Here is a 70,656-nt window from a genome sequence, read left to right as displayed (position 1 = left end):
TGGCTTTTATTGTAACTACAAAATAAACGTTCTCTAAGGGTTTGCCTTCCACCTTCTCACCTGTAAGGGGTTTCAGCTCTACAAAAACACTAGGCAAACATACTTGACTTTAAATTTCTCTGGTTTCGGTGAAGTACAACAAACAGCACGCTGGCAGGGAAGATGTTCCCTTGGAGGCTGATCTCACATCCCCACCTCTGCACACAGCAGAGCCCCCCTCCAACCCAGCTGCTATCCCTCCCTGACACAGCAAAACTGCTGCAGGGCCCCCAGCCCTACCCCAAAGGAGAGGCCATCCCAGCCAGGCTCTAGCACAGCAACCTTCCCTCCTCACAGCTGCCCTGTCATCCCAGCAAAGCAGGCAAATCACTGCCTGCCACCGTTGTGGGCTCACCCTGCTGCCACTCGGGGAGCAGCTGCACCCCAAACCCAGGAGCAGCCCCTCGTCCCTCCCTGCTCCCACAGTGCCTGCCCAGCTCCAGCTGGGGCAGCTCCACACTCTGGCTGCTGGGCTGGGCAGTTCTGGGCTGGGCAGCTGGTTCCCTGTGCCCTCATCTCCCCTGATCCTCAGCTGGCACCAGGCTCCATATCCCTGGATGTGGCACAGGAGCATGGAGCACTTGGAGAGAAAGGAGAGGCTGTTTGGCATCTGGCAGGTAACTCCAGTGACACCTGGGCACTTGAGCTCCTAAAGGCAGTGCCATCCCTCCTCTGCAGGGTTTGGTGAACCCCCACTGCCTTGCTCTGTGCTGAACCCCAGAAACATGACCTGCCTGGCTGGGACCCCCGGGTTCCTGCCCTGCTCCCAGCCCTAGGCTCAGGCCAGGTCACTCAGGGCTTTACCCCCTTGGTTTCCACAAACCCCCATGGAAAGAGGTGCCACACACTGTCCTCCCTGCCCTGCTGCCAGGGGGAGGCTTCTCCCAACACCCAGCCTGAGCCACCTGGGCAGCAGCTGGAGAGGCAGCAGGACCAGAGTCCTTCTTCCCCCCTGGCTCTTCAGCAACCCTGGCACAAAATGCTGAGGCACAAAAAACTGTTCATCTCCCTCATATTCAGGGAAGGTTCCAGCCCAACAGTGAATTACCCACACTGTCCCTCTGAGACAGTGACAGGACATCAGCCCAGATACAGATTACATTCCATCTATTTCAGGTTTCAGTAGGAACTTTAAGAGTCAGAAGATTTTTCAGGGATGAACACTCCTAGAAAATGAAGATGAGTATGAGGCCACTCAGAAAGAATGAGTGTTTCTGAGCAGTGCAATCACTGCCCCTCAGCAGCACGAGCTCAGGTGTGGTGGTGCCTATTGCAGCCTGGAATCACTCTGCAGGACTGGGCTGTTGCCAGTGTCACTGGGAAAAGGGATTGCTGTGCCATTAGGCACACAGCAATGTGGTGGCATCCTCCTTCTCTCACCCAGCTTTTCCTGCCTGGTAGCCAGGGAAAGTCTCTTTTAGGAGCCTGACAATGTCATCCCATGGTATGTGCCAACTCCCAACCAGCCCTGCTCCAGTCCTGTGTACACAGAGAATTTATGGAAAAGACTACAGGAACCTGTGATCCCTTAAAGGATGACCCACCAGCCAACACTTTTCCCACTGGCCTCAAAACTCCTCACATGTCTGTGCCAGGGGACACCTGGGGGTCCCCCCTTGCCTCTGTGCCTGTCCTGGGCAGCCTCAGGGACTGGGACGGGGCAGAGCCCCCACCCCAGCCCCAGCATGGCTCACACAGTGACACTGCTCCCAGGAGGGCTCTTCCAGGGGCTCTCCAGCTTCCTTGGGGCCATCAGGAAGGGCAGTGCCCCTTCTCCCACAGTGTGTTGTTGTCCACTGAGCAGGATGTGCCCAGCTGAGCATCTTTCCCACCCCTGAGTGCCCCTTTAGCGCCCTGCAATGAGCTTGGCCTTGGCTGCCACCTCTGCTTGTTAGATTTCTATAAAACGCCTCTGGCAGTCCTGGATTGCAGCTCCCACATGCCCACATGCTCGCCCAGCTGGCAGCACAGCCGAGGAGCAGCTCTGGGCTGCCCCAAGACCCAGACACCCTGAACCACTGGGATGTGCTGCCTGGAAGTGCTTCCATGGCTTCCTAATGTTTCCATGAGATTAAAAGCAAACAAAACTCCCATCCAACCAAACAAAAACCAAAAGAAAAAGAACAAGGAAGTTGTCAGCAGTGTCTGCTCATTTTGAGTGTTGTTAGCATCAGATAAGGAGAAGGAGATTTACACCCCCACTGCAAATCCAGCCTCATGTGGAGCTCCTGCTTCCCAGAGTGATGCTCCTCAATCTGCTCTGGGGTGTCATTTGTCTCTTAACAGAAAGTTTTTATTCAATTAATTTTCCCCTACTTAAAAAGGAAGAAAACAGAACCAACAAAACCAGAACTAGACCATGATAAATCTGTATTGCTGTGAAAACAAGGTTTAATTTGAAAACTCCCATTAGCTCTCTCTGGTGCCTTGCAGGACTGCAAGAGCCAAGCACACCTGCAGTGAGAATGCCGGTGGGCTGGAATGTCCAGGCTCTTCCCACTGAAGAAGCCCTGGAACAGCACAAGATAACTCATCCCACCAGCATCCTCTGATCTCCCACAGACCCTGTGAGCAGGGTGCCAGGCTGTCTGTGTCCTGGGAGGCTGCTGGGACAGGCTGCCCTGGATCCCACCTGCCTCCCCTGGGCCTTGGGAGGGGAGGCACATTTCATCCATGAGGAGGGAGGCTCCCAGGATGCTGCTGGGACGGGCTGGCCTGCCTCCCACCAGCTCCCCTGGGCCCTGACCACCATCCCCGGTGCCCACCGACACTTCTCCTGGCCTTGGGTCACCTGTGAGGAGAAGCAATTCCCATAATTGTCAGGGAAGATAAAACAGGAAAGCCTTATAAATATGATTGCCTGGCAAAAGATTTTGAGAATATGGAAACTCTGAGATTGAAATGAAAGCAGCTCTGAGATCCCTCAGTTACTGAACAACTGGAAAACAATGGCATGGCCAGCTGAAGGTGATCCCCTTTGGATGGAACAACACCCTCTGCTTGCAGACAGCTCCAAGGGGCAGAGCAGACCCTGCCAGCTTGGCAGAAGGGGCCCACAGAGGAGTTTTTAGGGTTTAAAATGGAACACAGCATGGGAATGTAATGATTCCTATAGGCTGTGTGTAAATGCTGTAGGATTTGTGTATTGTACCAGATTGGTTAGTGAGGATTAGAATATTCAGCACAGAAGATTATTTATGGTATTGGAATGGGAACCTCGCTCTCTTATCCTCTCTTTTACTCTCTCATCCCCTTTACCCTGCTCTTGCCTTCTCTCTCTTTACCTCTCTCTTTATTTCTCTCGGGCCTGCTCTGAGCTGTGGCTGGCAGCTCCCAGCAGGGCCCTGCACCCAGGCCCTTTGCAATAAACCACCCAAGCCCTTTGCAATGAACCACCCAGGCCCTGTGCAATAAACCCCAAGTTCCACAGCCTGGCGTCAGAGATGTCTCGTTTCCCCCCTGACCGTCCCACCCCGCTGCTCCTACACACAATGATCCCCTCTGTCCCTGTGGTGAGCAGCAGAGCTGACTCAGTGACCCCTGAGCAGGGTCAGGGCCAGGGCCACTCGTGAGGAAGCCCCTGAAGCATCCCAGTGCCCACCTGGCCAGGAGCCCACCTGTGTCCCTGCTGGCCTGGGACCTTGTGCAGACCCACAGGGAGTCAGGGAAGAGCCAGAATTCCCTTCAGCTTTAGCAGCTGAGATGGTTTGCATGGTTCTTCAGTAAGTTTCCAAGTTCTGGATCTCATAATGGGTCACTTTAGCTTGTTGCTGTTCCTCTAAACCCTTTATGGATGAAATGCCCTGGACAGAGCAGCCCCCAACTCTTGCCCACCAAGAGGATCACTCACAGCACTATACAAGCAAGCACACTCTACTGCACAGATTCCAAGGGTTTTTTTCCCAAATCTGACTCACAACTGCAGTGCATTTTGCCCCATGAAAGCTGAATTTCCAGTTAACATCAAATGGACAAGTGGAACACATCCTGACAACTAATTAAAAGGATACAGAAAGGAATCAGCAAGGGGAAAGTAGCTCTGCTCTGAACACAGAGCTGCTGAATAAGGGGGATAACATATGATGGTAATGTGGGATGAGATTCTAGGCATGGATGGGGTCTGTGCAGCTGGACCTTGGGGCACGTTGGTGTCACAAGGGCTTGGGCAGCCGCACAGCTGAGCAGGATGCCAGAAGGAAGCAGCAGCCTCTGCTGTTCCTGTGCCTCCCACACCTGGGCCAGGTGTGCTCTGCCAGCTGCTTTGCAGACCCAGTGCCATCTGCTTGCTCCAAGAAAGGTCAGTTGTGCTGAACTGCACTGGGGGAGTCACTGCAGGCTGCAGAGAGGGGATGGGTCTGTGGACTCAACATCCCCTGAACATTTTATTGAATTTTATTGTTCCTCTGGGGCTCAGCCTCTGACAGAATTTAAACCCCATTGGCACTGCCCAGCAAGCAAAGGGAAGAGCAGGACCTGCTGTTACTGTAATCCACAAGAAAGCCAGGCTGTGTGCAGGGCCAGGACATCACTGCTCAGGCTTTGAGGGGAAAAGAGAGATGATCCAATCCTGACCAAAGCCTTGGCTTTTCCCCTTGCTGTGCCCCCTCAGCATGGCATCTGTGCACTGGATGAACCATGGAGCACCTGCCCCCGGGTCTGTGGGGCCACATCAGCACTGGATTTCCCACACAGGCACAAGCCTTGGGTGCCAAGCTTGGGCTCTCCTTGCCAATGTCAGGGGTGAATCGTGTCTCTGCAGCATCAGAGGAGGAAGCATAGGAGGGTGCAGCTCCTGGCTCAGCTCAGCCTCTCCTCCATGGATGTTGTGTCCTGGGGAGGTGTTGATGTCTCTGCTGCTACAGACAAGCCACAGGCAAGTCACTGAGCCAGCTGGCCCAGCTGAGTCCATCAGGGGCCAGCAGTGGCACCAGCCTCCACCAGGAGCAGAGGCACCAGGAGAGCCCATCTGGGCAGCCCATCCTGGTGACAGGACACACTTACCAGAGCTGGGATCTGCTGTCCTGAAGTTGTGTTAAGGCTGGCTGATTCACTGTGGTTCCGAGAAAGCTCTAATTTTATCTGTGAGCCAGATGGAATGCTGACAAGGAAGAAAAGAAAAAAAAATCCCTAAAACCCCTTTGGTCTTGTTGGAGGAGCAAGGCAAGGCTGTGTGGATGGAGGGACTGGGGCAGCATGATAGTCCCAGCCAGTCCTCAGCTGTCCCCCCAGCCCAGGCTGTCCTGTTAGGGCTGACAGTGCCTCAGAGCCCCTGGCACCCTGTGCTCTGTGCTTTGCCTGCCCCATGGCACTGCTGGCACCCTGTGCTCTGTGCTTTGCCTGCCCCATGGCACTGCTGGCACCGTATGCCCTGTGCTTTGCCTGCCCCATGGCGTTCCTGGCACCCTGTGCTCTGTGCTTTGCCTGCCCCATGGCACTGCTGGCACCGTATGCCCTGTGCTTTGCCTGCCCCATGGCGTTCCTGGCACCCTGTGCTCTGTGCTTTGCCTGCCCCATGGCGTTCCTGGCACCCTGTGCTCTGTGCTTTGCCTGCCCCATGGCGTTCCTGGCACCCTGTGCTCTGTGCTTTGCCTGCCCCATGGCACTGCTGGCACCGTATGCCCTGTGCTTTGCCTGCCCCATGGCGTTCCTGGCACCCTGTGCTCTGTGCTTTGCCTGCCCCGTGGCACTGCTGGCATGGTGCTGCAGCAGCCTGCAGTGCTGTCACCCACCACAACCCTCCTGGCACAGGGAGGGTGCTCTGTGGGAAAGCCCCAGGGCTGAACCCCAAGGGCACACGGGGCTCCCTTTGCCCAAGCCCCTGTCAGTGCCCAGCACCATGGGGCGAAGCCAGGCAGCTCCCTGGTGGCTCAGCTGCCTGACCCAGCTGGGCACCCCGGGCCAGTGGCAGCAAGGGCTGCGAGCTGGGGCTGCAGCCAGGCACAGCTCACTGCTCAGAGACACAGGAGAGAGACACAGAGAGAGACACAGAGAGAGACACAGAGAGAGCTCACTGCTCAGAGACACAGGAATGGCCCACCATGGCTCCTGCAGTGCCCAGGCATGGAGCATGGGCACCATGGGGTTCCTGTGTGGGCACAGACCCCAGCACCATGGGGTTCATGTGAGGGCACAGACCCCAGCACCATGGGGTTCATGTGAGGGCACAGACCCCAGCACCATGGGGTTCCTGTGTGGGCACAGACCCCAGCAACATGGGGTTCATGTGAGGGCACAGACCCCCGCACCATGGGGTTCATGGATGGGCACAGACCCCAGCACCATGGGGTTCCTCTGTGGGCACAGACCCCCGCACCATGGGGTTCATGTGAGGGCACAGACCTCAGCACCATGGGGTTCCTCTGTGGGCACAGACCCCAGCACCATGGGCTTCCTCTGTGGGCACAGACCCCAGCACCATGGGGTTCCTGTGTGGGCACAGACCCCAGCAACATGGGGTTCATGTGAGGGCACAGACCCCCGCACCATGGGGTTCATGGATGGGCACAGACCCCAGCACCATGGGGTTCCTCTGTGGGCACAGACCCCCGCACCATGGGGTTCATGTGAGGGCACAGACCTCAGCACCATGGGGTTCCTCTGTGGGCACAGACCCCAGCACCATGGGCTTCCTCTGTGGGCACAGACCCCAGCACCATGGGGTTCATGTGTGGGCACAGACCCTGGGCACCATGGAGTCTCTCTGGATCACCAACCTGCCAGGTACAACCCCTGGATCAAGCACCATGCCCATGCCATTGTAGTAAAACATTTATTTGTTCAGGTGATTGAAGCTATCATGTTTACAGCTCGTGACCTCACCACCGGTGACATGGAACATGACTGGGACCGCAGCTGTTGCCACCAGATTTTTGTCATAATTTTTAGTTATAAAAAACTTGGACACCAGAAAAAACAGGAATTTCAGACTTCAAGTGGCAGATGGGAGCTGGGAAACCTGTGAGGGGGAAGACAGTTTCTCGAGGCAGCCGACCTGGAGGGCCTCAGCTGCAGCTTCAAGTAAAGGTGTCGGAGGGTGAGCCAGAGGTCAGTCCTGGGAGAGGTGGAACCGGATTGATTTCTGCCGAGGAGCAGCAGTGCTGGCAGCGTTTTCAGGGAGGGCACAAGGGCTGGTGTCCTGCAGAGAGGCCCCGGCTTCTGCACAAAGAGACAGAACAGACACAGTGAGGGCACGAGGAGCAGCAGCAGCCCTTCCCATGGCCGAGGCCACGCTGATGGGGGACTACAGCAGAAGCTGCAAGGGGCCATTCTGGGCACAGCCCCCACCAGGAGCCCCAGGAGCTGCCCTGGGGCCATTCTGGGCACAGCAACTGCCAGGAGCCCCAGGAGCTGCCCTGGGGCCAGCCTGGGCACAGCAACCACCAGGAGCCCCAGGAGCTGCCCTGGGGCCATTCTGGGCACAGCACCCACTGAGGGTCCCAGGAGCTGCCCTGGGGCCAGCCTGGGCACAGCAACCACCAGGAGCTCCAGGAGCTGACCTGGGGCCATTCTGGGCACAGCACCCACTGAGGGTCCCAGGACTGCTGCACAGCCGGCTGGGCACTGCACCAAGGGTCCCAGGAGCTGCCACAGAGCCAGCCTGGGCAGGAAGCAGCAGCAGACCCTGCCCTCAGCCCTGGCACCTGCTGACTTAGTGCCATGTGCCCTGCAGGGGCTGGGGCAGCACAGCATGGCAGCTGACAGGAGACTGGGATAACAGGAGACTGGGATAGCAGGAGACTGGGATAGCAGGAGACTGGGATAGCAGGAGACTGGGGTGGCAGGAGACTGGGCTAACAGGAGACTGGGATAACAGGAGTCTGGGCTGACAGGAGATTGGGCTAACAAGAAACAGGGCTAACAGCACCCAGTGTACCCACCCACACCTCTGCCACAAGTCTTGTCACCATCAGGGAGTGCAGGCACAGCACTGCTGCTGCTGCTGCTGGTGCTTCAGGGAAAATCCAACAAGACAACCCCCAGAACCCCCAGCAGAACCAGCAAAGCTCATTGTTCCAGAACCAGAGACTTCTCCATTTTCTAGATTTGCTTCTGCCCTAGGCCAGGCCAAGCCTTTGCCCACAGCAGGGACTCCAGCTCTGCACACTGCCAGGGTGTCACACAGAGCTGGGGACACCAGAGCACAGCAGCAGGGGGCACGGACACAGCACCCACCTTCCTAAGGTGTGTGTGCACAAGGAAAGGTCACTGCAACGCGGGTGTGCCACGTGTCACTGTCCTGCCCCAGGGCACAGGGACAGCCCATGGGGCAGCTGTTCCACCTCCTCACCTGGTCCCACTGCACCAGCCTCCCCTGGCACCCAGCACAGCCCCACTTACCTGGGGGAGTGCAGGTGTGCCACTGCCATGTGCAAACACCAACCAGGCACCATTCAAACTCCTCTTTGGGTGCTGTGGGTTACAGCCCCCAGAGTACAGACTGGCCACGGGGAGCCCAGCCCAGGCAGGTCCCTGTGTGCCCACCGAGGGGGCTGGGCTCCAACTCTGGCTGGTCTTCCTCACTCCCACTCCCAGGGGAATTTTCCCTGCCGAGGAGGTGGCACAGCTTGCACAGAGCACTGCAGGTGCCTCCAGAGCAGCAGCCTGGCAGTGCAGGAGCAAAACCAGCCCACAGCAAACCAGGCACACCAGCCTGGCCTCACCCCTCAGATTCCTGACCCAGACACTTCTACAGTGCAGTTCTGGAAGCCACCTGAGGTGACACAGCAATCCAGCACGGCGTGGTCTGGCAGCCCAGGCTCTGCCCCAGGCCCAGCGCCCAGCACACAGCCAGGCACACATTTGCAAAGGGGAAACAGCAGAACCACGTTATTGGCGAGCAGGACCCTACAGACTGGCCAGTTTGCTGCTGTTCAACCAGAACTCTGACCAACACTAACATCACTGCCAGGAGAAGGCACCGGGTACTGGGTGGCTGCTGCAGCACCATGGAGCAGGGAGGTGAATGTTCCTGAGTGACCACGGGGCTGACAGCTGTGGACACATGTGAGTGGCACTGCTCAGTACCCCCAAAGCTCCAGCGTGGCTGAGGCTCTGCTCCCCCGTGGCTGATGGGCAGAGAGGGGATCCTGGTGCCAGCTGCAGCCATTACTCCTGGTTGGAAGCCATTCCCAAGGCAGCAGCGTGCCCCTCTCTGTGCTGGTGCCCACCATGGCTTCGGGCACACACTTGCCATGGCACAAGGGCCCTCTTGCACCTTCTGGAGGGCACACACAGCTGACCAGGCCTGCCCACCCACCACAGCTCCGTGCCAGGGCTGTCCTGGTCCCCAGGAGGCAGGAGCTGCTGGCACTGAGGCTCCAGCAGCTCTGCTGCCAGAGGGGTGAGAGCAGCTCGTGCCAGGAGCTCTCAGGTGGGCAGCGTGCCCCAGCCGTGCCAGGAGCTCTGGGGCTCCTGGGACAGTGTGGGCCCTTCCCAGCGCAGCAGGGGCTGCCAGGAGCTGTGTCCCCTCTCCATGCACAGGACACAGGGCTGTGCTTGCTGCTCCCTCCCCATGCAGAGGACACAGGGCTGGGCTGTGCAGCTCCCTTTCCACAGAGCCAGTGGGCACAGGGCAGGGCTGGCACAGCGACACGCTGCAGAAACAGAGCCACGCTGGCAGCAGAGCAGAGCAGCACCATGGACCCAGGGTAAGGACACAGCAGGAGGGCAGCACAGGCACAGAGATACAGCACAACACCCAGCTCTGTCCACCTCTGCCCAGCACAGCTCAGCTCTGCCCAGCACAGCCCAGCTCTGCCCAGCTCTGCCCAGCACAGCCCAGCTCTGCCCAGCTCTGCCCAGCTCTGCCCAGCACAGCCCAGCTCTGCCCAGCTCTGCCCAGCACAGCCCAGCTCTGCCCAGCACAGCCCAGCACAGCCCAGCACAGCCCAGCACAGCCCAGCTCTGCCCAGCTCTGCCCAGCACAGCCCAGCTCTGCCCAGCACAGCCCAGCTCTGCCCAGCACAGCCCAGCACAGCCCAGCTCTGCCCAGCACAGCCCAGCTCTGCCCAGCACAGCCCAGCACAGCCCAGCTCTGCCCAGCAAAGCCCAGCACAGCCCAGCACAGCCCAGCTCTGCCCAGCACAACCCAGCACAGCCCAGCTCTGCCCAGCAAAGCCCAGCTCTGCCCAGCACAGCCCAGCACAGCCCAGCTCTGCCCAGCAAAGCCCAGCACAGCCCAGCTCTGCCCAGCTCTGCCCAGCACAGCCCAGCTCTTCCCAGCACAGCCCAGCTCTGCCCAGCACAGCCCAGCACAGCCCAGCTCTGCCCAGCTCTGCCCAGCACAGCCCAGCTCTTCCCAGCACAGCCCAGCTCTGCCCAGCACAGCCCAGCTCTGCCCAGCACAGCCCAGCACAGCCCAGCACAGCCCAGCTCTGCCCAGCTCTGCCCAGCTCTGCCCAGCACAGCCCAGCTCTGCCCAGCACAGCCCAGCACAGCCCAGCTCTGCCCAGCTCTGCCCAGCACAGCCCAGCTCTGCCCAGCACAGCCCAGCACAGCCCAGCTCTGCCCAGCACAGCCCAGCACAGCCCAGCTCTGCCCAGCACAGCCCAGCACAGCCCAGCACAGCCCAGCACAGCCCAGCTCTGCCCAGCACAGCCCAGCTCTGCCCAGCACAGCCCAGCACAGCCCAGCTCTGCCCAGCACAGCCCAGCTCTGCCCAGCACAGCCCAGCACAGCCCAGCTCTGCCCAGCACAGCCCAGCACAGCCCAGCACAGCCCAGCTCTGCCCAGCACAGCCCAGCTCTGCCCAGCACAGCCCAGCTCTGCCCAGCATGGCCCAGCTCTGCCCAGCTCTGCCCAGCACAGCCCAGCACAGCCCAGCACAGCCCAGCTCTGCCCAGCACAGCCCAGCTCTGCCCAGCACAGCCCAGCTCTGCCCAGCATGGCCCAGCTCTGCCCAGCACAGCCCAGCTCTGCCCAGCACAGCCCAGCACAGCCCATCTCCACAGAGGGCCTGGGCACACCCTGTGCTCCAGCCACTGCAGGAAGAGCCAAGAACTTCCTGCAGCACTTCCTCCTCCAGCAGGCCTGTGAATGAAGACCCTGTCATGGCTGAAGTCCCAGACAATCAGTGGCTGAGCAGCAGCACACAGAGCCCAGCTGAGGGCAGGGAGGCACCCTGGGCTCAGTCCCTGCAGAGCCCTCCAGAGCTGGGGGTGATGCTGGGGCCGCAGCACATCACACCCCCATTCCATCACCTGTGCTGAGCAGTTATTGCAGTCTGGGGGAAATAACCTGCTGTTACTCTGATCCAGGAGCATCTCAGCACATTTTCTGCCTCACAGTTGGCAACCCATGGTTTTTGCAGAACAGAAAGGACAGAGAATTTCCTCGTCCACGAAGCTTCCCACACTTTGAATGAACCCTGAAAAAAACCAATGTCCCACTGCACAGTTATTCCAGTGGGAACAATGATTCCATGCCCAGGGCATTCCCAAGGCATGAATGATCCTGTCAGCCAGGGAGAGATGCTGGCTGCCCAGATCCCCTCTCCTGCACTATCAGCAGAAATAAACCAAACACGGGGCCAGATGGTCCCTGTACACTGCTTGACACAGAGGCACCGTGGACACAACATCAACTGCATTGCTTAGAAAATTATTCCTTTGAGTGAAAAATTACAAATATAAAAATAAACTTCCTTAAACCACAAGACACCATTAGTATTTTAGCACTTTCACAAAACATCACAGAGATTTAGGTCTCCAGTTTTAGACAACATATAAAAGCATTTTCATTGGATGTTTTTAAAATGCATGATTAAACCCAACCACTCCACAGCAAACCTCTGACACTCTCCCTATACCCCAGCGTGGGGGGAAGGTGCCTCTGCCAGCACAGTCCCTCACTGGGGCTCATGTTCAACCCACACTGGCCAAAGCCCTTGTCATCAGACTGCCAGACCCTGGACAGACCACCCCTGTCCCCCACAGCACGTGTTTAATAGTTCATGCAGTGCTCACGGGTTGCCAGAGCAATCCAAGGAGGGATTTATTGTAATTTTTTAAACTTTTCCAGCTGGAAGCAGGTTTTCTCATTTTGAGGCTTTGTTTCCTATTTGGTCTCTGCATTTCCTGATGGAAGCAAAAAGGATTTCTAAAAAAGAAGCAGCCTCTTCCTTTTAGGTCCTTTACACCACCCTCATTGACTTTGTTCTTCTGTGACAGGCAATAAAATCACTCAGAGCAACCTGCACTGGGCAAGAGCATCAGCCCCTCACTGCAGAGTCCCAGGGACACAGATGGGGTGCCAGGGGGCTGTTCCCCACCGTGAGATGTTCCCCCACAACTGCCCTGGGGCTGGCTGCTGCCCTGGCTGGAGACAGGCTGGCCTCAGGCACCTGCCTGAGTTACTGTGCCCCCAAGAACAAGCATACAGGGTATAAAATTTAACTAGTTTCTCACTTTTATGGCCACAAAGCCCATCTTGAACCTGTTATTTGGCATCTGAGAATGCACAATGCTCAAATATTCAGAGTTAAGCTGTCTCTAATTTGAATATGATGACCATATGAGTTTAATTAATATTAACCGCAGGCTTCCCTTTACAGTGAGCACAGCAGCTGCCATCCACACAACAAAATCTGCACTTGCTGACTCCTGCTGCTGTGGGGTTCTGTCCCTACAGAGTGGCCCAAAATCACTCTATCCCACAGGCACAGCAATTAGGGGCAGCTCAAAGGTGAGACCATCATCTTCCAGGCCCTCAATGCACTCAGGGACTGAAAAGAACTCGACCAAACCATAAAGTTCTGAGGAAATATGGCCCAGGAGTGTAGAACAGCAGGAGATGACCATCATCACCCAACCAGCTGGGGTGCTGAAGGGCTGTGACCCTGCTGGCTGCAGCCCTGCCTGCCCACCTGGCCCCACTCACGGCCCTGCTCAGCTGTGCCCAGCACCCTGGGGTGCCCCAGCCCTGCCCTCTGCCCAGGGCTGCAGGACGGGACAGGACAGGACAGGGCACTGCCTGCACCAGGTCTGGGTGCTCTGGGACGTGGGCCAGGCCCCTCGCAGGGAGAGCCTCTGTGGGATCCCAGGTGAGGCTGTGGGATCCCAGGTGAGGCTGTGGGATCCCAGGCCAGGCCCCTCGCAGGGAGAGCCTCTGTGGGATACCAGGTGAGGCTGTGGGATCGCAGGCCAGGCCCCTCTCAGGGAGAGCTGCTGTGGGATCCCAGGCCAGGCCCTTCTCAGGGAGAGTCTCTGTGGGATCCCAGGCCAGGCCCCTCTCAGGGAGAGCCTCTGTGGGATCGCAGCTCAGACCCCTGTCAGGGAGAGTCTCTGTGGGATCCCAGCTCAGGCCCCTCTCAGGGAGAGTCTCTGTGGGATCGCAGCTCAGACCGCTGTCAGGGAGAGTCTCTGTGGGATCCCAGGCCATGCTGTGGGATCCCAGGCCAGGCCCCTATCAGGGAGAGTCTCTGTGGGATCCCAGGCCATGCTGTGGGATCCCAGGCCAGGCCCCTCGCAGGGAGAGTCTCTGTGGGATCCCAGGCCATGCTGTGGGATCCCAGGCCAGGCCTCTCGCAGGGAGAGTCTCTGTGGGATCGCAGCTCAGACCCCTGTCAGGGAGAGTCTCTGTGGGATCCCAGGCCATGCTGTGGGATCCCAGGCCAGGCCCCTCTCAGGGAGAGCCGCTGTGGGATCGCAGCTCAGTCCCCTTGCAGGGAGAGCCGCTGTGGGACCCCAGCGCTCCCCCAGCCCACCCCGGCCAGCCGGAGCCGGCACAGGGGAATGGCCCCACGCCCGGTGCCTCCTGGCAGCCCCACGGCAGGAGCTCTGCAGCACCGAGGCCCGGCCCCGCTCCAGCAGGGCAGTCACCGCGAGGCTGGCTGGCGTACCGAGTGAATATTTTATTTTACACAACAAAACAACACAGCGTTGTTGCTCCTGTACAGCATCTGCCTAAAAACAAAGGCAACACCATTGTCACGGAAAAGAAATATACAGTCTGACCAGTTTAAAAAATATCATTTTACTGATTGATCCAGAAGTGGTTATTTGTTAGCTTGGAGGAAATTGCATTTCCTTTATAAAAGGCTTTTTCTGTGAAAACTCTCTCTTTTGTTTTCTGCTACCGCAGAACCAGGAAGCCAGTCCTAGAGCAGGGAAGGCACTGGTGCTGTTTCGTGCTTTTTTTCACCCCTTAATCTTTTTTTCCTTTTTTTTTTTTTTTTTTTTTTAATCTCTGAATGTTGCCTTCGGTTTTGATATTAAATAAAACCAAACGGAAAACTAAATAAACCCCCGTGTGCACTGGGTGGCTTATACAGAACCCCGCATGAACAAGCCATTAATCAGCGAGACAGCAGTGGACATCCAAATCCAATTCCCTGGGAAAAGGGAGTTTCACACAACGTTTGGTGGTTTTAGTTAAAATAAAAATTTAAAAAAAAAAAAAAAAAAGAAAAAAGAAAAAAAAAAGCAGGTCACACAGTGCTTTCCAATATCCACTCAGAACTGGAGAAAGTTGCTTTTCCGCCGGGGGCCGCGGCGCAGTCTGCCTGGAGCAGCATCCCGTTCATGGACATGCTCCGCTTGGAGCGCAGGCCGGCGCCGCCGCGGGGCTCCAGCAGCTCGCCGCCCAGCGAGCGCCGCCGCTTGGCGCGGCACGCGTCGGCCGGCAGCGTCAGGAACTTACTTGGCTTGGATTGTGCTCTTTTGTACGTGGGGGCCGCGTCGGGGGCGCGGCCGGCCAGCTGCAGGGCCGTGGAGTTGTTCCTGTTCGAGTTCTGGGGCTCGGCGCCGCCGCCCGCCTCGCCCTGCGGCTCGCTGCCGGGCTTTGGCCCCGACTTTCGCTTCTGCTTCTGCGGCAGGGAAGCGCTGGAAGTCCAGGCGGGAGGCAAAGCCGAGGTAGTGGTGGCCGAGTCCTGGCCGGAGCCGGTGTCCGGCGACTGCGTGGCGCCGTCGCCGGCAGCCTTGCAGCACTGGATGCCCTCCTCGTGCCCGAGAGCCTGCTTGGACATGGACTGCGACAGCGCCCCGCTGCAGCCCTGGATCTGAGCCCCGTTGGTCTGCGAGTACACGTTGCTGACCTTGGTGGCCTTCTGCTGCCCGTTGTTGTTACACACCTTGTAGCGGATCATGAGGATGATGATGAACACGAGCACGGACGCCACAATGATCCCACCGATGATGATAATCATGGTCCCACCCAGGAACTGGGACTGCATGAAGTGGCAGCGCACGTAATCCTGCTCGGTGGTGAACTGCGTGCAGCCCACCACCCTGGTGGCCGTCAGCGAGGTGATCCCGTCGTCGTAGATGGCCAGGACGCACAGGTCGTACATTGTCCCCGCAGCCAGGTTGTTGACCAGAAAGGTTTTGCTCGTGGGAGGTATCATTCTGGGGGAGAAGGAAACCAGTGTGAATGAACCTGGTGGACACAGCGGCACCTTCCCACCTTGTGGGGCAGCCCAGGCCATGCTGGGCACCACCACAGCTTGTGTGTCTACTGTCCCTGTGTGGCTCATCTCCATCCCCCAGTAGCTCCTTCCCGGCCTTCCATGTAGCAGCAGTCACTGCCAAGGCCCCTGGCACGGCTCAGCATGGCAGAGCCCCCCATTAGAACCACCACATCAAAAACGTAGAATCACAGGATCACAGAATGGCCTGGGTTGAAAGAGACATTTAAAGACCATCTAGTTCACCCTCCTGCCATGGGCAGGGACACCTTTCACCAGACAAGGTTGCTCCAGGCCCTGTCCAGCCTGGCCTTGGACACTTCCATGGATGAGGCACCCATAACTTCTCTGAAGCTGTACCACAGTCTCACTGTCCTCACAGAGAAGAAGTCTTTTCAGTTACCTGATCTACATCTACCCTCTTTCAGTTTAAAGCTAGCACCCCTTGTCCTAGTAATGGATAAAGAAATTCACAGAAGAAATGACCAAGCAAAGCCAGTGCTGAAGGGTGCAACAGCTACACCTGGCAGCACAGAGCCCCCCTGCACTTCTCCAGCACAGGCACCACCAGAAAGTGCTGTGAGGAACATGTTCACAGACACTGTCCACCCTGCACTTCCACAAAGCTGAGCACATTAGGCACCATTTAATCCATCTGCCTTCACAACCTTTCTCTGATCAGTTCAGAGGATTAGAGGTCCACTTGGATTACCTAAAAATAACACTGTTCTAAGTAATTTTCCTGTTTGTGAGTAGAAATGGCACGAGTCCTTTCTGAGGCTCCCACCATGAGCTGCCAGGGCTGGGCTCCGCTCAGCTGGCACGGTATGGCCCAGCAGAGGGGTGCCCAGGCCAGGGCCACACGGCAGCACCACGCACCCAGCACGGTCCCACAGGGGCAGGCTGGGGCTGCCTTACCTGTAAACAAGGGAGTCATCGTAAGTACCATTGTACTGGATTTGAAACATACGTATCCCAGGTATATTCCTCTGAAAATTGAATTTCAGCAGAGCCGTGGAGGACGTCGCTTCCGCGACGACCACTTTCTTATCCTGGCTGACTTTAGTATCCCCGTTGCTACTGCTGGCGTTGGAGCCCGACTTGGTGGATGTGGAGATATCCGAGGAGCCCGGGTCAGGCTCGTGGATGTGGTTTGTGCTGTTCAGCAGGTGGGGCAGTTTGATGATGTGCAGGTCCACGGTCTGCGTGGCCTCCCCCGCGGGGTTGGAAGCGATGCAGGTGAAGGAGCCCGTGTCCTTCACCGTGGTGATGAGGATGTCGAGCGTCCCGTTGTCGTACACCGTGGACCTGGTGGCGTTGGAGATCAGTTTGCCCTCGGGTGAAATCCAATGGATCGCTGGCTCAGGGTCACCACGGGCCTTGCAGCGCAGGGCTGCCCGCTGCCCCTCCAGCACCCGCAGCTCGTGGGTGTGCCGGGTGATGAGGGGGGGCTCGCACAGGAACTCCTCCTCGGGGATCGACCAGAAGTACCGGCCAGACAGCAGCGTGGGAGAGGCACAGGTCTCCAGGTCGTCCTCCCTGGAAAGGCGCCTCAGCCACAAAAGCTCACAGTTGCAATGCAAGGGGTTCCCACCAAAGCTCAGCGCAAATGTCGAGGGGCTGATAATTCCTGAGGTTGCCAGCACCTGAGCGCGCTGGAAGAGCGGGTCAGGCGGCAGCTTCTGCAGTTTGTTGGACGTGACGTCCAGCCTGGTCATCTTGTGGAGGTGGGAGAAGGTCCCCTTAGGAATATGGTCAATCATGTTGTGGTCAAGACTGAGAGTGTGCAAACTGACCATTTTCTCCACGGCATCCCAAGGGATGGTTTCCAGATTGTTGTAAGACAAATCCAATTCCTCGAGAGCTAAAACATCATCAAAAGCTGTGGAAGAAATTAAAGTCAGCTGATTGTTGTTCAGTATCAAGTGGTGGAGATTGGAGAGCCCACTGAACATGTCATTAGTTATCTTAGTCAATCGGTTGCTGTTCAAATGCAGAGCCCGCAAATTGCGCAGGTCGGCAAACGCGTGAGGTGTGATAAAACTGATTGTATTCCGGGACAGCGTCAGGTCCACCAGGCTGGTCATGTTGGCAAAGTCTTTCCTTTTAATGTTTGTAACAAAGTTGTCTGCCAGCCGCAGCTCCACGGTCCTCCTGTCAATGTTGGGAGGAACAAACAAGAGCCCTTTCTTGGCACAGAGGGTGGCGAGGTTGGGAGACAAGATCTGACAGACGCAGCGCTTGGGGCAGATCTGAGCTCGCACCGCTACGCCAATGAACAGCAGAAACAAAAGCAGTTTTTCCATTGTAGAACAGATTCAAGAGCCTGCAAGGGAGACCAAACAACAGTTAGTCTCTGTGAGATAAAACAGACACAATAAAAAAGCCAAGACAGACAGTCTGTGGTTAAACCATGGAACTGAAGTTCAGGTAGCAGCGAGTTACCCTCCCTGTGTTACCTGGTTCTTCTCCATGCCCCCATCCTGACACAAGAGTGCCTGCCAGGAGTACAGCTGAGAGTCAGGGAGGTTTGCAGCCCCATGTATACACACTGACACTCTTACAATTGACAAAGCCATTGTAATGGCTCGAGCTCATCCTGCTGCCCAGCGCAGCTCCACGTCCCAGCAAAGCCCCTGTCCTCCCAGGCAGCTGGCCATAGTGACAAATGTCCAGGTATACAAAATGAGGAGTGGCTCATGTGTGCTTCACTTGCTAAGCTTAAACTCTCAGCAGCCTTGAAATCGCAGCAGCTCAATGGGTTTACAGCCATCTCTACTGAACATTTAAGCTCTTAATGCTATTTTCAGAATAAACTCAGAAGGAGCCGATTTTATGTCATTCAAACCCCAAAAATGCAAATAAAACAAAACAAAAAAAAAAAAAAAAAGAAGAAACAAAACAAAACAAAAAACCCAAGAAAAGCCCCTACAACAGAGATCTAAATAAAAATGTCTCTTGGGCTAATTTTAGCTGATCACAGCTTTCCGGCTCCCCCTGGAAAGCCCAGCGGTTCAATCAGCTTTATTGCTCACACTGCCAGGCCTGCTCCTCGTGGCAAGTGGGAGCAGGGCTGCCAGCAGCAGAGCCCACGCAGCTCAGTGAGGTCACCTACCTGTGACTGTGCCAAAGGCTCCCAGCATGGGTGGGAGGCTGGGGGTGCTCCTCCCTGGAACAGGTGGGAACATGGTCCCTGGAGAGCACCCACCTGAGGGAATTGTGCCATTGTGAGCAGGGGTGCTCAGAGGGGCTCCACGCTGAGACTGAGGCACTCAGCTCCCTTTGGGACTGGCACAATTATACGTGCTCAGATCAGATTACTCAGACCCATTACCACCCCAGAGATGCATTAATGAAGCTCAGCTGAAATACAGTTTCACAGCTAGCCAGAACCAGAGCTCTTGAATCGTCATTGATATTTAAAGACATTTAACATCAGAACAACAATTATTGCTCCTGTCATCCAGTCCATCCTTAAACCAAACCAAATCTGTGGTGCCGTGCAAGCAGAGGCAACAAAATGATTAGTGAAAATAGCAGTCCTAAACCTTGCTTTTCAGCACAATCAATGTACATTTTCCTGATACTTCTGGGGACTGCAAGTATTCAGGACTACTCCAACTTTTGAGTTCCCACTAGAAAAACAAAAGCCTGCTGCTGCGGTCCAAAGCAGAGTGTGCAGTGTGGGCAGTGCGGGGAGCTGCTCCCATAACCAGCATAACCAGCAGCATTCTTGCTGCCATGACTTGCGGCAAAGTGCCGTGGCAGCATTCAGGTGTGCTCTGTGCACTCACTTTGATGACAGCACTGCAAATCAGAGTGGCCCTGCAGGTGACAAGGACCTGGAGGAGAATGGCAATGCCAAGCAGTGAAGGACACGGCCTGCTGCAGCCCCCAGTCCCACTGGTGTCACCCACCAGCCACGTCCCACACCAGCAGCTGCACTTCATGGCCAGGGACTGCCACCTGTCCTTTCCAGGTGGGACTTTGCTCCTTTAATGTACATCTGGTAAGGACTAGATTGGAATGAGAACAGGCTCAGCAGCTCAGGGCACCTGCAGCACAGCCATGGGGTCCCCGGGCAGCCTTGGCTGGGAACACCGCGCTCATCTGAATTTGCTGACTTAAGGCTGCTAGTTTAGATTCATGGCAATGATTAAACTCATGTGCCTGGATTCAGCTAAGTCCATTGCCAGAGCTACCCAAGACTAACACAGGCTTCAACCCAAATCAGCAAGTTCCTGAGTTTGGAAATAGCATTACAAGATGAAATGACTTAAACAACAGCTTGATGTTGAACAGGGATGACGAGGTTACCACAAAGTTACCAACCAGAGGTGGGTTTTTTGGATGTTAAGAGAGTTTTGGCTATTGTCTCTGCCAATATCCTCGGGTCAAATGCCTGGCATATGGCCAGGGCTGGATGCAACGCCATCAGTGAACATCAGGCTCAAAGGGCTGCCATAAATGGGCCAAGACCAGCCCCCCTGGCAAGGCCAGCTGCCAGCACTGTCCCCCATGACTTGGGTTTAGGGACAGTCCTCTCCCGTGACCCTCTCAGTGACCTGGGCAGGGAAGTGAGCGCATCCCACGTACACCTGCCAATGACACTGAACTAGGAGGAGGGACTGAGCCCTCAGAGCTTGGGGTGCTTATGGAGAGGTGCTGGTGATCAGAGTGCCGAGCACCCACCAGCCCTGACTGCAACGAGGGCCTGTGAGGATTTGGCATCCGGATGCCTCTACTGATGGAAACAGCAAAGCCACACCTGGATCTACATGAGGCAGCTGGGATGGGGATAGCCCATCCTCCCCATGGGCATCATCCCTTGCTGCAGGGAAATATTTCACCTCGTTGCTGAAAAAACACAGAGCATTTCCTCTCAGAGGGCTCAGTGCAGCAGCCTTGTGGCTGGGCCCCTCCACTGAGACATTCTAGACAACAACACCAACTACAGGAGCTGGTGACTTAGGAGGACAGTCACCAAAAACCACACCTGCTGAAAGTCAGCCTGGACATGTGTCCCCTCCTCCCCCAGCACACCTCATCCCCCACACAGACAATCTGCAGAGATAGCAGCGCTGACATGCCCAAGAGCTCATTGCAGAAAACACCTTTTTGACTAATGAAAGCAATATGTGATTCTCATTACTTGCTTGAAAGATAACAAAACAGAAAGGAAACTGCATTCATACAAAAAACAAATGCCAGCTTCCTGGGAAGGTGGGCACTGCTCATTTACTGCTCAGTGCCTGCAACAGGACAAGGGTACTCAAGCTCTTTGTGTGACATTTGTGATTCACAAAAAAAGCCTCTCACATATACTGCTCTTTACATCCATTCTGTTCCTACATTTGATCATTTTGAGTTATTCATCTGTCTATAAACCTAAGTTGGAGTTGCTGTGGGCTGCATGGTCACACAGAGTGGGAACCATGTCTCCAAAGAGCCAGGAACCTGTGAGCCCCAGCACACTGCAGGGGCTGGATGCTCCTCCACTATTCCCCCATCGGCTGGAGGGGATGGACCGGAGTCCCCAGACTGCTGCTCCTGTCTCTGAGCAGATGAAGACTTTTCCTCCCCCCATTTCTCAGGAGTGGAGCAGGCCTGACAGTGCTGGGCAGGGCCAGGGCTCATGGAGGCAGGGACCCCTCCAGCACTGTCACCCCTGCCCACCTTCCCCTGGCCACTCTCAGGTGGGACATCCCCACACAGTGGGTGACACTCCCATGGTCCTTCCCCTACTGGGTGTTTCCCACAGGTCTTCTGGCCTTCACAGCACCTCCAGCCCATCCATGGAACACACACCTCCATTCCAGCTCTGGAACACACACCTCCATTCCATTCCATTCCATTCCATTCCATTCCATTCCATTCCATTCCATTCCATTCCATTCCATTCCACTCCATTCCATTCCAGCCCATCCATGGAACACACACCTCCATTCCATTCCATTCCATTCCATTCCATTCCATTCCATTCCAGCCCATCCATGGAACACACAGCTCCATTCCAGCCCGGCTCTGGAACACACACCTCCATTCCATTCCATTCCATTCCATTCCATTCCATTCCATTCCATTCCATTCCATTCCATTCCAGCCCATCCATGGAACACACAGCTCCATTCCAGCCCAGCTCTGGAACACACACCTCCATTCCATTCCATTCCATTCCATTCCATTCCATTCCATTCCATTCCATTCCATTCCATTCCATTCCATTCCACTCCATTCCATTCCAGCCCATCCATGGAACACACAGCTCCATTCCAGCCCAGCTCTGGAACACACAGCTCCATTCCATTCCACCCAGCCCAGCTCCCTCCCCAGGGATGCCAGGCTCATGCCAGCCCCAACCCTGGCAGCTGCAGAACATCCACCCCTGCACAGAGGAGCCATGAGCTGGCCTGGGACCAAGCCCACTCACAGGCAGGACGTAGGGTCACTCTCCTGCTCCAGCAGCACACATGGCTCTGTGAGACCCACTAGAGGATTTCCAGCGCTTCCAGAGGAGCCACCTGCTCCTGCTGGGTGACAGCCACCCACTCCTGGGTGACAGCCACCTGCTTCTGCTGGGTGACAGCCCCAACAGCCCTGGTGCCTCCTGGGCACACACAGTCCCCCTAGCCAGCACCTCCTGAGGGCAGACTCCCACCACAAAGCTGTGACAGGTGCTGAGAATGGGCAGAGTAAGCCCAGCCTGGTGGGGTACAGCTCTGAGCCCCAGCTGCACTGCCAGGGTGAGCAGCAGGCACAGCCTGGCACCCAGTCAGCAGCAGGCTGTGGGAATAACTGCCCACCTGTTCTAGCAGCACACAGAGGTCAGGGGAAGTGCTAATGAATTGGAAATTCCTGCCTGGAATGGATCCAAGGAACCCAGGACTGAAATGCCATGTCATGTGATGGCTCCTTGTGCCCAGCATGCTGGGGGCTTTGCTCCTCCTCTTTGGGACATGAAGTGCAGCATCTGCCAGCGGGCCCAGGGCTCCAAAGGGTCATTTACATATCGTGGATCACACAACACATGGGAGCAGAAGAATCCATAAGACAGCCATTAATTAGCAAACAACATCCAGTTCCTGTTTGGATGGCCAGCGTGCCAGGGATGCCCAGGGTACACACCAAGAGCTGCTGGAGCAGCTGCCAGCTCAGGGCCTGCCTCAGACATCATCTGTTACTGCTGAGGCCATAACAGAGCTACTGGCTGCCCTTCCCACCCCTCCAGAAGGATGGGTGGGAAGGAATCCACCCAGGATTCTCAGAGTCTTTGCAAATTCAGTTTCGTGATGGAGGAAAAAATAGTCTGGAAGCTGATGATGTTCATCTGCTGGGGATGGAGGAAGGGAAATCACAGCACCAGCCACCAGGCACCCCCCAGCCAAGCCAGAATGTGGTATGTACAAGGAGATTCTGGGATCTGTGGCATTCCAGCTGCTGGGACCAGTGGAGAATAAGGAGCTTCAGTTTCACCAAGATCAGTGGTTTGTAAACGGGTCGGAGGGTTTTGCTGAATTGGAAACAAAGTTCCTGAGGAAAAAAAACCCGCTTGAATCAAAGACACACACCCAGAGGTTTGCTCTGGGGGCTGTGCTAGCCACCCAATGCTGAGCTGGCCAGGATCACCATCCAGGAGCACCAGCCAGCACCACAAGGCCACCACATTTGACACTTGCTATAGGACTGGACAAGGGAATCCCCATGGGGAGCCATGAGACTGGGAAATCCTGTACCCTGGTCCCAGTTAAAGGGCTTCAGACAGCCACAAACCCCTCAGACCTCTGGGGGTCTCAGAAGCAGGAGCAAGGGCCCACAGTGAAGGGCAGGGGCAGTGCTGCCAGCTCATACAGGGATAATGCCTCTCCTAACATAATGTATGCTCCTTCCTCAAAAGCTCAATCCTTTCTGGATTTTTGCCGGGCTTTCCCTGTCTTCTACACAACAAACAGCTTCAGCACTTGCCCTTGCAATACACAGCTTAAAAACATGCCCATAAAGTTCAGAAATCGAGGAGAAAAATAGAATGTCCTTTTTTTAAAGCACTTTATTTTAGAATTGCTCCACATTGTCTGCAGCAGACAGCACTAACAATGCCAAGTGCTCAGAAAGGTAAAAGCCCCACGGGGTTCCTGCAGCAGTGCACATGTCACAGCCAGAGTGTTTCCAGCAGGGACACGGGCACATTCTGGGCATTGTCCCTTCACTGCTGCTGACACAGCACCCCGTGTCCTGCATTTCACAGGCATGCTGGAGCCTTCCCTGGAGGGATGGGCAGGGTCAGGATGGCTGCACTCAGGGCAGTGAGTGCCCAGCACCAACCTGGGCCTGGCCCTGCCTCCAGCACTGCTGGCTGCTGGCACAGTGACCCTGGCACAGTGACCCTGGGGTCAGCACAGCCAGGGCAGCAGAGATTCCCAGGGATTTCAGTGCTCTCCCTCCTAATTCTGCTCCCTGTCACACCCCACACGCGTCCCGGTGAGCTGCTCTGAGCACCCAGCACTGCCAGCACTGCTGCCTGCCCCGCCTGACAGCGGCAGACAGGGTGGGGCACACCTGCAGCACACTGCCAGTGTCCTCCTGCACCCCTCAGCACTGCTGCAGCCTTCCAGCACGGCTCCTGCACCCTTCAGCACTGCTGCAGCCTTCCAGCACTGCTGCAGCCTCCAGCACTGCTCCTGCACCCCTCAGCACTGCTGCATCCCTCAGCACTGCTGCACCCTCCAGCACTGCTCCTGCACCCTCCAGCACTGCTCCTGCACCCTCCAGCACTGCTCCTGCACCCCTCAGCACTGCTCCTGCACCCTCCAGCACTGCTCCTGCACCCCTCAGCACTGCTCCTGCACCCCTCAGCACTGCTCCTGCACCCCTCAGCACTGCTCCTGCACCCCTCAGCACTGCTCCTGCACCCTCCAGCACTGCTCCTTCACCCCTCAGCACTGCTCCTGCTCACCTCAGCACTGCTCCTGCACCCCTCAGCACTGCTCCTGCACCCCTCAGCACTGCTGCACCCCTCAGCACTGCTCCTGCACCCTCCAGCACTGCTCCTGCACCCTCCAGCACTGCTCCTGCACCCCTCAGCACTGCTCCTGCACCCCTCAGCACTGCTGCACCCCTCAGCACTGCTCCTGCTCACCTGCTGCTGGCACAGCCCCACAGCCACACTGAGGGCTCCTGCCATGCTGTGCCCTGGGGCAAAGGCTGATGGAGCAGAGCCCAGGGGATCCCTCACTGCAGGACTGCAGTGCAGGCAGCTCACAAGGCTGTGGTACCTCAGACAGAGCCCAGAGTGATCCACAGGATGAGTCAAGCAGCAGAGCAAAGCACGACTGCAGCTCCGTGAGGTATTAATAGCTATGCGTGAGGAAACACCCGGGCTGGGGGCACCTGCTGCTGCTCCAGGGATGGGGAGAGGGCCCTGAGCCCAGCACTGAGCCCAGCCCTGAGCCCAGCACTGAACCCAGCCCTGAACCCAGCCCTGAGCCCAGCCCTGAGCCCAGCCCTGAACCCAGCACTGAACCCAGCCCTGAGCCCAGCCCTGAGCCCAGCACTGAACCCAGCCCTGAGCCCAGCCCTGAACCCAGCACTGAACCCAGCCCTGAACCCAGCCCTGAGCCCAGCCCTGAACCCAGCCCTGAGCCCAGCCCTGAACCCAGCCCTGAGCCCAGCACTGAACCCAGCCCTGATCCCAGCACTGAACCCAGCCCTGAACCCAGCCCTGAACCCAGCACTGAACCCAGCCCTGAGCCCAGCACTGAACCCAGCCCTGAACCCAGCCCTGAACCCAGCCCTGAGCCCAGCCCTGAACCCAGCCCTGAACCCAGCCCTGAACCCAGCACTGAGCCCAGCACTGAACCCAGCCCTGAACCCAGCCCTGAGCCCAGCCCTGAGCCCAGCATTGAACCCAGCCCTGAACCCAGCCCTGAGCCCAGCACTAAACCAGGCCCTGAACCCAGCCCTGAACCCAGCCCTGAACCCAGCCCTGAGCCCAGCACTAAACCAGGCCCTGAACCCAGCCCTGAGCCCAGCCCTGATCCCAGCACTGAACCCAGCCCTGAGCTTAGCCCTGAACCCAGCCCTAAACCCAGCCCTGAGCCCAGCCCTGAACCCAGCCCTGAACCCAGCCCTGATCCCAGCACTGAACCCAGCACTGAACCCAGCCCTGAGCCCAGCCCTGAACCCAGCCCTGAGCCCAGCCCTGATCCCAGCCCTGATCCCAGCACTGAACCCAGCCCTGATCCCAGCACTGAACCCAGCCCTGAACCCAGCCCTGAGCCCAGCCCTGAGCCCAGCACTAAACCAGGCCCTGAACCCAGCCCTGAGCCCAGCCCTGAACCCAGCACTGAACCCAGCCCTGATCCCAGCACTGAACCCAGCCCTGAACCCAGCCCTGAACCCAGCACTGAACCCAGCCCTGAGCCCAGCCCTGAACCCAGCCCTGAGCCCAGCCCTGAACCCAGCCCTGAGCCCAGCCCTGAGCCCAGCCCTGAACCCAGCCCTGAACCCAGCCCTGAACCCAGCCCTGAACCCAGCCCTGAACCCAGCCCTGAGCCCAGCCCTGAGCCCAGCCCTGAACCCAGCCCTGAACCCAGCCCTGAGCCCAGCACTGAGCCCAGCACTGAGCCCAGCCCTGAACCCAGCCCTGAGCCCAGCACTGAGCCCAGCACTGAACCCAGCCCTGAACCCAGCACTGAACCCAGCCCTGAACCCAGCACTGAACAGAGCAGCACCTGAGCAATGTCCTGTGATAAAGCACACACAGAGATCACCTGCCATGTCTGAGGGACAGCCCTGCACTCCCATCTCTGTCCCTCTGTGACACCCCACTGTCACACCCAGCAGGCTGTTTGGGCTGCAGCTTTGCAGGCGCAGCCAGGAGCCACCCGGGCTCTTTGCACTGCATCCCTGGCTCAGGGGGGCAGAAGAGCTCAGCAGGGCACTCCCAGCCCAGCAGCAGGGAGCACCACCCTCCCAAGGTTCCCCTAGCCCCTGCACAAGCAGCACATAGTGCTGGCACTGTCTGTCACCACGCACGAGTGTCCTCGTGCCCCGATGGCCACCAGCACCCAGGCTGCTGATCCATGTGCCAGCCAGCCAGGCTCTGTGGACACACAGGTACAGACAGATGGACAGGCTGCTCCACTTCCCTGGCCCCCTCTATAAAATGTGCATCAGGAATTCCATCCTCTTCCTTTCCTCCAGCCCCCAGGAATCATCCCTGCAGGTATGCAGCACAGGGAAAGCAGCACAGCCCCACTGTCTCCACCCAAGAGATCCCAGCCCAGGGCTGCCAGTGCCATCCAAGAGCTTCCAACCCCATCCCCCAAACCCACCACCCTGCACCCCACAGCCCCATGCAGTGCAGGAGTCAGGGCTCTGCACAGGGGGATGCCTCTGAAGAGCATCTCAGGTTAGGGGCACACACACACTGTGGTTTAAGGCCAGAACACCAGGACACTTAAGGTCCCTCCAAACCAAACCATTCCATGATTCTATACAAAGCTTTCCAGCTCCTGAGGAGTTCCTGTACCAAATATTACACAGATACGCCAAGCACTGACACCAGCATCAGCGTCAGCCATGCAGCTTCCAAAAAGGAGCAGGCCTAAGTGAATAATTGTTTAAACAAGGCAGCTTTTAACTTACCAAAACATTTGTATTGAATTGGGGTATTGTAGCATTTTAAAAACTGTTTTTGCAACATCAAAACACAACAAAAGGGAAGGGATGTGAAGGGATTTTCTCTGCCTCTCCTCTATCCCTCTGTTCCAAAGCCATACATTCCCAGGTGCTACAGGAAGATGGGGTAGCCATGGTGGCCCTGCACGACCCCACCCACACCCTCCAGCCACAGGTCTCACTCAGAGGGAGCACTGGTGAGCACTGGTGTGGGAAAAGAGGCTCCTCAGGGTCAACTGCACCCCGGTGCAGTGCCTGGCATGCAGGCTGCCCTGGCAGAGGCTCCCGGGGCACAGGGGTGAAGGGCACCAGCCATGTCCCCCCATGAGCAGAGGGTGCACACCCAGACTGCTGCAGGACACCAGCAGTGCCAGCTGTGCCAGCTGTGCCAGCCGTGCCAGCCCCTCAGCCACTCCTTTCCTGGCACAGGCTGCTCTCACCTGTGTGCTGTCCCTGCACGCTGTCCCTGCTCACTCTCACCTGGCCGTGACCTTCCATGCTCATAGAACAGTGGCAGTGCTCGAGGCCTCAGCACCGTGAGGCTGAGGGGGGCTGAGCTTCACCCACTGCCATCTCTGCAGCCTGTTGCAGTCCCTGGATGCCATCCCTTCCCTCCAGGTGCTGCCCACACCCCACAGCTGTGTGTGGCTGCCAGAGGGGCTGACGGAGCCAGGGGGGCACAGGAGAGGGACTCCAGAAATGGTAAGCACACTGGCCCCAGGACACACAGGTGGGTACACAACCTCCCACACCCCCAAACTCCCTGGGACTCTCCATCCTGACATCCCCCTACAGCAGTTCAGGATACCCAGCACTGGCCATTTCTGACTTATTGCTGTGATAAATATGTAACAATGGAAAAATGAGGTAACTGATGCCTCATCCCCAGAAATGTTCAAAGTTCAAATGTCCTGCTCTGAGATTGGGCAGGACTTGGAGCAAGCTGGTCTATGGAAAGTGTCCTTGCCCATGCCAGAGGCATGGAACAAGAAGGACTTTAAGGGCCCCTTCCCAAACAAACCATTCTATAAATCTGTGAATAAAACTATTCTTAAAGTTTCCTTTGCCAACAAATGCCACCATTTTAAAGCACCAACACTCTCATTTCCCAAGGGACACTGGGAGAGGGGTTAGGGTGAAGGGGGAGCCAGGCACTGGCCAGGGCACTGTGGCCAAACCCAGCCTGCCCACCAAACACACACAGTTTAACTGAGGGCAATCAGAAGCAGAGGAACCAGCACTGTGAAGGGTGACACTGCCGGCACAACACAGCAGAGAAAACAGGGATTAACCATAAGCAGATTTCCAAGCCTCAACAGTCCACAGGTTTTATCAAGCACTGTAAAAATAACTTATTTCTTCCATGGCCTTGCTTCTGCACAGCCCACCAAATTAAATGAAAAGTAAACTAACAATGATTTACTCCAGATGGACATTTATTATCTGCGTAACAATATCCTGCAATCGTCACAGCATTAACTGAGGCCAATTCTTTTCTTAGTCACTGCACCCTTACATAAACATATAGTAAATTAAACTATCTAAAACCAGGCGTTTATTAGGGTTGTCTCTACACTTGCCTGAACATCACTTGAGGATGTGAGTCATAAAACAAGCTGGATTTTGAGTTCTAAAGTTTAATTTAATGTCAAGGAGTACTGGGTACAAACCGTAGATCGCTCTCATGGAAGAACACCTATTTAGTATTTAGGTCTGGCTTGTTAACTGGTAAATCAAACAGATGTGGCCAAATTAGCTACTGAGATGATGTAAGATGTGCCATGTCTGCAGCAGCTCTGACACTTCAAAGGCAAACCCAGGGAATCTCAAGGAGATAAAACATTTTCATCACAATAACGGGTGACACGCGCCGGCAGGATACATGTAATAAAGGAAGGACAACAAGAGATGAAATGGAAATTTGTTTTGCAGAAGCCAAGAATAGAACATGATTTATATGCACTTATTTTAATTTATTTCAGGCTGAATGCAATTTATATAAAGTCATCAAAAATTAATAGGCCATACAGAAAGTAGTAGTAATAAATCCAAACTTGGGGCACGCAGCAAGCACATCTCTTTTCAATCGCTATTAGCACTTCACTATCTAATTAATCCACCAAGTTATCTCATCTGGAAAGCCAGGCAATCCAGCCTGGCAGGACAGGCACTGGCTGTGTGGCCCCTGGCATGCTGTGAAACATTAAGACTGAGGCCAAAGCTAAGACCAGCCCAGAGAGGGAGCCCGGGAGAACCCACAGCTCTGCCCTGGGACCGGGCACCCCAAAGCTGCTGCTGCAGCCCCCAGTGTCCCACAGCATAGTGCCACAGCCAGAGCACCCTGTGCCCCAGCAGGGAGCTGCCCAAGGGTGATGAGAGCACCCTGTGCCCCAGCAGAGAGCTCCCCAAGGAGTGACCAGACTACCCAGCAGGGAACTGCCCAAGGAGTGACCAGAGCACCCAGCAGGGAGCTGCCCAAGGAGTGACCAGAGCACCCTGTGCCCCAGCAGGGAGCTGCCCAAGGAGTGACCAGAGCACCCAGCAGGGAGCTCCCCAAGGGTGATGAGAGCACCTTGTGCCCCAGCAGAGAGCTCCCAAAGGAGTGACTGGAACACCCCAGCAGGGAGCTGCCCAAGGAGTGACCAGACTACCCAGCAGGGAGCTGCCCAAGGAGTGACCAGAGCACCCAGCAGGGAGCTGCCCAAGGAGTGACCAGAGCACCCAGCAGGGAGCTGCCCACGGGTGACCAGAACACCCCAGCAGGGAGCTGCCCAAGGAGTGACCAGAGCACCCAGCAGGGAGCTGCCCACGGGTGACCAGAGCACCCCAGCAGGGAGCTGCCCAAGGAGTGACCAGACTACCCAGCAGGGAGCTGCCCAAGGAGTGACCAGACTACCCAGCAGGGAGCTGCCCAAGGAGTGACCAGAGCACCCAGCAGGGAGCTGCCCAAGGATGACCAGAGCACCCAGCAGGGAGCTCCCCAAGGAGTGACCAGAGCACCCAGCAGGGAGCTGCCCAAGGATGACCAGAGCACCCAGCAGGGAGCTCCCCAAGGAGTGACCAGAGCACCCTGTGCCCCAGCAGGGAGCTCCCCAAGGGTGACCAGAGCACCCAGCAGGGAGCTCCCCAAGGGTGACCAGAGCACCCAGCAGGGAGCTGCCCAAGGGTGATGAGAGCACCCTGTGCCCCAGCAGAGAGCTCCCAAAGGAGTGACTGGAACACCCCAGCAGGGAGCTCCCCAAGGATGACCAGAGCACCCAGAAGGGAGCTCCCCAAGGGTGACCAGAGCACCCTGTGCCCCAGCAGGGAGCTGCCCAAGGAGTGACCAGAGCACCCAGCAGGGAGCTCCCCAAGGGTGACCAGAGCACCCTGTGCCCCAGCAGGGAGCTGCCCAAGGGTGACCAGAGCACCCAGCAGGGAGCTCCCCAAGGAGTGACCAGAGCACCCAGCAGGGAGCTGCCCAAGGATGACCAGAGCACCCAGCAGGGAGCTGCCCAAGGATGACCAGAGCACCCAGCAGGGAGCTCCCCAAGGGTGATGAGAGCACCCTGTGCCCCAGCAGGGAGCTCCCAAAGGAGTGACCAGAACACCCCAGCAGGGAGCTGCCCACGGGTGACCAGAGCACCCAGCAGGGAGCTGCCCAAGGATGACCAGAGCACCCAGCAGGGAGCTGCCCAAGGAGTGACCAGAGCACCCAGCAGGGAGCTGCCCAAGGAGTGACCAGAGCACCCAGCAGGGAGCTGCCCAAGGATGACCAGAGCACCCAGCAGGGAGCTCCCCAAGGGTGATGAGAGCACCCTGTGCCCCAGCAGGGAGCTCCCAAAGGAGTGACCAGAACACCCCAGCAGGGAGCTGCCCACGGGTGACCAGAGCACCCAGCAGGGAGCTTCCCAAGGGTGACGTGAGGTGACTCTGCCCCAGCAGGCGAGCCCCTCCAGAGGCTCCCACCCAACCCAGAGAACATTCCAAGCACTTCCACCACCACCCACAGCTTGTGTCCAGCACCCACAGCACCAGGAGCAGCCCAGGGCAAGGCCAGCCCCTGTCCCCAGCCTGTCCCCATGGGCTGGCCATGCAGCACGCAGGAGGAGCAGTAGGAGCCCTACCCCGGCACCCTGCTCTGTGGGGACACCGGAGGGTGAGGCAGGAGCAGCAGCTGCCTCCTCTCAGCTGAAGGCTGTGACAGAAGCAGGGGTCAGTCCTCACCAAAGAGCCAGCACGGAGCTGAGCCCCCTCCCTCTCCCTGCACATTCTGCACGTCCATGCTGAAGGGGCTCAGAGCCCAGCACAGGCAGGGGACAGGGCTCTGGGCAGTCCCTCCTGCTGCCACAGCAGCTCAGGGCAGAGTCTGAGCACAGAGCCAGCCTGGAACAGCTGCTCAGCACCTGCACGGAGCTCACTGACCGCAGAGCTGCAGCAGGAACCCGACAGACCTCAGTCTCTCTTTAGATCCAAAGGAAATCAATGGCCATACCAAAAGGAATATTTTCCTTTACCAAGAATGACAGTTTAAGTGAAATACTGGGACTCATATTTTTTAAAACTTCAGATACATCTGTCAGGGTTGGACAATTTCGCCTAAAAGGGAAACTTTCAATGTGCCATAAGGGAGAAACTATTTTTGCAATCTTCCCTTTGGCTCAAAATCTGCTGCTGGGATTTTTCAGGAGGCAGCACTCCACACGCTCGAAAAAACTGACGGCTCTAAAATACATATTTATGGTTTCCTGATATAGGGAATAAGAACAGAAGAAAGTAATGATAAGCTGCAGGAAATGTTACAGAGCCTGGCAGCAGGACAGCAAACTGGGATCAGCAGCAGAGTCAGGGGAGGACAGGAGTAAAGGAAGGTGGCAGTGAAGCCCAGCACTGCCCCAGGGATCCTGGCCAAGGACAGGACAGGCTCAGGCACAGGGCTGCTCAGCTGCAGGCACAGCTGGAGATGGTATGAGGCCTCCATGTACAAGGAAACATGTAGGGAAAGCTGTGTGGGTGGGATGGAGACAGGAGAGCCTCAGAATCCTGCGAAATGCACAGCCGGGCCCTGGAATGAGGATTGGTGAATCAAGATCAGGAACATCCAGCTGGCTCTGGTGTCCCCACACTCAGGGACAGGGACTGCTCATTTGCTGGGTCAGCACCCATCACATGGTCACATCCCACAGCTGTCCAGCTGGCACTGCCCAGGCTGGGGACACCAGGGGCTGGTGCAGGTGGCAGAGGCTGTGGGCTGTGGGACTGTCATGGAGCCAGGGTCCAGGAGTAGCATCTGTTAAACAGCCTCTGATGGCATCAGGCACCAAACGTGCCAGGACAGGGTGGGAGAGAGGCTGAGCATGGCTGTGCTGTCCCAGCAACACCCAACAGCAGCAGGAAGGACAGGAGATCTCCCTGCTTTATTGTCCAGGTCTGCAGGAAGAGCCAGTGGTGGAAGCAATGAGTGAGGGGAGTGGGAGGAGAGCAGAGCCAGTGGGAGAGGGATCCAGCCCAGGAGGAGCAGATGGCACAATTCCCCCTAGACCAAATCATATTTAATTTTTCTATCAATTTTCATTAGCCTTTTCCCATGCCTCTGGTTCATCTTCAGCATTTCAGGATTTGTTAAAAATAAACCATTACTGTCTCAGGGAGCTCCTCGGCCAATTATTTTAATACTCCTGGGTACCAGTTATCCAGCTCTGCCACTTTTAAACTGCCTTACTTAAACTGTCACTTTTTAACCTTTTTCTTAGCTCCTGTAGCAGTAGAAAACAGCTGCCATGAGTTTGCATTTTGCTACTCCTTTGCAATGGCAAACAGAAATAATCAGGGAAAACTTTTGTATCACCCCAAAGTATTTTCCATTTTGCCTTGTGAGGTGCAGCCCGCAACAGGATTGTGTTTGTATCTCGGGCATAGTTCTCCTCCTGCACCTGGTACCTGACCCAAGGATACTGAACATGTTCATTAGAAAACTTCCACCAATCTCAGAAGACAGATATTTAGGCACAAAAAAGACCCTCAGTGTGCAGGTGCATTTTTGGGCAGTGGAGCAAAGAATTGAACCCCCTGGGCACAGGAAGAATTTCTCCATGGAAAGGGTTGTCAGTCACTGACAGGGGGGCCCAGGGAGGCAGGGAGTGCCCATCCCTGCAGGTGTCCCAGGACTTCCTGGAGGTGGCACTCAGAGCTCTGGGCTGGGGACAGGGCGGACATTGGGCACAGCTGGGACTCTGATCTTGGGAAGCTCCTGCAGCCCTGATGGCTGTGTAATTCAGTGGTCTGGCAGGAGTGTGGGCTGTGAGAGGGTGGGCAAAGGGCAGCTGCAGCCCTCTGCAGCCCCCCTGCAGCTCCCCAGCCCAGTGCTGCTGGCTCCCTGCAGGTGCTTCCCACCCACAGCTTTGAACAAGGTGCCACCAGGAAACTAACAAGCAAGTGCCTCATTATTTCATCTCTTAATTAGCCACTTCTCCACCCCCTGTCACCTCACATTACTAAGGCAGGCAGCCAGGGCCACTGGGGCAATGCTGGCACTGGTGTTTGCAGTTGTTAGGATGGAAGCTCTGGCTAGAGAGCACAGCCCAGAGCTGAGCTACTCCCATTAATGGACCACAGCTCCCAGACTTGCATGGATTAGTGGGGTACAGCATCACTGCCACCAGAAGCTGAACCACGACTGCTTGTCACCTCACCTACATCAGAATGACAGTTGTGAAAAGTCTGTGAACAGCTGCCCAGAGATGGTGTGAACTGCTCAGGCCAGGGCTGACACAGTGGCACTGTGTCCTTTCCTCTGCTCCCAACATCTTGTAGAAAAGAAAAAGTAACATAAGCAAATAAAACAGGTTTCCCTTCAGCTGGACAAGATCAAAACCACTTTACACAGATTTCTGGAAGAAGAAAAGACAGCCACTTCCAAAACTTTGAGACCAGAGAAATTATTCTGAAAGAAATTTTCCTCCTCTACATCTCAGTGCATGAAGCAGATACCATCAGATCTGCCACATGCGATCCCATCAGTTTGCAGGATTTATCTCCTTTGTCTGTGCCAGAAAATTTAATGGGTCTCTTGGTCCTAATGTTCTTCGCTCAGCAAAGAGTCTGAGCATTTCAGATAAGAGACATACTTAAGGCTTTGGCAAAGAAATTTAGATTTTAATTGCTGCTTCAAAATTTGATCAATCGTGCTGCTATGGCAAGAATTCCACAGAACTCAAGAAACGGATGCCAACAGATGGCCACCCACTTCCCAAATCCAGCTGCACAGCTGGGGCTGGTCCTGCAGCAATGCCTCACAAGGGCTGCACACCTGCAGCCAGTGCTCACACCACAATCCAGATGTGGGCAGCTGTGCAGGAATGCCAGGCTCTGCCCATCGTGCTACATGCCTGCAACCCTGCTGTAGGAGACTTCATCTGGCATTCCAACCATGCCTGGAGAAGGCAGAGGTCTTGGGAGGTCCTGAGCACCTTTTCTCACATTGACACTCCCAAACCACCTCCCCATGGCTCTCAGGAGCAGAGCTGTGCTCTGAACCAACTCAAGAGGCAGCTCCTGAGTTACATCCCCCAGGTGCAAGCAGCACTGGCTGGGACTGCCCAGCACCCTGCAGGGTGCCCATGTGGAACACCACAACCCTTCCCCCTTCAGCAAAAGGGAACCCAGCACTGGAGCTCACCCTGGGCACGGCTCCTCTGGAATGGAGCTTGGAATGGAGCCTGCAGGGTCAGCACCTTCACCCTGCCCTTGGGCTTCCATGCCCAGCAGCAGCATGGCAAGGCAGCAGCAGGAACCCTGCTCTGAGCATCAGGGGCAGCACTGGCACAGGATCAGCACAAGGGTCAGCACAGAGCTCTAGAACACAGGATCAGCACACAGCTCCAGAGCACAGGATAAGCTCACAGCTCCAGCACACAGCACACAGCTCTGGCACTCAGAACTGTCACACAGCACCTCCTCACCCCCAGCACTCCCACCACGAGGAGATGGAGCCCATGCGGTGCCACCTGGGCATGCACAGACCTACTTCAGCTCACGGTGCCCACAGCACAGCTGCTCTCCTGCATGCCCTCCTGTGTGAGCCTTCCCTGAACAGCACCATTTCCAGGTCCAGGTGGGTCCAAGTCCAGGTGGGTCCAAGTGGCACCACAGCCAGACCCCCCTTCAGCCCCCACAGCTGCTCCCCACAAAGGCCCCTGCCTGGGCTGCCAGGCCAGGGACTGTCATCTGCAGTTTGAGCATGTTTTACACTTATTTATTTCCCTTTTAATACATTTTGGCATAATTGTCTCTTATCTTAATTAATATCAGGAGAATTACACAGTTTCCCTCTCACAAGAGGAGGCAGAGCAGCATTGTGCAGGGAAATGCTTGTAGAAACAAAACAAGGAACCTCAAACTCTTACCTCGAGTAAATCAGCATGACTTTACTGCAGCTAATTGAGTTATCTTCAAATTATGCCCAGAAATCAAAGCAGAGAGGGAGAGACACTTTGCCCTCCACACAATGTCCTCTTTAAAAATACATCACTGCTCCTCATCTACGATAATTCACTTGTGGGGAGTTTTGAGTAAGTTAGAGACAGGACCTCTGAGTTGTTTTTGATTATGTGTTTTATTTTTTTATCTTCTACACAGGCAAGAAGGGTGAGTTCAGCTCACATCTTCACTGCATGGCTCAGAAGGTGACAGCACCGTCAGTTACAAGAATAAGGAGTTATTGACTAGTAAAACACTGCCAACAAGGATATTTATGTTTTTGACCAAATCCTTAAATATTTCATCTTATGGACCCATGCTGCAGTGGGAGCTTCCTTAGCCACTCAAGTTATGGCACACAAACCCACAGTGCTGCATTCTAAACCCCTTGTTTACCTCTGGAACTACTTTTATTTTTATATCTTAAACTCTAAAACTCTAAACTTTCCTTTCCTTAGCTCAACGTGTCTCTGCTATGAACTATAAATCCCCATTCTCACTTCTGGCCCCTCAGTTTGGGAGCCTTTCCCAAGGTCTCGGATCAAATCCTGGGTTCAATTCTCAGCTTTGGCTCACAGCCCCAAAGCTCTGAGAGCTCCCTGCATTTCAGATTCCCACTGCCCTCTCCCAGCTCCCTGCATTTCAGATTCCCACAGTCCTCTCCCAGCTCTGTGGCACAGGAACGTGTCTGTGCGACCTGTCCCTGTCACAGCCCAGCCCCTGACCCCAGCTGGGCAGGCAGGAAGGGACAGAACAGGAGGAAGAGGGGACAGAGAGAACAGAGAGAACCCAAACACATCCCCAGCCACCCCCACAGGCACTCCTGCTGCTCAGACACTCCTGGGTTGGCACAAGGAGATGAGAGGAAGTGAGAGACAAACACAGAGATGATGGAGAGAATGCCACTGGGAATTTTTAAACTTTTGTTTCACTCTGAACAGATGAAGAATCCATCTTCTTCCTCAGAATTATTAATGGAGAACCCAAATCCCCAGGCTGAGGGGCTCAGCACCACCAGCAGTGACAGAGGGAACCAGGCAGGCTCGGGGTGCCTGGCCCAGCAGCTCACACCCCGGGCAGCCCACGCCAAAACCTGCCCCAGATACAGGGAGAAGTCATCAGGTGGGAAACCCCTGAGAAGGGCACTTGGCATTCCAAAACATGTCATGTGTTAGCAGAGAAGCTCGCCTCGACCATGTCCTGGCTGTTTGCTGACACAGAGGCAGCTGCTCCGTGGCCACAGCTCAGGAGGCACCCAGAGCTGAAACATGGACGCAGTGGCCCCAGGGAGGAGGACAGGCGACAGCAGGGGCAGGTCCTGTACAGTGTGAGGGGACATCCTAGCAGATCCCAGTGCCAGACAAGTACCACAGCCATCTGCCAACATTTCAACAGTTGTGCTGCTGCTGATTTTTTTTTTTTTTTTTAAGTTTTTCACCATTTTTTTAATTCAAGTTTTCTTATATTAAAGAAAGCAACAGAAAAGCAAAGGCATCATGCCCTTCCTGCTATACTGGAGATTCTTGAGATACACAAATTCTTTTGCATGCACTTGATTTCTGCTGCAAAGATCCAATGCCAATTGAATCTCTTCTAATAAGAAAGCCTTTCACTGGAAAAAAAAAATCTTACTTTAAGGAATCCATACCTTTTTTTTTCATTCTCAGCTTTGCTATCTAAGCTCTCCCTTGCCTATCTCTTTTGCTGTCTGGCCCTCTTGTTCACTTTTGTAATTAAGAACGAGGTGGGGGAACTGGAGAAAACTAAATTACTTCAGTGTCCCAGCAAGGGGACAGAGCAGAGCAGAATGATGCCCTGGACAGCACTTCCAACCCTGCTCACAGCACTGGCTCATTTCCAAGTCCTTCCATCAGTCAGCAGCTCCAGCAGCACTGATTCTGTGGGCACAGCGACCTTACACAGCTCCCATGAACAGGACTTGTGGATCTTGTGGAAGACCACGGAATCCCAGAATGGAGTGAGTTGGGAGGGACCTTAGAGACCATCCAGTTCCACCCCCTGGCATGGGTAGAGCCACTTTCCTCTAGATCAGGCTGCTGGGGGCAAGAGTAAATTTGCCAAAGTAAAACATCCTGGCATGAGGCTGCCACTTTAGAGTGACTGTGACCAGAGGAAGCATCACCATCGGGTCCATGGTTGCCAAAAACCCCACCAAGACACCCCCAGCAGCTGCTGGGAGGAACACAGCGCCCAGGAGGCTGTGTCAGAGCCCGCACAGGAGAGCTGCCAGGAGCAATGCCCAGGAAACACAGACCCTCAGGAGAGAGGCCCTGAGACTAGGACCCTGCTCTGGGCTGGGGGAGAGGAAGGAAGCAACGCCTCCAGCTCCAGGGGACTGGGGTAGTGCCAGGCACAAGCACAGCTCCTCTGCTGGCTCAGGCACTGAGGGAGGACGTGGGGACACCGAGTTCCTGTGCAGCAGCTCTGTCCACAGCCTGTCCACAGCACAGGACTGCTCACACCACTGGGAAGGGACAGGGCAATGCCTCACTGCCTCAGCCATGGTAATTAGGGAATGTGCCATCAGTTAAACTCGCACAGAAGGAAGGAAACCAATCCCCAGATCTCCCAGAGCTCTGGGGTCTCCTAGAGAAGCATCTCCTGCAGCAGGAGCTCCTCACTCCCAGGCAGCCTGTCCTCCACACAACCTGAGTGAGACACAGCTGTCCTCATGTAAGTACTCCCCAGTGTAAGAGCCACTTCTGCAATCTCCTTACCACACCTGGGCACTCCACACATGCACCACCAGGACACAGCTGGAATTATACTGAGACAGAGTTTTTGCAGAGCAAAGTGATCCTGTTTGGAAGGCTGGTGTCCCCATAACCAAGGCTGACAGACGCAGCCCAGCCCACACCCAGAGCAGAGGCTCCAGCCACCAGCCCTGTGCCCTGTGATAGCCCTGGGGACACACTGATAGAGGGTGACAAACCCTCTCTGTGACACGGGCACTGACACCAGCAAAGAGTCCTGATGCCTCTCCCTGGTTTTAAATTTTGAGAGCCACATATAGCTAAGGGATAAGGGGTTTTTACCCCAGTATTTCAATAAGGACCTTACTGGTGCACCGCTGCACCAAGGTGGAATGCACTGCAATGCACACACACCGCAGGTCACATATGCCGTTTACAGACCTCACAAATTAGCATATCTGACAAGGATGCCCCAGTGGGAGACCAGGAGATAAAGGGCCTGATATTCCCCCATCTGTGGAATTCCTGCCTGGATGGGCCAGATCTCCAGTTCACAGGATGTGTTCTAGAGGGGACCTTGGCATACCAGGACTATGCTAAGTTATCAGACTTAAGGAATTAAAAGCATCCATGCTAAGAATACTGAGGATACATAAAAGCCATAGAAAAGGTATAGAAAAGGCAAAAACTCATCTTGGCATCAGTCTGACAAACGGGAGTTTTCTGCAGGACTCATTCCATGCCCAGCATGGGCAGGACAGGGACACAGGAGCACACCGTCCCCAGCACTGTGCCCACCCAGCTCTACAGCCCTCCTCCTCCTGCCCACAGCCCCAGCACCACTGCTCTGCAGGCAGCCCAGCACCACTGCTCGGGTGCTGCAGGCAGCCCAGCACCACTGCTCGGGTGCTGCAGGCAGCCCAGCACCACTGCTCGGGTGCTGCAGGCAGCCCAGCACCATTGCACATGTGCTGCAGCCCAGGAATGCTGCCTCCTCCTCCTCCTCCCCCCTCCATTTGCTGGGAGCCTGCACCATCCATCAGCACAGGCCCAGCTCATCCCAAACCTGCCCCTCAGCCCTGTCCAGTCCCAGGAGCACAGGTCGCCCCAAACCGTGCAGAGGAAGCCAACACCTGCACAGGTCTGCATCAGCTCCAAGTGGCCAGAGTCGTGGGCCGGTTGTGTTTCCTTCATGTGCTGGGAGTGGCCATCCCTCCGGAGCCTCCTTCCCTCTCACTGAACAGTAATCAGTCCTCCCATCTCTCCAACCACCATGAGCTCCGTCCTACCCCGTGATCTGACCTCAGGAGCAGGGAGCGCTGCAGGAACTGCTGCTCCTGCCTGCCCAGAAGAGCCAAACCTGCAATTAAACTCATCAGGAAACAGCATCTGTGCATCGACACAAACTGACATCGTGAGGGACCAAAGCTGCCTCCCACAGCCACACGACTCACTGTGCCAGAGCACAAAGCCCCGAGGCTGGAATGCCATCCCTGGGAGCAGAGCAGGGCACAGGTGAGCAGCCTGGCACTGCGTGGTGTTGCACTGTGTTTTTATTTTGCAGGTTATTGTTTGATTTGTACTTTGGTAGATTTTTTGGGTTTTTCTCCCCCTGGTTTTACAGACCTGCCTTTGTTATTCAATTGAGCCAGGTGTCGGTTTATCTGCTGTTACTTAGCTACTTCTCTGCCAAGTTTCAAACCCCTTCCCTCCCACATCCAGTTGTTGACCCCTCCCGTCCCAAGCAGTTTTCCTCCCTTGTATTCCCTGCCTTGTGTTCCACCCACAGTTCTTACATTGTATGCTCCCTTGAGACCTGCCCCCCTTTATCAGCTGTCGTTTGCCCCCAGCTCGTTGCCTGGGACCCCGAGACTCGGGGAGTGTAACATCAAATAAAGGAACCCATGCCCCCCAGGCCCGGGCTGCTGCTGCTGTGTCCTTTCTGTTCTGTGCTGCGTCTCCACTGGGAGCTGGGATTCTGGGGAGCCCAGAAAAGGGGGACTGTCACCTCCCCACTGTCACCATTTAGCCAGGACATGCGCCAGCGTGGCACCAGGACAGCAACAGGAAACACATCAGGAGAGAGGATCACTGTCAGCCTGAGCATGGCAGGAGAGCTGCCAGCCTGGCACTGGGCACAGAGAGCTGCCAGCCTGGCACTGGGCACGGAGAGCTGTAGGCCTAGCATTGGGCACTGAGAGCTGCCAGCCTGGCACTGGGCACACAGAGCTGCCAGCCTGGCACTGGGCACTGAGAGCTGCCAGCATGGCACTGGCACAGAGAGCTGCCAGCATGGCACTGGGCACTGAGAGCTGCCAGCCTGGCACTGGGCACTGAGAGCTGCCAGCCTGGCACTGGGCACTGAGAGCTGTAGGCCTGGCACTGGCACAGAGAGCTGCCAGCCTGGCACTGGGCACTGAGAGCTGTAGGCCTGGCACTGGGCACTGAGAGCTGTAGGCCTGGCATTGGGCACTGAGAGCTGCCAGCCTGGCACTGGGCACACAGAGCTGCCAGCATGGCACTGGCACTGAGAGCTGCCAGCATGGCACTGGCACGGAGAGCTGTAGGCCTGGCACTGGGGACAGAGAGCTGCCAGCCTGGCACTGGGCACAGAGAGCTGCCAGCCTGGCACTGGGCACTGAGAGCTGTCAGCCTGGCACTGGGCACACAGAGCTGCCAGCCTGGCACTGGGCACTGAGAGCTGTAGGCCTGGCACTGGGCACACAGAGCTGCCAGCCTGGCACTGGGCACTGAGAGCTGCCAGCCTGGCACTGGGCACTGAGAGCTGCCAGCATGGCACTGGCACAGAGAGCTGCCAGCATGGCACTGGCACTGAGAGCTGTAGGCCTGGCATTGGGCACAGAGAGCTGTCAGCATGGCACTGGGCACAGAGAGCTGCCAGCCTGGCACTGGCACAGAGAGCTGCCAGCATGGCACTGGCACAGAGAGCTGTCAGCATGGCACGGGCACTGAGAGCTGCCAGCCTGGCACTGGGAATGGAGAGCTGCCAGCCTGGCACTGGGCACTGAGAGCTGTAGTCCTGGCACTGGGCAGAGAGAGCTGCCATCCTGGCACTGGGCACAGAGAGCTGTAGGCCTGACAATGGCACTGAGAGCTGCCAGCCCGGCACTGGGCACAGAGAGCTGCCATCCTGGCACTGGCACAGAGAGCTGTAGGCCTGGCACTGGGCACAGAGAGCTGCCAGCCTAGCATTGGGCACGGAGAGCTGCCAGCATGGCACTGGCACAGAGATCCTGAGCTGCCAGCATGGCACTGGGCACGGAGAGCTGCCAGCATGGCACTGGGCACGGAGAGCTGCCAGCATGGCATTGGCACTGAGAGCTGTAGGCCTGGCACTGGGCACTGAGAGCTGCCAGCCTGGCACTGGGCACGCAGAGCTGCCAGCCTGGCACTGGGCACGGAGAGCTGTAGGCCTGGCACTGGGCACTGAGAGCTGCCAGCCTGGCACTGGGCACTGAGAGCTGTAGGCCTGGCACTGGGCACGGAGAGCTGCCAGCATGGCACTGGGCACAGAGAGCTGTAGGCCTGGCACTGGGCACTGAGAGCTGCCAGCCTGGCACTGGGCATGGAGAGCTGTAGGCCTGGCACTGGGCACTGAGAGCTGCCAGCCTGGCACTGGGCACTGAGAGCTGCCAGCCTGGCACTGGGCACTGAGAGCTGTAGGCCTGGCACTGGGCACAGAGAGCTGTAGGCCTGGCACTGGGCATGGAGAGCTGCCAGCATGGCATTGGGCATGGAGAGCTGTAGGCCTGGCACTGGGCACAGAGAGCTGCCAGCCTGGCACTGGGCACTGAGAGCTGCCAGCATGGCACTGGCACAGAGAGCTGCCAGCCTGGCACTGGGCACGGAGAGCTGTAGGCCTGGCACTGGCACAGAGAGCTGCCAGCATGGCACTGGCACTGAGAGCTGTAGGCCTGGCACTGGGCACTGAGAGCTGCCAGCATGGCACTGGGCACTGAGAGCTGCCAGCATGGCACTGGGCACTGAGAGCTGCCAGCATGGCACTGGGCACTGAGAGCTGCCAGCATGGCACTGGCACTGAGAGCTGCCAGCATGGCACTGGCACAGAGAGCTGCCAGCATGGCACTGGCACTGAGAGCTGCCAGCATGGCACTGGGCACGGAGAGCTGCCAGCATGGCATTGGCACTGAGAGCTGTAGGCCTGGCACTGGGCACTGAGAGCTGCCAGCATGGCACTGGCACTGAGAGCTGCCAGCATGGCACTGGCACTGAGAGCTGTAGGCCTGGCACTGGGCACTGAGAGCTGTAGGCCTGGCATTGGGCACAGAGAGCTGTCAGCATGGCACTGGGCACTGAGAGCTGTAGGCCTGGCACTGGGCACTGAGAGCTGTAGGCCTGGCATTGGGCACAGAGAGCTGCCAGCATGGCACTGGCACTGAGAGCTGTAGGCCTGGCACTGGGCACTGAGAGCTGTAGGCCTGGCATTGGGCACAGAGAGCTGCCAGCATGGCACTGGCACTGAGAGCTGTAGGCCTGGCACTGGGCATGGAGAGCTGCCAGCATGGCACTGGGCATGGAGAGCTGTAGACCTGGCACTGGGCACAGAGAGCTGCCAGCCTGGCACTGGGCATGGAGAGCTGCCAGCCTGGCACTGGGCACAGAGAGCTGTAGGCCTGGCACTGGGCACGGAGAGCTGCCAGCCTGGCACTGGGCACTGAGAGCTGCCAGCCTGGCACTGGCACAGAGAGCTTCCAGCCTGGCCTTGGCACAGAGATCCTGAGCTGCCAGTCCTGTCCGCCAAGAACAGCAATTCACATCTTGTCATTTCAGAAGGGTTGGGAGGAGCTGCTGGAGCTGCGGTGACACAAGCAGCACCCGAGGGTCTCACAGTGTCACAGACAGGCAGTGGCAGCCCCAGGAGCCCCAGGCTGCTGCAGCAGCACCGTGCTTGAGGCAGCCTGTGCCACCCCAGTGCCTGTGCCACTGCCCACGAGGGCAGGAACCCTCTGCTCAGGGCTAGGGCTTCCACTGCCCTGCAGGGAGGAGGGCAGAGGGGGCCACCCTCAGCCTCTCTACCCCGCTGCCAAGGTCACCCTCCAGGCCCCTCTAGGTGGGACTCTCTGTCAGGGAAGGAGTTCACTGCCAGGCTGTGCCCTCTGCCCAGCTCAGAGCTCACTAGCTGCCAGCCCCCAGCAGCACAGGGTTTCCACCTGACAAACAGGAATTGCCAGACAAGCAAACCCTGTGAAGTGCAGCTGAGCACGTAAATGCTACAAAATAAGAGCAATTTATTCCACAGTTTACAAGTCAGTCTGTGGTCCTCAGAGATAATTCTGCTGTCAGGTGCTTATGTTCCTCCAGCAGTGCCAGGCTACATGAGCTGCTTTTGCGCCTCTATTAGCTCACACATGTGCAGATCCTCCTTTTCCACATTATATTTGCATTCAACACTTAAAGTTTTGCTTGATCTGTGCTGCAAACTAAGTGCAATTCTGTCCTAAGATTGCATGGAAAACCAGAGCAGGCTTCTGAGCAGCATTTACTATTCAGACACTGAAACATACTGATCTTTCTGGAAAGGTCTGGCAGTCTGGAAACACCTTTTGCACCCAGTTGTTCCCAGCCACACACTGGTGGAGTGCTGTCCGAGTTCCATTGTCTCTCACCAAGGAGCAACCCACCCCTTACTGAGATGTGAACTGTAATTTATTCTCCAAACCTTCTGAATCAGTCCTGTTCGACTCCAGAGTCACTCCTGCACAGCCTTACTGCTGTACAGGGTATTTTACACTTCTGTTTATGCCCATCTCTCCTGGCAGACAGGTGCCCAGCCAGTGCCAAGGCACCACGAGTCACCCAGCAGCCCCTGACCTCCCCTTTCCAGAGGGAAAAACACCTGGAGCCCTCTGCCTGCCCTGGGCTGCCCCAGGGCCCACAGCAGAGGGATCTGGAGGGATCTCCCTGGGGACAGGACTCTCAGCACTGAGGACCTCACCAGAGGAGCAGATGCTTCACCCCTGCAGCCCGTGGCACTCGTGCAGCCCAGAGTGCTGCAGGAACAGGGAGCAGCACATGGCAGAGCCTGAGCTGGGGCCAGGGAGGGCACTGCAGCTACCCACAGCCACCCAGAGGGAGGCATGGGGGCACAGGCTGTGCCTTGGTGACAAACGGGTTTCTGAGCCGTCACAAACAGTAAACACAGCCCAGCCTGAAACATCTCATAATAATAAATCATTTCATTGCTAGAGAAGAACTTTCTCCCTGTGAAAGTGGGAAGGCCCTAGAACAGGGTGCCCAGAGCAGCTGTGGCTGCCCCTGGATCCCTGGCAGTGCCCAGACCAGACTGGAGTGGCCTTGGAGCAGCCTGGGACAGTGGGAGGTGTCCCTGCCATGGCAGGGGTGGGATGAGCTGTAAGGTCCCTTCCAACCCAAACAATTCTGGGATTTTGTGACTCTATAAGAGAAACACGTCAGCAAAAGCCATAAAAAAGTCCCATGGCTCCATGCTGGGCACAGGGAGCTATAGGGAGGGACAGCTGCTGCCCTCAGCTCCTGCTGCTCCCATCTGGTGGGCAGAGCTTGAGGCCAACCTGCCTGGCATCCACATTTGACATCAGCAGGTCAGTCTGTCACTAATTGAATTATACCTGCATTACTTAATAAACAAAGAATACTCTCCACATTACAAGGATGTAATCCTTTAATTGGTTTATGAGCACAGAGTCCCATGGGAAGTGTCACAAATCCATCAGGATGCCCTGAGCACTGTGTTTCTGAGCTGGAGAGATAACGAGTGTCATATGCCAGCAGTCGGCTCTGGGCTGAGCTGGGAAGGGAGCTGAGCCAGCACTCTGCTCTCTCCACACCCAGTACACCCAGCGCTGCTCCAGAGGCTGTGGAGCTGCCACCACCACCACCACCACCACCACCACCACCACCAGCTGGCAGTCAGACCCCATCCCTCCAGCCCTGCAGCCCTGCTGCCCACCCCGGTGTGCAGGGCACAGGGGGACCCCCACCAGTGCCCCTTCCAGGCACAGCATCGTGGGCAGGGGAGCACTGCAGCCCCCCCAGTGCCTCCAGCCCCCCATCCACACTCAATTCACCAGCCCTTGACAACACAGTCCCACCCGAGGGCCCAGACACACACGGAGGGGACACGGTTCCTCCTCCTCCATCCTCCCACCCTAGAAATCCCCTTCTGCTGCCTCACACAACTTGCTGCTGCAGATGTAAACCAAAACCATATCTGTGAAAGTCAGCACACTTCAAAAGCCTCAGCAGAGGGAAACCAGGCTCTGCAGGAGGCAGGTATCTGCTCCATGATGCCCCATGCACACACACCCCGGCTCAGGACCAAGCCTCTGCTGTACAAAATCCACTCCAGCACCTGAACCACCTGCTGCTCCAGCTGGCACTGCTGGCCATGCTGAGGGCAAGGATGGAACAGGCACGGACACACGCTGGCCACACGGGAGGGCACAGAGCGCTGCTGGCCACACCAGCAGCATGGAGGGCACAGAGCGGGGGGCATGGAGTGCAGCTGGGACCTGCGTGCTCTACGTTGTCCCTACAGGGACACCCAGATTGCCAGACGTGTGTGCTGCTCCCCAGATGCTTGGGTTAGATTTTCCGTGCCTGGCATCACAGGAACACTGTGCAATGCCCCTGGAGTAGGAGTGATTCCTCTGACCCACGTGTGGTAGCTGCAATACTGCTGTCCTTCACTCTCCTCCTTTGGCCTTCATGTCTCCTCACATCCCCAGTACAAACCCAGGATGCATTACTGACCATTGGGGAACCATTTGGATATCTTATTAACACCTAAACCCAAATTCCAGATGGCAAGGAGCAAGTCCAGCCTCTCCCCAGCATTCCAAGTCTCCCATCCTTCTGGCCACACAATTTCACTCCTCGTTACTGTTCTTTATTTACTGTTATAACTTTCCAGATGGAATTGAAGTGCAGTCACACGCTCTATACATTGATTGGCTTCTTTAATGCTCCTTAGAAGAAATGAAGCTCACTCAGCTGAGCCCTTTGTGCCAGTTGGTGATGCCACGGGAGGCCCTGGCAGAGCCGGTGGAGCATGGCAGGGCCGAGCAGAGCTGCTGGGGCACGCAGTGCCAGAATCCCAGGGCACTCACCTGGGCAGCTCAGCTGGCACCTACCTGGATACAGAGCACACCACTGTCTTCATCTGTTCCCTTAGAAATTAGCACAGTCCTCAGCTGGCGCTAACAGCAGCTGCCACCACCCTGACCTAGCGTGCCTTTTTTCCACGGCATTTATCACAGTTCCCTTCTAGGGCAGGCAAGGACAGGGCATAGCTTCAATCCACAGAAGCTGCATGTTTGCAGAATGCTTCTTAAATAACACATGCTAGGTGTGTCCAACTCAGGGCAATAATGAACACAACAGGAATACCAGCCCTAGGGAGGCAACCTCTCATTTCAGCCACATCAGAACACCAGACCCCGATGAAGGGATCCTCACTGCTTGCCAAAGGGGGAATGCAGAGAGGGGGGTGCATGTGGGACACCTGCAGGATCCAGCTGCAGATGAGCAGGGGGCTCTATGCAAGGAACATGGAGTACTAGAAGGGAGGCTGCACCCCCAGTCACTAAATGCAATCCTTGCCATGTACTTGGGGACAAGGACACATCTGTTTTCAGTGGCCCAACACGCCAGGGCAGCAAGATGATTAGCCCACAAAAGAGTCCTCATGCAGCTGTTCTGCTGGCTGAGCCTCTGAGGCCACATGTCACCAGGGTGGCTCACTGTCTCCATGTTCATCCCCATCCCTGGTCCACAGCACAGCATATGGGGCCTGAATGTTACCAGTCCCACACTGTGAGGACAGGTGATCACCTGGAGGCACTTGCAGCACATCTCCAACCCAGCACAGCCATGCCAAGAACCCCTGCACAGGGCCTGCTGGGACACCCTGCCACTGGGCAGCACTGGAGCCTAGACTGGGGCCTGTGGTGTTATCCTTGTTCTTTACAGCGTAGCTGAAAGATGCTCAGTTGTCTATGTCAGCTTGCCCAGGCTCAGTTGTGGCATTCAGGGCCACGGTGCTCTCCTGCCCAGGGTACTGTTGGTGTGCAAAGCCCTTGCTGCCCACCTGTGACACAGCAGACTGTCCCCAAAGGCAGCCAAAGCTGAGGCTCAGAGGCAGGAAAGCAGCAGTCACTTCTTGGGAGCTGCAGTTTGGAGCCTGGTCCCCAAGAGCAGCGTCAGTGCAGCTGGGTGCCAGCGGAGATGAGACTCAAGGCTGACGTGTCAGGAGGAGCCACGAGCCCGGCAAAGCTGCCCACAGCACAGTGACACCAAAGCTGCCCACGGCACAGTGACACCCAGCCTGCCCACGGCAGCACCCAGCCTGCCCACAGCGCACGGCGACGGCAGCAGCGCTCACGCAGCGCAGCCGGCAGCAGAGGCTCCTGTGAAACACCACGTACCCGGCAGCAGCACTGACTCACGGCTGACAGGGCGACAAATCCCGCTGCCTTACTCAGACCCGCTCCCACGAGCCCTATCAGGGAGCCTTACATCAGGGCTTGCACAAGTGCGTCGGAGAAAACGGGAGCGACACAGCTCCCAGAGCCCCGGCAGCGCTGCCAGCGGCACCTGCCTGCTGCGCCAGGGATACCTGCCTGCTGTGCCCGTGGCACCTGCCTGTGCCCATGGCACCTGCCTGCTGTGCCCATGGCACCTGCCTGTGCCCATGGCAACAGCCTGCTGTGCCCATGGCACCTGCCTGCTGCGCCAGGGATACCTGCCTGCTGTGCCCATGGCACCTGCCTGTGCCCATGGCACCTGCCTGCTGCGCCAGTGATACCTGCCTGCTGTGCCCATGGCACCTGCCTGTGCCCATGGCACCTGCCTGCTGTGCCCATGGCAACTGCCTGTGCCCATGGCACCTGCCTGCTGCGCCAGTGATACCTGCCTGCTGTGCCCATGGCACCTGCCTGTGCCCATGGCACCTGCCTGCTGTGCCCATGGCACCTGCCTGTGCCCATGGCACCTGCCTGCTGCGCCAGTGATACCTGCCTGCTGTGCCCATGGCACCTGCCTGTGCCCATGGCACCTGCCTGCTGTGCCCGTGATACCTGCCTGCCTGTGCCCATGGCACCTGCCTGCTGCGCCAGGGATACCTGCCTGCCTGTGCCCATGGCACCTGCCTGCTGTGCCCGTGATACCTGCCTGCCTGTGCCCATGGCACCTGCCTGCTGTGCCCATGGCACCTGCCTGCTGTGCCAGTGACACCTGCCTGCTGTGCCAGTGACACCTGCCTGCTGTGCCCGTGATACCTGCCTGCTGTGCCCGTGGCACCTGCCTGCTGTGCCCGTGGCACCTGCCTGTGCCCATGGCACCTGCCTGCTGCGCCAGTGATACCTGCCTGCCTGTGCCCATGGCACCTGCCTGCTGTGCCCATGGCACCTGCCTGCTGCGCCAGTGATACCTGCCTGCTGTGCCCATGGCACCTGCCTGCCTGTGCCCATGGCACCTGCCTGTGCCCATGGCACCTGCCTGCCTGTGCCCATGGCACCTGCCTGCCTGTGCCCATGGCACCTGCCTGTGCCCATGGCACCTGCCTGCTGCGCCAGTGATACCTGCCTGCCTGTGCCCATGGCACCTGCCTGTGCCCATGGCACCTGCCTGCTGCGCCAGTGATACCTGCCTGCTGTGCCCATGGCACCTGCCTGCCTGTGCCCATGGCACCTGCCTGCTGCGCCAGTGATACCTGCCTGCCTGTGCCCATGGCACCTGCCTGCCTGTGCCCATGGCACCTGCCTGTGCCCATGGCACCTGCCTGCTGTGCCCGTGATACCTGCCTGCCTGTGCCCATGGCACCTGCCTGCTGTGCCCATGGCACCTGCCTGCTGCACCAGGGATACCTGCCTGCCTGTGCCTGTGGCACCTGCCTGCTGTGCCCATGGCACCTGCCTGCCTGTGCCCGTGGCACCTGCCTGTGCCCATGGCACCTGCCTGCTGTGCCCATGGCACCTGCCTGTGCCCATGGCACCTGCCTGCCTGTGCCCATGGCACCTGCCTGCTGTGCCCATGGCACCTGCCTGCCTGTGCCCATGGCACCTGCCTGCCTGTGCCCATGGCACCTGCCTGCTGTGCCCATGGCACCTGCCTGTGCCCATGGCACCTGCCTGCCTGTGCCAGTGATACCTGCCTGGGCCCACAGCACCTGCCTGTGCCCACAGCATCTGCCTGCTTGTGCCAGTGGTACCTGCCTGCTGTGCCAGTGGGACCTGCCTGCTGTGGCACTGATACCTACCTGTGCCCACAGCACCTGCCTGCTGTGCCCAACAGCACCTGTGCCCATGGCACCTGCCTTCCTATGCCAGTGGCTGTGCCAGTGGCACCTTCCTGCGCCCATGGCACCTGTCTGCCTGCCCACAGCACCTGTGCCCATGGCGCCTGCCTTCCTATGCCAGTGGCTGTGCCTGTGCCCACAGCACCTGCCTGCTGTGCCCAACAGCACCTGTGCCCATGGCACCTGCCTTCCTGTGCCCACAGCACCTGCCTTCCTGTGCCCACAGCACCTGCCTTCCTGTGCCAGGGCAGACACTTCACATCCCAGGCAAACTCTTAAGTCTGGCTTAAGCACAGAGAACTAGCACCTCACCCATGTGCAGCAGAACATCTCTGCATGACTCCCCAGTGGTGCTAAGGCAATCCCATCCCAGTGCCAGGACCAGCAGCTAGGGGGGGACTAGGAACACATCCTGGGGATTCCTCTCAGTGTGACTTTTTCCACCGTGCCTTTTCCTCTTTGTTTGTGTTTTCCTTGTACACCCGCTGTCCCACAGCTGGTGAGTCCTGCTGCAGGACTCACTGAGCTGTCACAGCTCACTGTGGTGGGCTGCTGCTTCTCCATCCCCCATGGCCAACTACAGAGACCAGGAAGTATAAATAATTGGAAATAAATACGCAGGGAATATCAGCTCTGTGGCAATGAAACAATGCTGAGGCAACAAAAACTGAAGAGTTTTATCTGTCTGCAATCCAAAACAATTCCAACACGATCTTGACAGAGAAGCCTAAATAAAAACTTCAAGGGAAAAAAGATACTCCACTTTAAAGCAAAGCTACCTAATCATATGTTTTCATGGAAATGTTTTGCCATGAGACAGTTCCTGGGGAGAAGCTTCATCTACAAGAGCAAACTCAAAACCACAGCATTGGACACGAGCTCTGCAGCATTGGGAACAGGCTCAAATACTCTGAGGTCCCACTGGCCATGTGCTACACAATTAGAGGCACCCACCAAGGCTCCCATTACTGCCACAGTTAACCATTTGACAAACCACCTCCTAGATCATCCAGCCTGCTCGAAACAAATGTGACTTGTACAGTCATTTATCCCATGGAAACACAGAAGCTGCTGCCCAGCTCAGGGCACGGTGTGCCCAGCCTGTGCCTCAGTGGCCAGCGAGCCAGGTGGGATGGGGCACACGGGCAGGGAGCCCTGGGACACCTCAGTCACCCTCACCCCAGACTGTGTCCCCGGGGCAGGACAGGGCTCCTGGCACCACACCATGTCGCCACACCACAGACCTCTGGCTCGTGGAGCCCAGAGCCCCAGCCAAGGGACCTGGGCTGGCCCGGGGGACCAGCAGCTGTCCTTGGCTCGAGGGGCGCTGGGCCAGGGCCTTCTCCAAGAGCTCTGTCTTCTCCCCTCCTCACCTGGTCCCCTGTGAATACCAACCCCCTTCCCTTCCTCTGCAGACTCTTAACTCGCCAAAAACCGACAGCAAGAACTGCCACAGAAAACAAAATGATGGCCATCACTACTCCATGACAGGCTGCAGGCATCAGCCAGCCACGTCTGTCACCACCACCCGGCCAGCTAGCCCATGGGGGATGTAGCCAAGGCCTGCACCCCTCCTCAGGAGCCCCACTAAGCCCCACAGCATCTCCAGAGAACTGCATCAGGGACACAGAGCCAGTCCTGCAGCAGGGCTCTGGGGGAACACCCTCCACAGCCTGGATCTGGGCACTGCAGAGGAATTCCATAACCTACCTTACTTCAAGATTTGTCATTTTGTTTTCAGAATGACATCTCAAACTCCAGAGTACCAGAAGGCATATCTGACTAATTTGAAGCAAATGTTTCTATTTTGCTGCAAAGTGAATGATTATTTGATAAAAACTTTCTAGAAAGAATGGTTCACTCTTCAGCAACAAAACCTTATACTTTGGATAAGGTTTGGATTTGGTTTCCCAGGCTTGAGCATGTCTCCAGCACTGCTCCTGTTCGACCACATTTCTCCCTGCTACCCAGCTGCACGGACAACAAGCTTTTGTTTCCAAAGCATTTTAGGTAACTACCTCAAGAACAGTTTTTATTTAAAACAAACATACATATAAACCTCTGCTAGCACAAACTTCATCAGATAGTGTCAGCAAGCATGGTTTAATAGCATGATATTGAAAAGTAATTTTACTACTAGCTAGAAAAGTCTGAAGACTGCAGAGGATATATTTAGATGTGTATAAATAGACAACACTCAGTGATGTCTGGTCCAAAGAGTACAAATCTTCCCTAATGCATGGAATATGCCTGGCCCAAAACGCTTGAGCAGCACTTACACAGCCTTTTCAGTCTGGCTCAGGTTCTGAGCCCGCTAATAGCGAGGCCATTAGAGCGGCGCTCGGGCCCAGCTGCTTGTGCAGGGAATATGCAAAGATTGCTCCATAAAACCCAGCCTCACCACATCTGAAAGCACAGGCAGGATCGATCAGCAGTGCAAAGCCATTAGCTCTCCAGCCTCTGAATTCCCCCCACGTGCCCCAGCGGAGGGACAGGCCCTCCAGGCACCTGGGGATGCTCCACCTACCCAAGGCAGGCACGCTCTGTGCCAAGGCCGTCCTTCCCGACGCACCCGCCTTCGCATCCCTTCCAATCTTTCTCAAAAAATTGAGGAACATCTGTTTTTTCCTTGCCATGCTGCTCAGCCACATCTCTTCCTGGGTTCCCCACATTCCCAGCCAGCCCAGATCCTGGGCTGGGAGGCACTTCTCAGCCTCCTCCCCCTGGCCCACTCACACCTTCGATGGCCAACAGGAGCCTCTCCAGACAACAGACCTGCATGAAAAATTCAAACCAAGCCCCTGGGGCACCATCCTGAGCAGAGCTGCACTCGAGCACAGCTTTTCTTGGCTGTAAGGATGACATGAGCACTCAGCCCACCAGCTCTCACGGGGATAGGACTACCTGGAGGCCGCTTCTGCAACTGCATATGCTTGGTGGAACAGGACAATATGGAGCCCACTTCCACATCTGCATGTCTGTGGTGGAATGGGTCAATCTCAAGACCCCTCCTGCACCTGGAAGTGGTTGTTGAACAGGAGAACTAGTTCAGCTTTAACTTGCACTGGGTGCCTGACATATCCAGGATTTGCTTCCACTGACTGCTCTGCCATGATAAAAGCAAGAACTGCTCTTTCTGAAAGCAAAAAGATGAGGTAATATGCCAGGAGATGTATCTTAGAGAGGCTTGTAACTGGAGGCCAAACTGGCAAGCTCTGGTGTGCATTATGATCCAGCCTTACGCATTTAAACACATTTATTATGCATTTAAACAAATGCATAATCCCTTGAGTACAGTATATATTTAGCAGCGTGGATTGGGAAGGTGTTGGGCACCGAGAACACTCAGTCTCTGCTACGGCAGTTTGTGCAAAACCAAACCTGACTCCCAGACCAGCAGTGGAATTTCCAGGCCTGGCACACCTCTAACTGCCCAGACCCACTCTGGAGTACCACAGAGCCCACAGGCCAGCTCCAAGGCGTGCCTGTACACAGGACCAGGGTGCCTACCTGGAGTCCCTGTGGCAGCACACACAGCCCTGAGCACCCAGCTCCAGACAGCTGGGATGCAGTCCTGCACACCAGGACAGACCAGAGCCAGAACACGCATTCCGTCTGGGCAGCACTGCCCCATGCTGCTGGACAGCCACGGCCAGGATGGCTGCTGCCAGGGCCAGCCCAGACCCCTCCATCTGCAGAGGCACAGCTGGAACCCAACAGGCTTCAATTCCAGCATGGATCCATCTCACCTCGCCAGCAAGCTGGCTGGCTGTGCTGGCCTGAACAGCCCTGGACACGCAGGCTCGCCCGAGGATGCTCAGAAGGAGCAAGCTGAAACCACGTGTCACACAGGAACATGCGAAATGGAAGCGTGGGTGGGGAGGATCACCAGCACGACAGCACGATGGCCAAGGGCAGGGACACCCAGCCTGTCCAGTTCCATGGCACTCAGCCAAAGGCCACACGGGGCTGGGCTTGGCTGGGGGCACCTGCTGTACCACCCCTGGTCTCCAGGACCGCTGAGGCCGAGTTCATGACCACAGCTGGAACCAACACATGCCTCTGTTCCACACACACAACATAATGAGTGCCCCGGAGATGTAACAGACTGGAAGGGAGGAAGGGAAAAGCTGCTGTCCCAGGATGCAGAGGAGCCGCAGAGCCGGCGTTCCCCGGTCCATGCTGGGAAGGACCAGCCCGGGAAGAAGCTTCCCCGGTGCACCTGACCCAGACATGCCGGTTCCCGCACGGCAGCCGGGCTCCCGGAGCCGCGAGGGCTGATGCTCCGACACCAACATGGCTGCGAGGCTCCGCCGGCTTCTCCGCCGCTGCTCTGCCATCTCCCCAACGGGAACCTTCCGGCGGGGAAGGGCCATTCTGTCCTACATTTCTTCTCCCGCACACGGCGGTGTTCGCCACGGAGGGGGCGGAGGGGACGGAGGAGAGGGGGACGCAGCCGCATCCCGGGACGCAGGGGACCGCGGCGGCCCTAGGGAGAGAGCCGCGGGGAGAGTGGGGTGCGTGTGGCGGCCAGGAGCGGTGGGACGGGGCGGGAGGACTGGGGCGGGGGGAACCGCGGGGTTCCTGCGCCCTCCGCCAGAGCCCCGCATCCCCCGAGCCCCCCCGAGCCACCCGCGAGAGCGCCCCGGGATGGCTCCGCCAACAGCGGCGCCTCCGCCCGCTCGGGCAGCGCCGCAGCGCCAGCGGTGCCGGTAACCGGGCGGCGGCGGCAGCGGCGGCGCGGCGCGGCGCGGAGGGGGCGGCGGCCGAGGCACGGGCGGCCCCGCAGCATCGCAGCCTGGCAGCATCTCCGGCCCCGCAGCATCCCCAGCCCAGCCCAGCCCAGCGCGGGCGGCCGCCGGCGCCGTCCCGCGGGCAGCGGCGGCAGCGCGGCCAGGCCCGGCCCGGCCCGTCCGCGGGGCACCCGCCCCACCGCTCCGCGCTCCCCGCGGCCGCCGCCCTCCCGGGAAGGGCGTCGTCCCGGCGCCCCCGCCGCGCCGTGGGGTCGTCCTGACCGGGACGTGCGGTACCGGCCGGGCCGCCCCTCACCGCCCCCCCCCCCGCCCCGTCCCCTGGGCCGGTACCGCGGTGCAATGCAGATGTGCCGGGCGCGACTCCCCTCGCGTTACCTGGTGCCTCCGGGGACGGGCGGCGGCCGGAGCGCGTCCCCTGCGGGTGCGGCCGCGGCCGGGCCCCGGCGGGCTGCGGGCGCTGGCGGCAGGCGGGCTGCCCGCCGCTCCGCCCCGAGCCGGCGCTCACCCCCCGCATCCTACCGCGGCGGAGCTGCCCGCGGCCGGGACGGGCACGGCGGCCCGGGAACAGCCCCACGCGGCGGCTCGGGCGGGCGGCGGCACATGCACACACGCGCGGCGGGGGCGGGAGGCGCGGGACAACCCGCCCGCATCAGCCCGCCCGCATCGCCCCGCACCGGGCAGCCCGCCCCGTTCTCCTCCCGCCGGCGCTGACCTTGTCGTGTACCTGCGCCAGGTTAATCCTCGCCAAGCGCTGCTGCTCCGCACCCCGCTGCGGGATCCTGCGCGCCGGGCGCTGCACTGGACGGACGGACGGATGGACAGACGGACGTGGCCGAGGCGCGGGCAGCCCCGCCGCCGGGCCGGCGCCTCCCGGGTTCGGGTGCCGCTAGCGCGGGGCGGCCGGCGGCAGGGCCATGCGGCTCCGCGCCGCTCCGCGCCGGGCGCGCTCAGGCGGAGCAGCAGCGGCGGCGGGCGCTGCGGCGGGGCAGAGCGGGGAGCGCGGCGCCCGCGGCTCGGCCCTCCGCGGCGGCGGCAGCTGCGCCCATCCTCCGCGCCGCCGGCCTCCGCCCGGCCCCGGCCCCGGCCCCGGCCGCGGGCAGCCGCGCCGCTCGCTGCCGCATGGAGCAGCCGCCGCCTCCCCCGCGCCGCGCCGCGCCGCGCCGGGGCGGGCTGGAGCAGCCGGGCCCTCCCCGCCCCGCCGCACGCACGGCTGAGCCGCAGCCGCCCGCCCGACCGCCGCCGCGCAGACGTGCGGCCGGGCCGCCCCCCGCCGCGCCGGGCTCGGGGCTGCGTGCCGCCGGGCGGGACCAGGCGCGGGCACCGGCACGGAGACGGACACGCCTCCGCCTGCCCCGCCGCGGCCGGGGCCGGGCTGCGGCGACGGGCGCCGAGAGCGGCCGCAGCCCTCGGGACACCCTCCCCAGTCCTCCCGGGGGCCACAGCCCTGCCCCAGCCGCCGCCCGCGGCCCCGGGGCCGGAGCGGGCGGCGGGCGGGGGCGGCGCGGCTGCGGGCCGTGCGCGGGAGTTTGACCTGACGATCGATCCGGTGGATGCACCGGCGGAACCGTCCCGCGGCGCGGACCGGCCACGCGGGTGGGAGCGCGGCGGCAGCTCCGCTCCGCGCCGCCGGCATGGCGAGGGCTCCTGTCCACCCTCGGGTCACGCAGCTGCCCGCGTCCCGCCCGTGCCCTGCCGGTCCGAGGGCAGGGACTGCAACACCGGACTTCTAGGAGGGATGATCCTGGCAGGAGAAGGAAACGCTGGGTCATCTGTGGGGACAGTAAATTGGAGCGCTTTTGGGGATTGCGGCATCGTTACCTCTCTCCCGGATCTCTAACAGGGAGGAGAGTGCATTTCGTGCTATGGAACACTGACACCCTTTTCTAGTGCTCTTTTGTGGGAAAAACGCCGGGGATGTTGCAGTACCCGAAGAAGAGGAGCTCTGCCTGCGGAGCCTGGAAGAGGAGCAATTAGCGAGCCTCGTCAGCGGCCGGTGACCCCGCACCTGGCGGGATGTGCAGGCACGTGCCCTGCCGCGGCTGGGCAACGGCCCCGTCTCCCCCGGCACCCTTCCCTTGGCACGGGAGGCAGTTGCCGGCTCTCCCGGCCCCGGGACTCTGCAGCCGGACCAGCCCGCGTGGCCACCGCCGCCGAGGGTGCAGGAGAAAACCCATGGAGTGCTCGGCACGCTCGGAGGCAGCGGGAGCGATGCTGCCTGGATACATCTTCTGGCTGGGGATGCACGTGGTGGGACCCCCGTTCCAGAAACGGGAAGGAGCAGCGGCAGTCCTCATGCCTCTCTGCTGATACCATGCCAAAGTTTTTGTGCCTTGGGATGCAGCGTCTGGCATCGGTAAGGGTGAGAAGAGGGAGCACGTCGGTATTTCTGGGCTCAGGGCTGTCCGTATGACCTGAGAACTTTGAAGTGGTCTCCACAGCAGCCCGTGACCCTGGTCTCGCAAGGAACACAGCTGCCAGAGCCGCATCATCCTCTGTCCTCCTGGCAGCCTCTGAAGCTGTCTAGGGCTGGGCTGCCAGGCTGAGCCTCAGTTAGTGTTTATCTCCAAGTACCAGCTGCTTGTTTCACAGAGTTCCTTCGAGCTGTTTCAGGGGAGAGAGGCTGGCAGGAGGAAATTAGTCTAAATTTTCTCTCCCTCAAAGGAACACATGTCAGCTGGCTTTGTGGGGTGGTCTCTGCCCCACACTCAGTCCTAGCACTGGTCTCCTTTGGAGCTGGAGGCAGTGTCATGCTCAGCCCTGATTTGGCGTTCACAGTGTGCTCCCCTGTGGAGAGAGAAGAGAGACAATAAGATGCTCCCTGGTAAAACATCCGTGGTCTTGGCTGGCATCCACCAGTGTCTTGGGCTTCAGGTTCAAGCATTTGCTGCTCTGTCAGTTCTCTACTGCCCCAGAACCAGGGGGGGCTGGCATGCTAGTGATGCCAGCAGTGTGGCTGGTGTTGGCAGAGGAGGCAAACATCAGGTACAGCTTCCCTGGCCATAGGAACATGGAGAAGCTCCTTGGAAACTCAGTGGAAGCATGTGCCCAGAGCCTGGTGTGTACTGGGGGGTGCACTGATTTGCACCATCCAGCACAAACACTGTGATGGCTGGTTCAGGACCACTCTGAACTGGTACCAGTACAGCGCAGCCCAGGAGCTCCACATCCTTGCAGCTAAAGCAATGTCCTGTGCTCTCTGGCCTTAGGTGTTTGAGCAAGGGCTGCTGCATCTTCTTTGTCAGCCTGGAATCCCTCCTGGACATGAGACTGACACCACTGCCTGGTTAATGTACCCAGTGGGAAAACTGCATCTCCCTGGGGCATCCAGGAGTGTGGGAGCTGTGGGTGTGCTGGGGAGGTTCGCTCACTCCTGGCTGGGATGGAGAGCCCACTTGTCTGATCCTGGACTCAGACCTAAGTGACAGTGTGTGGCTGTTGTGCCATGCAGGTCTTACCCTGGAACTGTTCCCCTCCCTCTTGTTCACCCCTCCACTGGGGCCTCTCCTGGGCTCTCTCCTGGGGTGTTCCTGGCGGCCCCCGGTGACTCTGTGGGGGTGTCTGTGCCTGACACTGCCTTCAGTGCCCAGGGACAGACTCCCTGCAATGCCCAGGGACAGGCTGTTCTGGGACCAACCTCAGTGCCCTGGGGAGGGGTAGCTCTGTGTCCTGGCATCCTTATTCCCAGTGCCTGGCAGTGTACCTCATGGACAGCACTGTCCTGTGTGGCTCTGGCACTGGGGATGCTCAGGATGACTCAGGTGAGCTCTCACCTAGCTCTGACCAGGATTCACCCTGCCTCGGGCACCCTCACCCTGCTGGGGCTCAGTCACCTCCCCTATTACCCTTCTGAACAAGCCCTTGCTGGGGGTTTTGTCTTGCTCTCTCCAACTAGCGTTAAAATGCTTTTTTACTGGCAGAGCTGGTAACTTCTTAACCTGAAACCTTTTTCCCACTCACAGGTATCATTTTAAAATTATTTCATAATTTCCTTTTTTTTTTCTGAAATAATGAGACCTGGAGGAAAGTGCTTTGTTTAAATAACACAGAGAGCTCTTTAATGCACTTTCTAACCCTTAGTCACCTCCGGAAGGAGGGACCTGGGGCCTTAGGCACGGTGCCACCGGGCTGCAGCTGCTGGTGACAGGGTGCCCGCAGCACCCCGGTGCCACAGGGGGCTGCCCGTCCCTCATCCCCTCAGAGTTCCTCCCCAGCCCCAGGCCGCAGACCCGAGCAATGCTCTGAGCTGTGCCGGGAGCCAGCAGCGTCCCTGGGAGCTGCTGCCGGACCGCTGGGGCACCGGAGGGGCGGGGTGCCCGTGGCGGCGGTGGCGGCAGCTGTGCCAGGAGCTGTGCCAGGAGCTGCTCGGGGATAATGTCACTGTGCACTAAGCCCGGCTCTGAGCACAGCTCTGAGCCCGGCTCTCCATCACTCTGCACTGAGCACGGCTCTAAGCACGGCTCTGAGCCCGGCTCTCCATCACTCTGCACTGAGCACGGCTCTAAGCATGGCTCTCTATCACTCTGCTCTGAGCCCGGCTCTAAGCACGGCTCTAAGCCCGGCTCTCCATCACTCTGCACTGAGCACGGCTCTAAGCCCGGCACTCCATCACGCCGCTCTGAGCCCGGCTCTAAGCACGGCTCTAAGCCCAGCTCTCCATCACGCCGCTCTGAGCCCGGCTCTGAGCCCGGCTTAAAGCCCGGCTCTCCATCACGCCGCTCTGAGCCCGGCTCTAAGCACGGCTCTCTATCACTCTGCACTGAGCACGGCTCTAAGCCCAGCTCTCCATCACCCCGCTCTGAGCCCGGCTCTAAGCACGGCTCTAAGCCCGGCTCTCCATCACTCCGCTCTGAGCCCGGCTCTAAGCCCGGCTCTCCATCACTCTGCTCTGAGCCCGGCTCTAAGCCCGGCTCTCCATCACTCCGCTCTGAGCACGGCTCTAAGCCCGGCTCTCCATCACGCCGCTCTGAGCCCGGCTCTAAGCCCGGCTCTCCATCACTCCGCTCTGAGCCCGGCTCTGAGCAAGGCTCTAAGCCCGGCTCTCCATCACGCCGCTCTGAGCCCGGCTCTCCCGGGCCCCTGCCCAGCACGGGGCGCTGGTACCGCGTGCTGCGTGTACACCCTAAAGGAGAGCAGCAGCAGTGCAGGGCAGCGGCGCCGGGCTCCGCAGCTTCCGACAGCCCGGAGTGGAGCATGGCATGAGGCAGTACGTGGTACTCCTTAAGAGAGACCGTGGTACCTCATCAGAAAGTGCCTGCAGCCGGCAGCGCTTATTCATCCTTACCAGGAGAAAACTCGCTGCCCTAATCACTGAAATGTCCAATGCCACGTTGCGTGAAGTGGATTTCTCTTCCCTGGAGCACCTTGGAGACAAGGATGCCTCAGGTAGCAGTGCACTGCCAGCCTCTCCTTCCAGAAGAACCGGGGAGGCATGTGGAGTGAACCCAGCCATCATTTCTGGGGCTGCTTTTCCATTTTGAGTTCTTTAGTCTGTAAGATGGGGGAGCTGTTGCATTGTACAAAAAACGGCAGGGAGCGATCCTGCTCCTTCGGGAGCCCTCTGTCTCCTTGCTGCAGGCCAGAGGTGAGAGCGCTGCCCTGGTGCCCCAGCTCTCACCCTCACGGCCAGGCAGGCTCAGGGCAGGCAGTGCCACACCTGGCCAGGGCACACAGCCCCCTCAGCTCTGCTTCTGCTTTGATTTAAGGTGAGCTGGCGTGACATCCTCCCGGGGTGCGTTGGTGGATGGTGGAGCCCCAGCACGTAGTGGTGTCCTGGTCTCCGTGTGCCAGCCCCACACCGCCAAGGAATCAGACCTCACCCCCAAAACCACCAGGGCTGGGGGCTGGGGGCTGGGGACAGGCTGATCCTCAAATGGACTCGCTTCATCTGGGGGAACCAAACCAAGATAATTATAGTTGGAGTGCACCCTTTTTTGCATTTTTAATCAAAAAACAGATTTAAAGTCATGAGCAAAGTAATTGTAGTGTCTGATTACTTAATATTTTAACAGACTTGTTCTTTGAGAAATAAAAGAATGAGCTGATTTATTTTATTTTTTTAAATTTCTTGCATAATTATTTGAAGGCTTCTAGCTATTGGTACCTGGCTTATTTAAAAAGTGCTTTAACTGTAGTGGATGAGCACAGATGAGCACCAAGTGTCCTGCAGGGATGGCACGCCTGCCACAATTCTGCATTGCATGAGCACAGCTTTGTCTGGGAAGGTCCAGAGGCACAACTGGGAAAATTCAGCTGGGCTGGCAAGGAGCCTTGTCTGCCCCAGCCCACACCCCATGGGCAGGCTCTGCCCACCCTGGAGCCAGCACACCAGCTCAGGGCTCTCTTCAGCCAGATTTGTGCCCCACACCATGGGGTTTCTCACCCCCATGGTAGCCTGGCAGGGACAGGGGCTTGCCCAGAGCATGGCTTGTTTAATTTGGAGACAGGGATGGAGGAAATATTATGGGAAGAAACAGATATATTGCAGGGCTGTGAATAAAAATAGAGACTAAGCCCAGTCATCATTTAGAAAAATAGCCTGTTCCAAAAAAAACTGTTACCTGTAAAAGGCCATTTCTTTCTGCCAGGTGTGGTTGTCACCTCCAGGCACTGGGACTTGGTGTTCCAAGGCAGAGCAGTGGGGCCCACGGCAGCTGACCGGCAGTGCTGAGGGGTGGGATGGAGCTGGGGCAGACCTTACATGAGGAGAGGGCTGCTGACACCCTGGGCAGCCCATCATTCCACCTCTATAACAGAGACACTTGTGGGTTTGAGTACTTGTGGGTTTGAGGGGGCCATGCAAGGCAAAGCCAGCCTGTACAGCAGGGGAAGAGCCAGGGCTGTGAGCAGTGCTGGGCTCTGATGAGCTGGTGAGGGGAAAACAGCTCCACGTTGGTTTCTGAAGGTGACATGCAGCCTGCTGGATGGAAGAACAATGATTGCCCATCCCTGAGGACAGCTTCCAAGCGCTGGACAGCTGCAAAGCACTGGAGGATGGTTGGACTGGATGCTCTCAGAGGGTTTTTCCAATCTAAATGATTTCAGCAGACAGAAATGCCGGGTGTCATGCAGATGGGATGGGCATCACCTGACAAGCAGCACAGGTACCTAATCCTGTGCCACCAGGGCTCAGTGCCCCTCCCCTGGCCTGCTTAAAGCCAAAGATGTGCTTCATTGCCTGTCTGCTCCTCCTTGATTCTGGAATTTTAACAACGTGCTCCCTGAACACCTGCACTCTCTTCAAGTTGGAGTTTTGGGTCTTGATCTTTTAAAGTTCTTCCTTATTCACATTTATTTCTTACACAATTTATTAATTTTTTGTTCAGATGACTTCTCGGCAGAAAACAGCAAAGTCTCCATCAGCAGCCTGCCCCAATTCCCTCAGCACTGTCAGAGCCATGTGCAGAGCTCCTTTCCAGAATAGACAGAAGTTTGTTGCTCTACCAGCTGCTGATTTAAGTCTTTTCCTTAAGCCAAATTTTGCATGGAAATGAGTGTCCAGTAATTCAAAATATTACTCTTCTGGATATTCCATCTCCTCTCTTCTACCCAAGCAGCATTAGCTGAGGGATAATGTTCAGCTCATCATGGTGGGAGAATGAAGAGCTACCCTACACCTCATTTGTACACCGAAGAAAGAATAAACTTTTATTTGCAGCCTTTGCAGTCTTCAATTTATAATGTTTACAGTCTCTACAGCTGCAGTTCAGAGTACGCAGGAGCTCACCACTGCCATAACCACAATGACAAGGTTGCACCAAAAATGAGTTAATTTTCACTTCAAAAATTGCTCTGGAATGCAGGCTGGAGTGTTGCTCCAGCAGAGACAAGGAATACAATATTCCACTGGAACGGGAGGAGAAAGTGAATTTAGTGATTATTATGCATGAGCATCCCAAACAAGCAGAACCGGAGAAATAATAAGATAACTAATATTTTTGAGAAGCTGCTAATTGGAAAAAAAATAGAGACACAGAAGCAAAAGAATTCTAGTAATAACTCTTCAAAAAAGAGAGAACTGGCGTCTGGCATGGATCCCCACTGCTTCCGAGCTTGTTCAATTAAAATCAACACTGAATGGGTTTTCTTTCACTACCGTTACTCAAGCTGCATCCTTCAAAAGGATGGCAAATGATTGATATGCATATGAAAGAACTACAGAGTATGAAATTACAAAATGATACAGGGTTTGGATATTTGCACTTTGAGATATTAAATCTTCTGAAGGAAAATATTTGAGCAAATTCTGAATAAAGAACCCTACAGAGGAGGAAGAAAGAGCAGCAAGATAATCTAATAAGGCAGAGGCAGAACAATTTCCAAGTGCTGAATTCCTCAGCTGAACCACAACACAGTGTTTCCAGCCCAGGATCTGCTCTTCTCTCTGGCCTGGGCGTTCACTACCAGGGTCTTGTGCATGTTCATAACACAAACCAGGTTCAAGGTCCTGAGTCAGGCTTGGATTTAACCCCTTCTAGAGACACAGAGATGCTAAAAAGCGCTTCATTGCTCCTGGTGCCCACCCTCCTTTCATTTCGGGTGTGCTGCTGGTACACCTCCCTGAGCAGGTGGAAACCTCGAGTGCCCCAACGGGCTCGTGGCACAGACAGCCCCTGCTCCCCTGAGCCCCTGCTCCTGGAGAGCGCCTCTGCCCTGCCCTGCCTGGCACAGACACCCTCCTCACACACAGAGGGCAGGAGGAGCCAAAGGAGGGCTCTCATCCTCCTTCGGGTCTCTCACAGGACAAAGTGCTTTGTAAATTAGGCTTTTGAAATGAACTCATTCGGAGATACAACAACCAAGGGTTTGATCCCCTCTGCCCAAGGGATTCACATGAATTCACTCATTCACCCCTCAAGCCAGTGAGATTCCATGATGTATAACCTGAATCCCACAGCTCTGAGCAGAGCAGACCCCAGCCCAGGGGTGAGTGTGCACCCCTCCCCTCCATCACCATGGAGTGGGCATCCCCTGCAGCACAAAAGGAGGCAGGGGAAGATCAGCATCCCAGTGCTGTGGGACCCACTGCACGGGCTCTTGGGGTGAGCTGACTTTTACACCCCCCAGCCTGGTGTGCTCTGTTCCCAAGGGTCAGCAGACCCCGACTGAGCCTCCTGACAGGGATGTGTGCAGGTGCTGGCTGCAGGGACAGGGAGGAGTGGCTGCACTGCAGACCCTTGGCTCTCTCTGGCCACCTCCTGCACCACGGGGCTCTCGCTCTGACCCAGTGATGCTCTCCCAGCACACACCAGGCTGGTGGCTGTGGGCTGTGTTAGCCAAACATTTGACCAGGAGTCACAGGAACACTCACAAGGTTCCAGGTATCCCTTTGATTCCGGTTTTTGAGAGGCGCAAGAGGAGGACTTGGGCTGTCTGCTGTGTCTCAGTCTGCCACCCTTTATTTTAATAATACTCTGTGCAGATTAAACACCATTGAAAGTCACCTGTTTGGCACAAAGCATCTTGCCAGGAATGTGCCGCATGGAAACCCCTCAGACAGTCACCTGATGGTCCCTAATCACACAAGACTTCCTCACTGTGTTTAAAATCTCGGGATGCCATGACTCCGCCGTAATTAGCAGTAATTGAAGGCACAGTACTTGACTAACAACTTCCTTTACCGGAGCCGAGGAGATGAGAACGCCTGGGTCAGGAGCTGCCACTGCTAATTACCCTCTGCTGCTGCTGCTACAAGGAGCTCTCTGAGCTCCTGTGCCATTGTCCCCTCCCAAGGACAGGATCCTGGCTCCTGTGCCATTGTCCCCTCCCAAGGACAGGATCCTGCTCCTGTGCCATTGTCCCCTCCCAAGGACAGGATCCTGGCTCCTGTGCCATTGTCCCCTCCCAAGGACAGGATCCTGCTCCTGTGCTATTGTCCCCTCCCAAGGACAGGATCCTGCTCCTGTGCCATTGTCCCCTCCCAAGGACAGGATCCTGGCTCCTGTGCCATTGTCCCCTCCCAAGGACAGGATCCTGGGTCCAGGGGCTCCATTCCTTAAGGAGAAGTGGGAGGTGGATCCTGCCAGTCTGGCCTGCCACACTGGGAGCCCCCGTGTCTGGGGTTTGCTGCTGTTTGAAATTCTTCTGGAAATGAACCCAGGCTGGGCTGAAGAAAAACAACTTCAATAGGCAAAGCTCCACTGGCCCCTTGGGTAAGCTGCTCCAATCTCTCCTCGACACAAATGCTTCTTTCTCTTCTGATCTTCAGTTTCCCACTGTAGCTTCCAAACACAGGTGTTCTTTCCCTTCTTTTTATTAAAGTCCAGCCCCTAAAGAGGAATGTTTTCCTGCTTTTCCTATGTTTCTCAGGTCCTGGGTAACTCCATCTGCCAGTTCTCTGTGAGGATGAGGAAGCTGAGCCCTCACTTCTGCAGCCCTGGACTGATTTCCAGCCTGCTTTCTGTCAAAAGCCCATAATTAGATGCATTCTCTAAGGCCTTTACAGTGTTTGTAGAGAGAGCAATTACCAAATGCTACATTACAATTGTACAATTAGCAGTGCTACATTGTTAATAATGAATTTAAGACTTGTGTAACAAGACTGGAGGGCTTCCATTTGGAGGGCTGGTGAGGATCTCGTTTGCATTACAAAAACCAATCTGTGCACTGGCCTGCCAGTTGATGACTTTGCATCTGAACAGGGGCAGCATTTCAATCTCAAAGTCGAACTCAGCGACTGGCACCTTCCCAGGAGTGGGGAAATTTCAGTTCAGTCCCCTGGCTGAGATGATAAGAATAGAAAGATGTCTAAGGGAATCTTGTGGAAGCAAATAAGGCAACATTTCTGAAGAAAATGGCACTCCAAATACCATTACAGTCTGGCTTTTTATTTTTCTCAAGTGGTGTCTTGGAACCCCAGATTCCCCATTAGCTCCTCAGAGCAGGTTTGGGGGCAGTTTGTAGTTTGTTTAAACAACCCACCATGATTGTTACTGTTGTTTGGTGGTGAGAAGGTTGACATTGAATGAAATTTAAATTAAGGGATTTTTTTTCCAATTCCACTTTCCCAAAACCTAGCACTAACAAGAAAAGAAAAGAAAAGAAAAGAAAAGAAAAGAAAAGAAAAGAAAAGAAAAGAAAAGAAAAGAAAAGAAAAGAAAAGAAAAGAAAAGAAAAGAAAAGAAAAGAAAAGAAAAGAAAAGAAAAGAAAAGAAAAGAAAAGAAAAGAGAAAAGAAATCCAGCCCTGAGGTTGTGCTTCTCTCTTCTCTCCTGTTTACTTTCTCCCCTCATTGTTTCACACACCAGATGGCAGTTTCTTCCCTAGAAGTTGCTTGTTGCCCTGTTCAGTGATGAGTTTGGGAATACATCCATTAGCACCCACAGGAGGGGAGCAGCAGGACGGATGAGGAGGCTGGGTGATGTCAGCTGCAGGAGCCACCACTGAACCCCTCTGAGCCACTGGCACTGCTTCCATCAGAAAAGGGGGAAGCTTCTGGCAGCTTCTCACAGGAGCCACCCTTGTGATTCCCCCCATAACCAACCCCTGGCCATGAAAACCCCATACAAATTACACTTTATTTGTGTGCTTGGTTGGCAAAGTGATTTTTCTTTCAGAAAAAAAATGGTGCATTTGCAAGCAGCCCTGCTGGCTTCTGACTTATGTTCAAGGCAAACATAAGACAAATGAGGCACCTCCAGAGAGCCAAACTCCAGGCAGAGCTCACTGCCAGGTGATCCAGTGGTAAATAATGACCACTACTTAGTAAAGACTGAATAAATGCAAAAACCCAGGGAAAAGATACATTTAACCTGAAAGGGATACCTGAACAAGCCAAACCTCACAGAACTGGGGCTTGTGAACTAGGCTGTGAGGCTCGAAAATGCAGAGGACAGGTTTGCAATGAGGAATGGTTTCTCTGACAACGTGTCACATGTGTGTGATCTATCAGGTGACACACGGCTCCTCAGTGTGACATTAATTATGTCACTCCTTAGTCAGAACTTTAAATAGCGTTTGTATCTGACAAATGGTGGTTTCTGGAAGGTGAGGGGGCGCCCACAAGGCCTGCTGGGGGTCCCCTTCTGCAGGACCTGGGACCTGGGCAGTCCCAGCAGAATGGTCCTGCCACCCCTCGGGGCTGGCACAGGTCCCACCATTCCACCCTGTTCATCCCTGCTGGGCCTTCTCCTACACGAGCTCCTGGCCAGTATTCCTTGCCTCTGCTATATTATATATATCATCCCTGCCAATGCCTCCAGTACCTCTGCAGAGCCACAGCAACCCTGTCCCACAGCCCAGGAGGAGGGCAAGGTGCTGGGCTGGTGCAATGTGCCATGGGCACGTGCCCCAGGGATGTGCCCAGCACTGCTCCAGCTGTTATCCACAGGGATGTGCCCAGCACTGCTCCAGCTGTTATCCACAGGGATGTGCCCCAGGGATGTGCCCAGCACTGCTCCAGCTGTTATCCACGGGGATGTGCCCCAGGGATGTGCCCAGGCACTGCTCCAGCTGTTATCCACAGGGATGTGCCCCAGGGATGTGCCCAGGCACTGCTCCAGCTGTTATCCACAGGGACGTGCCCAGGCACTGCTCCAGCTGTTATCCACAGGGATGTGCCCAGGCACTGCTCCAGCTGTTATCCACAGAAATGTGCCCAGCTCTGCTCCAGCTGTTATCCACAGGGATGTGCCCAGCACTGCTCCAGCTGTTATCCACAGGGATGTGCCCAGCACTGCTCCAGCTGTTATCCACAGGGATGTGCCCCAGGGATGTGCCCAGCACTGCTCCAGCTGTTATCCACAGGGATGTGCCCAGCACTGCTCCAGCTGTTATCCATGCCAGCTTTCTCTTCCAGTGATGCTCCTGGCCCTGATGCTGTGGCCTGGGCCAGGAGCACCTGTGGAGGCACCCACCAAAGTCCCCCAGGCTTTCCCCTCTCCCTGCAGATCCCAGAGGCTCCAGCTACTGCTGCTCCCTGTGCCAGCACAGCTGTGGCTGTGCAGCCTGCAGGCCAGGCTGCAGGAACTGCAGCTGCAACCTCACCCTGCAGGCCAGGCTGCAGGAACTGCAGCTGCAACCCCACCCTGCTCCTCCCAGCAGGTTTTCAGGCAAGGCTGCACCCAGAGCTCCCCATTCCTGTGACTTCTGACATATCCTAGCAGAAGGGGAGTCCTCCTCTGAGAGGCGAATGGAGGAGAAAATGTTTTTAAAAATACTTGAAATATTTTATATTTGTATTTTTATTTATGGCATTTTATTGTTTTTTTCCTTGTTTGCAGTTGAAAGCAGCCTGAAGCATGTGGGTAGCCAGAGTAATCCTTCCTATGTGACCAGCTTGCCTGCATTTCCCACAGCTCAGTGCAGCCCCAGGTGTGCTCCTTCCTGATGCTTTGCTATGGAAATCCAAGGGAAGTCTCCATTTTATAGGGGATTTTTTATCAAATTATCTCTTACATAAGCAGCTTAGTGAGACTTTTTTTACAACTGCTGCTTGGGGGGGGCTTCAAGCCTGACATGTTTTCCCTCAAAGGACAGGAATTATGTGGCTCATCTCTCACAGGGTGGGGTGGCTGCTGCAGCCACGAGGCACTGAGGGAAGGGAGCAAGGGAGATTCATGGCAGAGATTATGATCTTTCACCTCAACAGCTGGTGGAGGAAAACAGACAATCATTCAAAAACCAGAGCACTTCACAACTGAGACTTCATCTACCATATTTCTATTAAAAATATAACTGCTATCTACAAGTTTTACCTTAGATATACAGAATATCAGGGCTATAATTTCTATTATTTCTTCAAGATGAAAGATAATCCTGTTTCCCACTGGGAGAGATACAGCAGAAGACACAAACAGCCACTGGGTCCAACCAAAAGTCCATATAACCATTTATCCAGCACGAGGTGTGACAGAAAGGAGTGTGCTTCCAAATCCCAGCTCCTAAAACTGTGTGCAAATCAGTTACTACATTATGTACTGAAGCCTCATGCTGGGAATAACAGACCAGGTCTGGAGAACACAGGCTGACTTTGCAGATAAAATCCTGTAGCCGGAAAATTTGGCAGTCTGGCAGAAAATGTGCCAAAATTAAAATAAAATACGTTGTGCAGGAATGAGACAGACCTAAAAGCAAAGATGACAGACTTGCACACTGGCTGACAGCACTTAACTGGGAAAGAGATCAAAGCCTGCAATCCTACAATGTTCTCCAGTTTCTAGTGATTAGTGGCTGAAATGATTTTGCTTAAAATAAAAAGCCAGGATTGTTCTTTCTGTGATAAATTTATTCAGTCAGTTTTGGGTTCAAGTGGCCCTTCAGGATGAACAGCAGCAGCACCTGGCTCTCCAGCTCATGGTGCTCTCCCAAGGATGTGTCATCCCAAACCCCTGGCAGCCACGCAGAGCTCAGGTCGCTGCCTCTGTGCTTCTCTGCCTCCAGGATTTTCTCTTCTCACTTGAGGTTTGCAGGAAGCCTCTGGCCCAGGGGCCGCTGGTTTGGTCTGGGTGAAAGCAGCTCCCAGCCCAGCTCTGAGCCCTGCAGGGGCTGCCCCAGGGGTGTCACAGCGTGTCACTGTCACATTTTCTGGAAAAATCCCCTCGCCAGGATTTTTTCTCCTGGGAGGCTGAGAAGCCTCAGAGAAAAATGAAAACAATATTATCTGATTGCTTCTGCTGTATTTTACTGCTTTGAAATGTGGTTGGAGATTGCTTATCCAACATGTGAAGTGTTTTTACTTAATGACCAATCACAGCCAGCTGTGTCAGGACTCTGGAGAGTCACGAGTTTTTCATTAGTATCTCGTTAAACCTTCTGCCTGTATCCTTTCTCTATTCTTTAGTATAATTTAGTATATTAGCATATAATCATATCATAATCATAAAATAATAAATTATCTTTCTAAGAACACGGAGTCAGGCTCATTCCTTCTTGCCACAGGGGAGCCCAGAAAATACCACAACAGTGTGTGCTGGCAGCAGGGTCCATCACCAGGAGGAACACGCAGTCACAGGTCACGGAGCCGGGAGTGGTTTGATCTGGAAAGGACCTTGGAGCTCACCTTGTGCCAGCCCTGCCATGGGCAGGGACACCTGCCACGGACACCTGCCACTGGCCCAGCGTGCTCCCAGCCCTGGACAGCCTGGCCATGACCTTGCACGTGGCCCTTTGCCCTCACCAGCCCCAGGACATTTCTGTGACACCATCAGAGCATCCTGAAACAACCTCCCCTGCAGGGAAAGGTGCTCCTGGCCCCACTGTGCCCCTCTGGAAATCCAGTTTCCCCTGAGGCCATGGACAGCCCCAAGCAACTCTCCTCAGGCAGTGCTGGAAAAGCTGCCCAGGTGTTCCTGACAGAGCACCTCAGGGGGGTTGGTTCCAAGGTGGAGATCCCCCCTCCCCACCGCCCCAGGCTCAGACAGGGAGGGCTGGTGCTGCCACAGAGCCTCCCCAGAGCTCCTGGCTGTTTTCATCCTCTGAGCAGCTGAGGCTTTTCATATTTATACACATAAATCACACGGTTATAGAGCTCTGATGTCCTGACTGAACTTCTCTGCGTTCAGGAGAATCCATAGAATTATTTCAGCTGGAGTTAACAGTTATAACTCAAACATATTTTTTCTTAAGTGATAAACTTAATTTATCACAGCTTGCTATCAGCAGGGACTCCATGATCTCATGAGCAAATGGAAGATTGAGGAGGGGAAAATGAGGGCAGGTTTGATGTTATAAAATTAAGTGGGAAATTTACAGTGATGTTTGGAAAAGCCTGATATTTTACAAAATATCTGAGATTCCCACTGGTGAGGTGACTAAGCTGTTCTGTGTAACCTGTAGGGGCAAGGCTGTCATTTGCTGCCAGCTCCACAGGTTCAGCAAAGCTCAGAGAAGCCTTGTATTTGCACAACGACTTCAGTTTTCAGCTCAAGTTTTATCATCTCAGGAGGTTTTATATGAGATCAGGTTTGCAGTTCTCCACATTACCTCTGAAATTATTTAAGAATGAAGATGAGGTGGACTCATTATGAAAATTTAGTAAACTAGATCTGTTGGAAAAGGATGTGAAAAGCAATTTCTTTCTCCTATTTCAAGCCAACATGAGTTTGAAATACTGAACTTTTTTACCAGACAATTTACCTTTCTCCTCATTCATCCAAATTTTTATCCTAATTCTTTAAAAATATCGTTAAAACTGTGAGCATGTTGGATTCCATCATTGTCCAAGGAATTAGGGGCATTTTCCTCCAGGGAAACGCCAGCAAACTTTCTATTACTTTCTATTACTGCCTTCCATTTATCACCACATTCAGTTATTTCTGGCTTCCAACTTTTGAGGTCACACTGAAACTCTCACATGATGGAACAA

At 56.4% G+C, this 70,656-nt stretch overlaps 1 protein-coding gene across 2 annotated transcripts; it reads right to left on the bottom strand.

Annotated features, from left to right (window-relative positions):
- Window positions 1-14,083: 14,083 nt before the first annotated feature.
- On the bottom strand, window positions 14,084-55,205 carry LRFN5 (leucine rich repeat and fibronectin type III domain containing 5). 2 transcript variants are annotated; one of them, XM_084207932.1, is made up of 3 exons: window positions 55,070-55,205; window positions 16,358-17,765; window positions 14,084-15,380 (listed from the first exon to the last, which is right to left on the bottom strand). In XM_084207932.1, the coding sequence occupies exons 2-3, from the start codon at window positions 17,743-17,745 to the stop codon at window positions 14,465-14,467; spliced, it is 2,304 nt and encodes a 767-aa protein (XP_084064058.1). In that variant the 5' UTR covers window positions 17,746-17,765; window positions 55,070-55,205; the 3' UTR covers window positions 14,084-14,464. The 2 variants fall into 2 exon arrangements, with proteins under 2 accessions (XP_084064058.1, XP_084064059.1); XM_084207933.1 differs by having other exon boundaries at window positions 55,082-55,106.
- Window positions 55,206-70,656: the final 15,451 nt, after the last annotated feature.

The sequence above is a fragment of the Fringilla coelebs genome, assembly GCF_963513975.1.
Source record: "Fringilla coelebs genome assembly, chromosome: 6".
In the NCBI taxonomy this organism is placed as follows: domain Eukaryota; kingdom Metazoa; phylum Chordata; class Aves; order Passeriformes; family Fringillidae; genus Fringilla; species Fringilla coelebs.
The sequence above is the reverse complement of the archived record's forward strand: the minus strand, read 5'-3'. Positions and strand labels throughout refer to the sequence as shown.

Coding starts and splice junctions, on each gene's coding strand:
- LRFN5 (XM_084207932.1), bottom strand. CDS start 17,745: ATGGAAAAACTGCTTTTGTTTCTGCTGTTCATTGGCGTAGCGGTGCGA. Junction 15,381..16,357: donor GATGACTCCCTTGTTTACAG/GTAAGGCAGCCC, acceptor CTTCTCCCCCAG/AATGATACCTCCCACGAGCA.